This window comes from Gossypium hirsutum, chromosome A06 (genome assembly GCF_007990345.1).
Source record: "Gossypium hirsutum isolate 1008001.06 chromosome A06, Gossypium_hirsutum_v2.1, whole genome shotgun sequence".
In the NCBI taxonomy this organism is placed as follows: domain Eukaryota; kingdom Viridiplantae; phylum Streptophyta; class Magnoliopsida; order Malvales; family Malvaceae; genus Gossypium; species Gossypium hirsutum.
In genome coordinates this window covers 122,104,950-122,177,038 of record NC_053429.1, presented here as the reverse complement: position 1 = coordinate 122,177,038, position 72,089 = coordinate 122,104,950, and the positions used below count along the sequence as shown (strand labels likewise).

Genomic DNA, 72,089 nt, shown 5'->3' with positions numbered 1-72,089 from the left:
AATCCAATGACGAACTTGTACAATCACGCCTTTTGTGTGGTAGATCTAGAAACTCTAATGCATCATCTGTTGATAGATTGACATTATGCATGTGGGCTGGAGACGAGTACGCTCTGAATCACGGATCTTCTTCTTCTTCATCTGAACTCCCTTCAACATCTTCAAGTTCGATTAGAACAGACTCTGACTTAGAAAATAATGCAACTTCTACACCACCAGGGTCGGGTTCTCGAGTTCGATCCATATCGGACTCATCATCCAACCCACTATCATCTGCAACATACGAGGTCCCCTCACTGGTGGACATCGCAGGGAGTATACCATCCCTTTTTGTGGACGTTTCGTGACATCCCCAATCGAATGTGGATTGCAAACCACTAGAAGTTGATGTCATTCCCCAATACGTATTTTCAGCATCAAACATTGACCCACGGATATGCATATCCCATCCATTAACCGAGTGTCGTGTAGGAGTTATGTATTCCATACTTATACCAAACAAGAGTGTTTCCGTGTTCTGCCTCCCATTAACGGAGTGTCAGGTAGGGGTCATGTATTCCTCTCGAACAGCAGTAGATGTTGAAGTCGCAAATGCTTCATTTGGACATGAAAATTGTACATATAACTCGAGATAGGGTGATCCACTAGCAAGCTGAGTCTGCACCATCACCTCCGAGCTACGACCACATTTTATATCAAATGAGGCATATGTCACGAGATCAACCGAAGCACAAAATTGATATTTAAAAGACGAAACCCTTATTGGCATTGTTCTAAAGATTTTGTGCCTAATTCTTTTACGAAGTTCTATCAAATCTATGTTCTGGTTAAAAACCAGTGGCATTGTGTTCTCTGATAAAAAAATAACGCCGTTCTCAGTGTCACGGACCTCACCATTATAGTAAATAACAGCACTAATACATACACTCATCTTCAATTTCTATTTTGTTTAGCCTCTCTGATTTTTCTTGCTGTAACTTATGCAACCTGAGAATGAAATTTGACTCATTTATAGCCTAAGGCCAAACAGGAACTACTGTAGAAAAAGAGCATCCACGTGGGAGTTTTTTCATCAATTTTGCTGACAGTGCATCCTGCTTGTAGCGTTTTTGACACCATTTGTTCAGAACTGTCTTCTCAAAATTATTTTTCAGGAACAACTATAGAAAAAGAGCATCCACATGGAAGCTTTTTTCAGTATGTTTGCTGACAGTGCATCCTACTTGAAGCGTTTTTGACACTATTTGTTCAGAACCATCTTCTCAAAATTATTTTTTAGGAACTACTGTAGAAAAAGAGTGCCCACGTGAAAGCTTTTTTTTAGTATTTTTACTGACAGTGCATCCTGCTTGAAGCTTTTTTGATATTATCTTTTCAGAAACGTCTTCTCAAAATTAATTTTTCTGAAACTACAGTAGAAAAAAAACAAAGTCCTTATTGTCAATATAATTTTCCTTAAACCCTAAACCTAAACCTAAACACAAAATAATTTTTTTAAAAACTAAACCCTAATTTAATTAATTAATTTAAAACCCCTAAAACCTAATTTAATTAATTTTTTAAAAAAACTCTAAACCCTGATTTATTTTTTAAAATTCTTAAACCCTACACCTTACACCTAAATTATTTTAACAAAACCCTAACCTTAACTCAAGATTATTTTGACAAAACCATAACCCTAACCCTAAACCTAAAAAACCCTAAGGACTAAACATGCAAAAAGCCTTAACCCTAGAAAAATACGGAGCAAATCGCGTCCTTGAAGGAGCAATTTTGCCACGTCAGCAAAACGGTTCCACGTTAATGCGTTTTGTGCTAACATGGCAAAATTACTCCACTAGGGACGCTATTTATTGAAATTTCACCCAAAAACGCTCCTACGTGGACGCATTTTGTATATTTCGACCTTTTTCAATAAATAATAAAAAATTGGCCCATTTCCATAAATAAAGTTGGAAATAGGCCTTTATTGGTAAAATGGTCTGGAATAGGATTATACTCTTAATTTTATTTTTGTTTAGTCTTATTAAACTTGAATCATTTCAATTTGAGATTTACTTCCGTCTTCGGTTTACAAATTAAAAAAATCATAATTATCTTAAAATTTATATTTTATATTTTTAATTCTTTATAATGTAAAATTAATTTTTTATATTTAATTACTGAAAATAACTTTAAAATATTATGAAATTAAATACTACATTTTAATCAAATTTTATTTTATTTTTCTGAATTTTTTATTTTTTCAAAATCGACGAGCTTGAGTTAAAAATCAATTAGAAGAAATTTTATGAAATTAAATTCTTTAATGCATATAACTGGAATGAATAATTTACACACAAAATGACGAGAAAATAAGGGGATTCAAGATAGAAAATTTAACCCAACTACATCTTGTTCAAGATTTTAAAAATAGATTAAATGTTATAAAAATTATGCAATTAATGTAAGATGTAAATTTAATCTATATATATTAATTTGATAAATTTTTAATTTTTATTCTTTTCAAATTGGTACTATTTTAGTCTCTAAATGGTAACAGTTAAATCTAATTGGTAAAATTCTACCACTAATGTAACATCCCCAACTCGTACCCTTCGCCAGAACTGAGTTACGGAGCATTACCAGAGTTTACAGATCAAATTGACAAAAATTTCAAACATTTCATATCATCAAAACAAGTCATCAAAGCATCATTTTAAACCAAATTATAAACATACCAAATCCAAATCAATTTGCCTAGTCCATAAGCACTTAAACATAAAATTAAATCCACATGCACCTATTCTAGATTTAGTTCAATTTACCGTGCTATAATATGGCTTCAAAAACAAACACATATTTACATGTATAAAACCAGCCAAAATTAAACTTATAACCTCATTTACAATAAAACCACAAAATAGCTATTATTTAAACATCCTAGATATATGTCGACACAAGGGATAAACATCACCACTTTTAAGTTTGGGATCGTTGTTGGATGTTGGATAGATGATCAAAATTAAATATCTAACCTGTGCACAGAAAAAAAATCGTATGCTGAGTATAAACTCAGTAGTATTTCTATAATCTGAATAATTAAATATAAAACAATATAATATGCACAATTAAATATTAAGCACAGTTGAACATTTAAAACCATATTTATTTATATAATAACACAATCCATACAATACTCAAATCTTGAATACATTATTTTATACCATATTCAATTTCCATCACTTGCTATATAATAGCTTTTCTCACTTTGATCCACATCTCAATTAACAATAATATTATCCATTTCATGAACACATAATTCATGCATTTCATTTGTATATTTTAATTCACTATCCCGTTTCAATTCACATATAATACCATCCAATATCAATCATAGTGCCATTTCATTTAATTACCCCTATTAGCACGACTCGGACTCAGACGGATACACGAATCCAACCAAAACACACCAGTTTGGCATCCAATGCCTCATCAGATAATTCGAAATAGTAAATTGACACCCAGTGTCTCATCGGTTAAACTGAAGTAAGTTGGTATCCAGTACTTCATTGAATTAATACGAAGTAATTTAATGACACCTAGTGTCTCATCGACTCGAAGTCGAAGTAATCCCTGAACTCTTCCAATCCTATGGCATGCCATCTATATCCGACTCAACCCGATACAGTTAATAGGGTTTCAATTCACTTTTCAAATACAAGCAATATTCCATTATCATATTTGCACATATATATTCATTTCAATTCAAATAATCAATTCAATCCATTTAATCAAATTTTAATTCAATTTAATGTCAAAGTGCTAAATACTCGCCTTAATCACTTATCATAAACGTTAAATAAAAATTACAAATATTAATAACTAAATTCGGATTATAGAAATACAAACCAGGAATTCCGAACTATTCTACGTCGACTTTATCTTTCCCCTTTTTAGTCAAGGATTCCGGTACAACGTTTGTTACAGAATTAAAATAATTAAAAATTCATCAATACAATACAATTCAATTTCACATTGACTATTTGAGTTTTTATCCAACATTTGCCAAAATTCCAATTTAGTCCCTAAACCGAGACTAACTTTTATTCTTCACATTTAATTCTTTATTTTCATGGAAATTTCACTTTAAACTAAATTCAAATCCTTATTTTCACACAAATTCCTAAATTTCAAAATTTTCACAATTTAGACTCTATTACACAAAATTTACTATTTGTTCTACAATTTAATCCTTTTTCGTTTCTAGCTTAAAAATCTATCAATTTAGTCCCTAATACTAAAGTTATTCAACATTAACAACACCTAAAAACTCAATAATTTCTAAAATTTTCACACGGGTTGGGTAATATTTAATATCGAGATTCCAAAAACATAAAAATTAAACGAAAAATGGACTAAATTGACTAACCAATTAAATTTTGAACAATTGAAGCCCCTAAGACCATGGCTTTCCCTTTCCTTTCTTTCCTTTTTCTTTTCTTTCTTTCTTTCTCCCTGTTTCGTTTCGTTTCTATTCTATTTCTTTCTATTTCTTTTCGTTTCTTTGTTTTATTATAATATATATATTTACTTAAATATTAAGAACATATATAATAATATATATACATCTATAATAAACTTATAAATATCTATCTTATGTCGCCTCAATTTTAAGCAATGGCATAATTACTTTTCTGGTCCCTTTAATTTTTCTTTAATCTATAATTCAACTTTTACCCTATATACAATTTAGTCCTATACCTAATAACTCTTAATTCATGCAAAATCACTGAATCGAAACCTAATTAAAAATATTTACGAGTCCGGTTTACGATAACGAAGTCCCGAGAATGCATTTTTTTAATTTGATCATTTTTAATTAATTAACTATCGAAACGTTAAAATATCTTAACGAAACTTTAATACCACCTTAATGACACTCCGTAAATATTTATAAAAATATTTACGGCTCAATTTATAAAAATAAAGTCCTGATACCTTATATTCTAAAACTACTTGAACTTAATAAATAACATATAAAACATAAACTATCAAATCAAAATCTTTTTTTTTTTAAATCACTACCTCGTCGGATTTGGTGGCCCTGAAACCATTGTTTCCGACACCATTGAAAAACGAGCTATTACAACTCTTTCCCCTTACAAAAATTTCGTTCTCGAAATTTCTTACATGGTACAAGCTACTAAATCAAGTCTTTCTTCCACCTTTTCAATTGAAGTCCATAAAAATCAATCATAACTAATATCATTTCCAAACTCATATTAGAACTCATTTTAGAACTTGATGCTATGCCTGCATTTAACTCAGTGGCTCTGATGTTCTCTTGTCATCACTTTATAATTAGTAGGATAACTACCGAGAAATTCCCAGTAATAGTCTATCGAAACATAACCGAGAACCCAAATTATCAAACTTTGACTGATGTTTCTGACGTGGTTGCATCTGTAACTTTCAACTGATATTTGTTCCCCTTTTTCCAGAAAAGCGTCAAGCAATATCATTTTACACAAGTGCGATAACTTCAACAATCGGGATGACTTTAACCCATAATAACATTTCCCGATTAGAACTAACCTGATAGATATATTTCTATATCAAGCCTTCTAGAATCTGAATTTCTTATTCTGACTGTCCATCTATTTACCCATGAATGCACAAAATTTATTCTCGGACCTGAGGATAGACTCAAATGCATATAACTCAATTAACTTTTCAATGAACAACCAACTTTGTTTAAAAAAACCAAGTCAATTTTATCTATCAAATAATAACATTTCAGAATAATCCTTTCTTCTTGTTGTCAAGACAACCCAGACATACAATCTATCACGATTCCCTCAGAATACTAATCAATAATCCTTAAAAACTGCATTAACTTAGACGAAACATAACATCCCATTTTAACTTGTTGACATTAATCAAGATTACTTGAGCAATGAAAACCAATAGACAAGTTTGAGCTCAATCTTCCACTGTCTACCCTTTTGCTGATGTCAACCCATTCACGAAAGTTAGAAAAGGATTATATATAACAATGCTATTTCAATTATTAACATCGAAGCTTTGAACTATGCCGGAGCCACAACCATCAGATAGATTAAAAATCATAGTGCTATAATAGGACCGACGTTTCAACCATATAGATAGAAGAATACCTCAACATCAATAGTGCACTCCAAAATAGAAGAGGAAAACCGAAAGTAGTCCCAATAACAACTAGTGCAGTAATACAACTTCTAAAATCTAATGTTCAAGCCCAATGTTGCCCGGGCCCATAAACAAATAAAATATAACAGCCCAACAAATAATTTTACAAGCCCAAACCCAATAGGCCTAAAACTAAACCCTAACCCAGCTAATCTTAAAAATTTTCAGCAAGCCCCAAGCCTCCAGCCGCTCCCCCTTCTTCAGCCACCGCTTCCACCATTGGCCTTTTCGCGCATGCCGCCTCGACCAACACGCCCCTGACCGTCGCCTCTTCCACGCATCGCATGGCACCTGTAACAGAAACAAATACAAGGGCAAGAGAAAGCATGCGAATGATGGGAAAAAAATAAACAAAGGAACAAAAAACAAAAAAATATAGAATGAATGTTTGGTAGATCGGCTTTAAAAAGCCCGAATCTATCATTTGTGAGGGATTTTTTTTTCTTTTTCTTGAAAAAAAAGGAGATTGAAACGCATGTTAAGCAATCAAAAAAACAATATACAAGTAAAAAGGTTGAGATCGATTCCTTGTTTTCGTTTTCTACTGTTTCCTAGTCTTTTTGTTATTTTATTTTATATTTGATAATATTGTTTCTTATTTTCATTTTTTAAATCTGTTAAACAAAATAAATAAAAAAGGAAAAAAAGTACCTTTCCGTCGTCGGAACCCCCTCTCTCCGGCGTGCATATCGGGCCAAGAGACGCCTTTTCTTCTCATCATTCCCGAGCCATGAGCCACGATGCGTGGAGGCGCACGGGGCACCGATGAAGCCCTTGAGTTGGCCAAGCAAAGGAAATAGAAAGGGTAAGGGAGAGAGCAAAAAGCTCTCTGATTGTTTTTAAAAAAAAAGGGTGCAGAAATGAGTTTAAAAAAAAAAATCTGGTTTACATAAGCTTGTTTAAACGGCACCGTTTGGGTAAAAGGTGTAGGGTTTGTGCATTCCAGCCTAAAGTAGGTAATTTGCGTGACCAACCCTCCTCATTTGTGCTACTGTTTATTTAGACCCTGTTTATCCTTTTTTTTACTTTTTAAACATTTTGCCCAGGAATTTTGTACCAGTTGCATTTTAGTCCGTATTGAAGCACCGTGTTTTGGGGATTTGGGTTATTTATGGTTTTAATCCCTGTATGTTTGCGCACTTTTTATTGTGGTCCTTAATGATGTTTTGTAGTTTTATTTGCTTGTAAATTATCCTTTTCACTTTATTTTCATTTCAATCAGGTCCGTTTAAGTTTTTTTATTTATTTCACTTTAATTGATTCTTTTTAAACTTATTATTTGTTTTAATATATAATGTTAGAATCACTATTATGATTTATTCTTGAATATATATTTATATTTACTTTTAAATTTATTTATATATAATGAATTTTTTTTAAGATCCCATTTCACTGCACATTTTTTGTTTTTTTAAACATTCTCATTTCTTATTATTTTATATATGTGTTATTTATATTAAATGCTTCATTTTATTTTATATTGTTGTTAATAAACCTCTTTTCCAATTACTTTGTGTAACTATTGACTTCATATTATATAAATTGTTATTCATATATATCCTTTTTTAGATTTTTATGTGACCATATTCATAAATTTATGTTATAATTTTTTTTATATGTATTGAATTGTTTTGTCCATATTTATAGAGTTTTGTTTTGTCATCATTTTTTACTTCGTTTATTTTATACTTTTATTTCAAATATATATTATTCACTTACTTATATATTTTATAATTTTATAATTTTATTTTATTTATATTATTTATATACTTATTTATTTTATACTTTTATCACTTATTTACTTATTTATTTTATACATATATATACATGTTGTTCTTGTTATATTACTATGATTATTCATTTTTAATATTTTCATGATGTTTATTTATTTTATTATCATGCATTTTCCATTTTACTTTTATTATTATTATTAATATCACTATTATCATCATTATTATTATTATATTATAATACCTCTTTATTATTATTATATTTTCCTTTTTTTTATTTACTCTATGTTATTATTATTTTTACATTAACTAATTTAATATATATGTATTTTAGCACATTTATTTTATTTATATATCATTTACTCTTATTATTATTATTATTTCATCATCTATTTTATTTATAGTTTTTTTTTAAAATAATCTCTAACATTTAGCTTATTTATTATTTCCCTTTCTTATTATTCGTTTGACGCATTTATTTTATCTTCGTTTTTATTGTTATCATTCTCATTTGTGTTTATGTTTATCTTGTTATGGTTATCAATTTTTATTTGTTATGCATTCTTTATTATCTCGTTTCTTTACGAATTTAGGTTTTATCCAACCCAATAGTAATTCTTTCACAAAAATGAATATTCCGTATTTGGTAATTCGAGACAATCATGCCCTAACTTACTGGGTTTCGATTTTTTTCGCGTTTAACCTGAATAACGGCATATTCTCTTAAATCATGATACGAGTGTTAAATAAAATACTTACTCTCTGATGTTTGAGGTGTTGTGTCCTAACTCACTGGATATGACATCTTATTACCTCGAGATAAGATTTTTTTTTGCAAATAAGGCAATGCTTGGTGTTCGGAAATTTCGAGAAAGTAGTGCCCTAACTTATTGGGTTGCCACTTTTCTTGTTGAATTCGAATAATTAAGTATCCTTCTAAGTTTTTTTAAAAGGTTTTCTAAATGCAAGCCACTATCTTGGAATTTCAAAGCAATATGTCCCAACTTATTGGATATAGCGTTTTGCTGTTTCGAGATAGGAATTTCAAAAAAGGTTAACTTAATGTCAATACTTTGACGCGAGTGAATCCCAATTTTCAAAGTTAAAATATTTTAAAGAGGACTACATCTTAAATTTTTTAAATTTTCGACATTAAAGACATTTGATAATCAATTAGGTACCAATTTTTGGGCATTACAGGGGTGCTAATCCTTCCTCGTACGTAACCGACTCCTGAACCCGTTCTTTCATTTTGTGGACCAAAACTAATGATTTTAAAACAAATATTTTAAAGGTGATCCAATCACACCTAAAAAGATTGGTAGCAACTCCCGTTTTCGTTTTTTAAAGTCGATTCCTATTTTCCTAAAAATCGATTTAAAAATGGTTTCAACATCTAATATCCATATCACTGAGCTCCCATGATCGAACCAGGATTTATAATAGCAATAAATATAATTACCTCTAGCCAATGAATATCTTTTACAGATGAATCATGTTTGATAAATCAAACAATAAGAATGATAAGAAAACCAAGATAATGAAATCCAAGATGTGAAACTATACTGAATTTTCGAGAATAAAAACCACATAGAATAATAAAGACATCAATGATATCCTAGAGAAAAATCCAGAAGAAGAATATCGCTCATTCGCACTAGAAATAGTTGTGATAGAGACAATATAAATTGCATATATGTAATTCAGAGCTTCAATTAGTAGAAGTAGAAAATAGCATCATATGAGTCTTATCATCAAGTCTTCTATTGAACAGAATGGATTAGAAAACCAAAGAAAGATAGAGCAATACCGATCATGAATCAACCAGACTAATAATAATTTCGTCTAACATTATGATTAGCTAACGTTATCTTACGATAAGAATCACCTCTGAAAATGAACAGTTACATATATCTCTGAGAATAAAAGAACATATAGAATACCTAGAAGAGATCACTATAAAATACGCGACTATAATAGTTGCATTCAGATATCTTTGCAATTTCAACACTATCCTACTAACTATTACGGTCAGCAATGATCCCATATTATTCCAATCACTGAAGAAATCAATTCAGAAGAAATTCCAGTTAACCTTTTCTTTAAATACCATACTTGAATAAGTCGATTACTCGTAAATAACTTCTTCCTTAATAGCGACATTACGTATCCTGAATAATCTTCAGAAAAAAACTGATATCTCTTTTAGAATTGTTTTTACTTACTAACCCATTCTCAGTTCTTACCGCATTATTAATCATTCAGCCACTAAACTCTTTCATTTCACACTTGTGACTTATTCAATCTAAATTTTGTGAATTTTATTGTATAAAACTGTACTGATGAGGGGGTGAAGGTCGTAAAGCCTCAAAATTTGACTCTCATATACACACGTATAACATGAAATTTATCATCAACATAATCATTATAATAATTCGTCATTTTCAGCTATAAAACAAAAACAACTATATATCGGCATCCGAATCCCAGCTCAATTTGACTCAATTATGGCATGTACCTCTAGATTCCAAGCTCGATTTAGTTCGAGAATTAGCTAAACCTGCAAAACTCTGATACCACTAAATGTAACACCCCTAACCCTTATCCCTTGCACGAACCAGCTCACGGAGCACTACCAGAGTTTACAAATCAAACAGAAAGAAATTTCAAACGTTTCATATCATCAAAACAAGTCATCAAAGCATCATTTTAATCCAAATTATAAACATACCAAATCCAAATCAATTTGCCCAGTTCATAAGCACTTAAACATATAATTAAATTCACATGCACCTATCTAGATTTAGTTCAATTTACCATATTATAATATGGCTTCAAAAACAATAACATATTTATATGTATAAAACCAACCAAAGTTAAACTTATAACCTCATTTACAATCAAACTACAAAATAACTATTATTTAGACACCCTAGGTACATGCTGGCACAAGGGATAAACATCACCACTTTTAAGTTTGGGATCGTTGTTTGATGCTGGATCGATGATCAAAATTAAGTATCTAACCTGTGCACAGAAAACAAAACCGTACGCTGAATATAAACTCAGTAGTGTTTCTATAATCTAAATAATTAAATATAAAACAATATAATGTGCACAATTAAATATTAAGCACAGTTGAACATTTAAAACCATATTTGTTTATATAATAACACAATCATACAATACTCAAATCTTGAATACATTATTTTATACCATATTCAATTTCCATCACTTGCTATGTAATAGCTTTTCTCACTTTGATCCACATATCAATTAACAATAATATTATTCATTTCATATCCATTTCATGAACACATAATTCATGCATTTCATTTGTATATTTCAATTCACTATCCCATTTCAATTCAATATAATACCATCTAATATCAATCATAGTGCAATTTCATTTAATTACCCCTATTAACATGACTCGGGCACGAACAGATACATGGATCCAACCAAAACACACCAGTTTGGCACCCACTGCCTAATCGGATAATTCGAAGTAGTAAATTGACACCCAGTGTCTCATCGGTTAAACCGAGGTAAGTTGGTACCCAGTACTTCATCGAATTAATCCAAAGCAATTTAATGACACCTAGTGTCTCATTGACTCAAAGTCGAAGTAATCCCTGAACTCTTGCAATCCTATGGCATGTCATCTATATCCAACTCAGTCTGATACAGTTAATAGGTTTTCAATTCGCTTTTCAAATACAAGCAATATTCAATTATCATATTTGCACGTATATATTCCTTTCAATTCAAATAATCAATTCAATCCATTCAATCAACTTTTAATTCAATTCAATGTCAAAGTGCCAAATACTCACCTCAATCACTTACCATAAACATTAAATAAAAATTACAACAATTAATAACTAGATTCGAATTATAGAAATACAAACCAAGAATTTCGAGTTATTCTATGTCGACTTTATCTTTCCCCTTTTTAGTCGAGGATTTCGGTACGACGTTAGCTACGAAATTAAAACAATTAAAATTCATCAATACAACACAATTCTATTTCACATTGAATATTTCAATTTTTATCCAACATTTTCCAAAATTTCAATTTAGTCCCTAAACCGAGACTAACTTTTATTTTTCACATTTAATTCTTTATTTTCATGCAAATTTCACTTTAGACTAAATTCAACTCCCTATTTTCACTTAAATTCCTAATTTCAAAATTTTCACAATTTAGTCCTTATTACACAAATTTACTATTTTTCTACAATTTAATCCTTTTTCATTTCTAGCTTAAAAATCTATCAATTTAGTCCTTAATACTAAAATTATTCAACATTAACAACACCTAAAAACTCAATAATTTCTAAAATTTTGACATGGGTCGAGTAGTATTTAATACCGGGATTCCAAAAACATAAAAATTAAAAGAAAAAAGGACTAAATTCACTAATTAATTGAACTTTGAACAATTGCAGCCTCTAAGGCCGTGGCTTTCTCCTTCCTTTCTTTCTTTTTTCTTTTCTTTCTTTCTTTCTCCCTGTTTCGTTTCTATTGTGTTTCTTTCTATTTCTTTTTGTTTCTTTGTTTTATTATTATATAATATAATATATATAATATTTACTTAAAACATTAAGAATATATATAAGAATATATATATAATAAACTTATAAATATATATATTTTGCGGCCTCAATTTTAAGCAATGGTATAATTGCTTCTTGGTCCCTTTAATTTTTCTTTAATCAATAATTGAATTTTTACCTTATCTGCAATTTAGTCCTATACCTATTTACTCTTAATTCATTCAAATTCACTTAATCGAAACCTAATTAACTACACAAATAGCTCCGTAAAATTATTTATTAATACTTACCAATCCGATTTACAGTAACAGAGTCTCAAGAATGCATTTTTTTTAATTTGGTCTTTTTAATTAATTAAATATCGAAACGTTAAAATTTTTTAACGAAACTTTAATACCACCTTAATGACAATCTGTAAAAATTTATAAAAATATTTACAGATTAGTTTATAAAAATAAGGTCCCAATACCTTATTTTTATAATAAATCACTTATATAATAGAAATTATCAAATCAAAAACCTTTTTTTTAAAAAAAATCACATTTGACTCGTAAATATTAAATAATAATATTTATGAACTTACTCGTCAGATTTGGTGGCCTCGAAACCACTGTTTCCGACACCACTGCAAAACTGGTTGTTACAACTCTTTCCCCTTACAAAAATTTTGTCCTCGAAATTTCTTACCTGGTACAAGCTATTAAATCAAGTCTTTCTTCCAACTTTTCAATCGAAGTCCATAAAAAACAATCATAACTCATATCATTTCCAAACCCATATCAGAACTCATTTTAGAACTTGATACTATACCTAAATTTAACTCAGTAGCTCTGATGTTCTTCTGTCATCACTTTATCATTAGTATTATAACTATCGAGAAATTCTCAGTAATAGTCTATCGAAACTTAACTGAGAAACCCGGATTATCAAACTCTGACTGATGTTTCTGATGTGGTTGCATCTATAACTTTCAATTGATATTTGTTCCCCTTTTTCCAGAAAAGCGTCAAGCAATATCATTTTACACAAGTGCGATAACTTCAACAATCGAGACGACTTTAACCCATAATAACATTTCCTAATTAGAACTGACCTGATAGATATATTTCTATATCAAGTCTTCTAGAATCAGAATTTCTTATTCTGACTGTCCATCTATTTACCTATAAATGTACAAAATTTATTCTCAGACTTGAGGATAGACTCAAATGTATATAACTCAATTAAATTTTCAATGAACAACCCACTTTGATTGAAACAACTAAGTCGATTTTATCTATCAGATAATAACATTTCAGAATAATCCCTTCTTCTTGTTGTCAAGACAACCCAGACATACAATCTATCACGATTCCCTCAGAAGACTAATCAATGATCCTTAAAAACTGCATTAACTTAAACGAAACATAACATCCCATTTTAACTTGTTGACATTAATCAAGATTACTTGAGGAATGAAAACCAATATACAAGTTTGAGCTCAATCTTCCACCGTCTACCCTTTTGCTGATGTCAACCCATTCACGAAAGTTAGAAATGGATTATATATAACAATGCTATTTCAATTATTAACATCGAAGCTTTGAACTATGCCGAAGCCACAACCATCAGATAGATTAAAAATCATAGTGCTATAATAGGACTGACGTTTCAACCATATAGATAGAAGAATACCTCAACATCAATAGTGCACTCCAAAATAGAAGAGGAAAACTGAAAGTAGTCCCAATAACAACCAGTGCAGTAATACAACTTCTATAGTCTAATATCCATATCACCGAGCTCCCATGATCGAACCAGGATTTATAATAGCAATAAATATAATTACCTCCAGCCAATGAATATCTTTTACAGATGAATCATGTTTGATAAATCAAACAATAAGAATGATAAGAAAACCAAGATAATGAAATCCAAGATGTGAAACTATACTGAATTTCCGAGAATAAAAACCACATAGAATAATAAAGACATCAATGATATCCTAGAGAAAAATCCAGAAGAAGAATATCGCTCATACGCACTAGAAATAGTTGTGATAGAGACAATATAAATTGCATATATGTAATTTAGAGCTTCAACTAGTAGAAGTAGAAAATAGCATCATATGAGTCTTATCATCAAGTCTTCTATTGAACATAATGGATTAGAAAACCAAAGAAAGGTAGAGCAATGCCGATCATGAATCAACTAGACTAATAATAATTTCTTCTAACATTATGATTAGCTAACGTTATCTTACGATAAGAATCACCTCTGAAAATGAAAAATTACATATATCTCTGAGAATAAAAGAACATATAGAATACTTAGAAGAGATCACTATAAAATACGCGACTATAATAGTTGCATTCAGATATCTTTGCAATTTCAACACTATCCTACTAACTATTACAGTCAGCAATGATCCCATATTATTCCAATCACTGAAGAAATCAGTTCAGAAGAAATTCCAGTTAACCTTTTCTTTAAATACCATACTTGAATAAGTCGATTACTCATGAATAACTTCTTCCTTAATAGCGACATTGCGTATCCTAAATAATCTTCAGAAAAAACTGATATCTCTTTTAGAACTGTTTTTACTTGCTAACCCATTCTCAGTTCTTACCGCATTATTAATCATTCTGCCACTAAACTCTTCAGTCTCATACTTGTGAGCTTATTCAATCTAAATTTTGTGAATTTCATTCTATAAAACTGTACTGATGAGGGGGTGAAGGTCGTAAAGCCTCAAAATTTGACTCTCATATATACACACATATAAAATAAAATTTATCATCAACATAATCATTATAATCATTCGACATTTTCAACTATAAAACAAAAACAAATATATCAGCATCCAAATCCCGGCTTAATTAGACTCAATTATGGCATGTACCTCTAGACTCAATTCTAAGCTCGATTTAGTCCGAGAATCGGCTAAACCTGCAAAGCTCTGATACCACTAAATGTAACACCCCCAACCCTTATCCTTCACCGAAACCAGGTTACGGAGCATTACCGGAGTTTACAGAACAAACAAACAGAAATTTCAAACATTTCATATCATAAAAACAAGTTATCAAAGCATCATTTTATTCTAAATTATAAACATACCAAATCCAAATCAACTTGCCTAGTTCATAAGCACTTAAACATAAAATTAAATTCACATGCACCTATCTAGATTTAGTTCAATTTACCATGATATAATATGGCTTAAAAAACAAATACATATTTATATGTATAAAACCAACCAAAATTAAACTTATAACCTCATTTACAATCAAACTACAAAATAACTATTATTTAGACACCCCAGGTACATGCCAACACAAGGGATAAACATCACCACTTTTGAGTTCAAGATCGTTATTGGATGCTGGATCATTGATCAAAGTTAAGTATCCAACCTACGCACGAAAAACAAAAACCATACGCTGAGTATAAACTCAGTGGTATTTCTATAATCTGAATAATTAAATATAAAACAATATAATATGCACAATTAAATATTAAGCACATTTGAACATTTAAAACCATATTTATTTATATAATAACACAATCCATACAATACTCAAATCTTGAATACATTATTTTATACCATATTCAATTTCCATCACTTGCTATATAATAGCTTTTCTCACTTTGATCCACATATCAATTAACAGTAATATTATTCATTTCATATCCATTTCATGAACACATAATTCATGCATTTCATTTGTATATTTTAATTCACTATCCCATTTCAATTCAATATAATACCATCCAATATCAATTATAGTGTCATCTCATTTAATTACCCCTATTAACACTACTCAGACTCGGACAAATACACGAATCCAATCAAAACACACCAGTTTGGCATGCCATCGAATTAATCCGAAGTAATTTAATGACACCTAGTGTCTCATCGAGTCGAAGTCGAAGTAATCCCTGAACTCTTCCAATCCTATGGCATGCCATCTATATGCAACTCAGCCCGATACAGTTAATAGGGTTTCAATTCGCTTTTCAAATACAAGCAATATTCAATTATCATATTTGCACATATTTATTCATTTCAATTCAAATAATCAATTCAATCCCTTTAATCAACTTTTAATTCAATTCAGTTTCAAAGTGCCAAATACTCACCTCAATCACTTACTATAAACATTAAATAAAAATTACAACAATTTATAACTAGATTTGGATTATAGAAATACAAACTAGGTCCGAGCTATTCCACGTCGACTTTATCTTTCCCCTTTTTAGTCGAGGATTCCGGTACGACGTTAGCTATGAAATTAGAACAATTAAAAATTCATCAATACAATACAATTCAATTTCACATTGAATATTTGAATTTTTATCCAACATTTGCCTAAATTCCAATTTAGTCCCTAAATCGAGACTAACTTTTATTCTTCACATTTAATTCTTTATTTTCATGTAAATTCCACTTTAGGCTAAATTCAACTCCCTATTTTCACATAAATTCCTAATTTCAAAATTTTCACAGTTTAGTCCCTACTACACAAAATTTACTATTTTTTCTACAATTTAATCCTTTTTCATTTCTAGCTTAAAAATCTATCAATTTAGTCCCTAATACTAAAATTATTCAACATTAACAACACCTAAAAACTCAATAATTTCTAAAATTTTGACATGGGTCGGGTAGTATTTATAACACCGAGATTCCAAAAACATAAAAATTAAAAGAAAAAATGACTAAATTGACTAACCAATTGAACTTTGAACAATTGAAGCCCCTAAGGTCGTGGCTTTCTCCTTCCTTCCTTTCCTTTTTCTTTTCTTTCTTTCCTTCTCCCTGTTTCGTTTCTATTCTGTTTCTTTCTATTTCTTTTTGTTTCTTTGTTTTATTATTATATAATATAACATATATTTATAATAAACTTGTAAAAATCTATCTTATGCCACCTCAATTTTAAGTAATGGCATAATTGTTTTTTTGGTCCCTTTAATTTCTCTTTAATCTATAATTCAATTTTTACATTATATACAATTTAGTCCTATACCTAATTACTCTTAATTCATGCAAATTCAGTTAATCGAAACCTAATTAACTACACAACTAGCTTCGTAAATATTTTTAATAAATATTTACGAGTCCTGTTTACTGTAACAAAGTCCCAGGAATGCATATTTTTTAATTTGATCATTTTTAATTAATTAACTATTGAAATGTTAAAATTCATTAACGAAACTTTAATACCACCTTAATGACACTCCGTAAATATTTATGAAAAATATTTATGGCTCAGTTTATAAAAAGAAGGTCCTGATACCTTATTTTCTAAAACCACTTGCTTGAACTTACTAAATCACTTATATGACATATATTATCAAATCAAAAACCTTTTTTTAAAAAAAATCACATTTGACTCGTAAATTTGGTGGCCCCGAAACCATTGTTTCCGAGACCTTTGAAAATATGTTGTTACAATTAATATTATACTAAGCATAAAATTGTAAATTTAGTACAGGTTCTTTAATACTTTATAAATTATAAAATTTCAGTATTAATGCAAACGACGACAGTAAAATCCATTAATAGACTTTTTTGTGAATAAGAAATAGCAAGCTGTTACAATATCGCATATGTAATATGTTTGCCATGTCAAATTTTAAAAATAATAAAACTTAATGAATTTAACGATTATAATTTAGTAAAAACTACAATTTTAAAAATTAAAAAGTACAAACTAAAAAATAACCAAATTAAAGTATGAGTATTAAATGCATAACTTACGCGTAGTACACCAACTAATATCAGAATTTAACCTTAACAAAAGCAGAGGCCATTTGAAGATAATGGCTCATATTTTAGCTGATTTCTTTTTCGGAGACTTGATCCATAGAAATATCTTTGTTTCCGGATACTTGATCCGTTGCAATGTCTTTGTTTCCGTCCATAGCCTTCCTCAACAACTCGTAGCCGGCAAAGTTCATGGCGCCAAAGGGAGCAATCCAAAAAAACCTTGGTATGAGTCCTTTGAACAGGGCAAGGGGCCCTTCGTGACGGAGTATAGAAATGGCTACCGCTGACATCGATACGTTTTGGCCCCCAGATGCAGTCATCATTCTAGTTTTAATGACATCGAATGGTGTACTAATAACAGAAACTAACCCTCCGGAAATAGCTCCGACAACAACTGCTTCCCACGGTTCCAGTTCCCGTCTTATAAGTCGTTGGGTAAACTAAAACAAAAATGCAGAAGCAAAACGATAATTCGGATAAAAATAATGACAATTATGATTTAAGTCCCATAATTCAAAGGAATCCACATATGATTCAGCGGGAGATGAAATCAAGTATATGAGCGAGTATACTGGCATTCTATTAAGGTGTACATCGGTTCTTCCACGGAATCTTACAACTACAAGGAACTTGCATTATTAAGACAAGTGCACTGTTAGGGAGGACTGCCTATGTAAGTCCCTTCAGCATGCCACCATGGCAGCTTTGACTACACTGGCAAATAAATTGGTGGAAAGAAAAATCTCGATGCAAATACAAAAATACCTTTTTGGATTCAGTGTAAAGGCCCATCCCTGCAACATAGAAAGGCAACTCACGACAAAGTGTGGCCCCAGCACCACGGAAAAAGGCCTGCGGGCCATCCTGCTTCCAAGTACCGATAAGAGCTTCTCCGACATTGTCATAAAGATCAGCCTGCAAACGCTGCTTCAGTACCTCACTAGGTAAACGTGCCATTGTTCCTAGAACTGTACCGAGGAATGATGCCATGGATTTAACCTACAGAGCACAGAAATGAGATTTTAACTCGGTGTTGCAAATGAAAATTAAGTGTGCAAGACAACTTTCCACATGCACAGAAAGAGAAACAAACCCACAAAAGCCATGCTACTTGGACTCGAGTATGAGAATCGGACACAGGTATTTTTAATAATTTTCAAAATTGTAACGCGTTTGGTGAATCCTTGGAGGATCACACCCCAGTTCCCCATGTCCAGATATGCATCAAACATGAGTAATTCAAGAAAACGAAAAATAGTAGCAACATGGCAGAAAAGCACATTGGATTCACTCACATACAAAGAAAGAGTTGGTACGAGACTTCACGAGCACATAAAAACACTACTGACTAACAAGGGGATCCGGCACAAATCTAAGAATTACACAACCAATGACTTGATGTTTGGATCTTTGTTTTCGTAATTATATTGAGGAATCAAAATTTACTAGAACAATTTGTTCAATTTTTGTTGTTGTTTACATTCATGTATTGCTTTGAATGTGAACTACTATGATACTCCAACTCTTCATTTTTCTTTAAGTTCGTGTGTCTATCCAAATATCAATATGAGAACATGACCATCCAAGAACTCTCCAAATACCTAGAAAAAATTGAATATAACCATATCCAATACTCATACCCGAATCCCAGCAACAAAGGTGCCTTATAGATTGATGACTGATTGAAGAAAAATAGTAGCAGGTGAAACTGAAAATTTCCAGAATAAGAGAGATGAAGAATCTAAAAAAACTCTTAAAAAAGATGGTTAATATGGAGATCGATGATTTTCCATCAAAAATAATAGAAGAAATCAGAAATACGTGGGAGCTTTGCAACTCGCCAAAACTGTCACCAGATTCATTACACCTAGATGAAATAGAGTTAATAAATCTAGATAATATAAAGCTAAAACAGGCCAACCACGTGGTGAGATGATGTCCAAAAAACACTTATGGACAAAGAGAAGACAACTTGAAGAAAAAGGCATTAGAAAAGGTTGCAACGTGGAAGATAAATGATGTGACAAGACCAAGCAACGTGGAAACAACTATGTTGATGACAAGATAGGATCCTTATCAGTAACACTGTGTGGGATTGAAGGAAAATTAAATAGAGTTTAAAAATTTTGCTATAAATAGGGATGTATGTAGCCTAAACAAGGCATCGAGATTTAGATCGAAATCAATATCAAAATAGCTTTGTAAACTTTTTACTTTCTTTTCAAATATCCTCTCCTTGTAAACTTTCCTTTATAATAATATAATCTTTCTTCTTCCGCCAGTCATTTACACAAAAGAAGAATAAGAAACTTCCTTTAACATGTAAATTTTTGTTTTTCTTAGTTAAACGGGCCCAAACAAAAAGTAGCTTTGTGAATGGCCCTTGGAAGAAAACTTATAAGATATCGGACGTTCTTTCAAAATGGAAAATTAGGGAAGCCAATTACAAAGAAACAAGGGAGAAATTAAATAACAAATTCACAAAAAAAGTAATAGTGCAACAATAATTGCCTGGATGTCAGGGAGGTTCGGAGCCACATTGATCAATACAAGCTTGCTTACTTCAGATATTCCTGTCCGCAACCCATTGCTGCAATGTTGAAAGAAAACCGATCGCACAAATAAATGACAGAAAGCAAAACGAACTACAGACAACAACAAAAAAAATTATAAAACCTTGAAAACTGTCCAAGAATTGCAGGGATGGAACCCTTATAAAGCCCCCGTAATCCGACTTGTGGAATGTTTGACATAAGTTCCAGGAATGTCAGGGTGGTTGATGCTTGCAACTGAGTCTAATAAAGTACAAAAATGGAAAAGAAGAAACAAAAAAAAATAAATCATGAAAAGGCCTGATGACATAATAGCCAGAGATGAGCCGAAACATCAACGGTTTCAGCAATAAAGTCCACAAGTGTATCTTAACTTTACGAATAAACACTCACTTCTGAAATTTTACAGCTTGCAACCTTTAGTGCTGAAAGGATATAAAAAACGAAGCATTTCTTTATTTTTTTTAAATGTGACAAACAGTTGGTTTCCCTCAATTTACCAGATCACGGACCAGTCAAGCATGGAGCTTGTGTTGTGTATCAATTGCGGATATAGCTCGCACCAGTAAATTTACACCAGATGAGCTCTCCATACTCCAGATAATATCCTCAAGAAAGATATGATGACTATGGATTTTACTAGATGTTCACAAATGGATATTATTACATAAAAAATGGCACTAGGTTGAAGAATTTACCTTCACAGTATCGATTGGATACATTAGAGCTGAAGATAATCCACATGAAAGACCCCCAGCAATTGCGGATTTAAGAACACTTATAGCTGGCACTTCTGCAGGCGGTGCAACAGCAACAACAGACGCAGCCTTAAACCAGATATTCCTGTATTTAATGCAAAAAGAAGCTCAATTAGGCTTAGAATACTTGAATCCAGCTCGCTTGATAATTAAAACTGTTCAAGCTCGAGTCGGCATTGACCAAGCCATATTCAATTTTTTCCAAGTCAAACCTATATAGCTTATGAACACAGATGTCTTGTTTACACCCATAGTTCAACGAAGAAAAAAAGGAGGACCTAAACATTATACTAAATATATACAATGAGAAACCCAGATGTAAATCTAAAGTTTGAACTTCTAAAACTTCAGCCCAAACCAACGAAAATTGGACAGTAAATTAAATTCGACCTTGTGATTCCACTACAGTTTCAGAATAAGACCCTTCAAATGGAAAATTAACCTTACCGAGGATCATCTTGACGTAGTCGGTCAGGAGGCAAAAGAAGCATAAAATTGCGGAAGTATCCATATGAAACAGATTCTTCAGTGCCTGCATTCAAAAACCGCATCATGGCGACAGCATTGTCTTCGGTTGCTGGAAGCCCGACATTTTTAAGTGATGCCAATATTTCACTCTTTTGGAGAGTCCCAGACTCGCTTAAACAAAGAGAAGTATAAGCTTCAAGAATGGTTGGCTCCTTCCGTTCCATCAAGGATAAAAACTGCTTCCAGCCAAAGGATTTTGAAAATGGATTTCTTCTGGTCTGGCGCATGAATTCCTGAGAATATTTCACTGGCAATTTTCTTTTTTTCATTGCAACTTCAAGATCTTCTAAAGTTACTTGGCCATCGCCATCTCTATCCAGTTCTTCAAAGAACCTCCTCCCTGAAAGAATAAAAAAACTGAGTAAAAGTTGGTGCATAACTATGTAACTCGGACTTGGATGTAAGTTAGACTGTAGTATAGCTAAGCTGTCTGATAAACCATACCTTCAGACTTGGTATATCTGAAGAACTCCTGGACAGAGAATAACTTCTTCTTGTCTGGAAGGTCTAGCAAAGACTGGCCCAATAGTAGTGAAAGCTCAGTCAAATCCGTAGGCGAGATCATCGATAAGGTCAATCTCAAATGCTTCACATCTGATAGAGGAATGTTACGTATCAGACCGGCCAGTTTTTGTGATGAATTACCACCAGTTTCTTCCCTACCGCCCGTACCAACACCAACAAGACCGGACGGAACACCTCCCACTTTAGCAAACTTCAAATTTCCCAAAAATCCATTTACATCAACTTTTCGACCATCCCAAATACTTGCAACTGCTTTTAAATAATCAAGCTTTTGAAGATTTTGGGTCAACTGATCAAATGCAAATCCTATAAAGCATTCAAACAGTACATTCTCTCGATCATGATTATGTTCCAAACCCTCATTCCTCGTGATAACCCGGGCCCTCGACTCTCCAGGCTTAAACTCAAACAGTGCCTTTGATTCCACGTCACGAGTACACGAACTTAGACACTCTTTATTTTTGTCCATTTTCTGAATCCGTTTATTCCCAGACTTGAATGAGCTCGGTATAGCCTCAACAAATCTGTTAACCAGCACCGACCAATTCGCTGCAAACAGCAACCGATTCATACAAGTCCCTTCAACTGTATCAATATATTTTCCTTTCAATCCTTTCCTAACTGCCTCGACCTTTTTATCGTTCAGCTCATTTTCCGACGAAAACATGCCAATAAAAACATCCATCGGAACCTTTATAGACAATCCTTTCATTCTCACTTCACTACGAACATGATTCGACCGATTATTAACACCGATTCTGTTCTTCACACTGAAGATTTGAACCTTACTATTCCAATCACTATCACTACCACTCAATGGGGCAATCAATTCGAATTTTTTTCTTTTATCATTAGACACTCCCCAACAACTTTCAAGATCTTTTGCAGCTTTCTTATTGCCTAATTCAAGAGGTGAAAATACTTCTTTTATGAACCGAATCCGAATTGGATTTGATTCAAGCGGATCACTCTTCGACATCATTTTCTCTATAAACACACACACACACAAAAAAAAAAAACCATAAAAATCAAGAGCCAAATTGGCAAAAGTTATGTCAGCCAAATCTTCAGCCAAAAGATAGCTTCTTTTACCACTCGAATCAAATCGAAAATCTATCTCATGTCACACAAAAAAAGACAATTGACAAAAACCAAATCTTCAGCCACTTCAAAGGGTAAAGATAGCTTCTTTTACCACTCGAATCAAATCGAAAATCTATCTCATGTCACACAAACTCAAAAGTTGCACATTTCTTAAGATTCAACAAGTCAAGAAACGCCAAAAAAACATAAAAGATCATGAGCCAAATTGAAAAACCAAAATTTCAGCCAATTCAAAGGGTAAAGATAGATTCTTTTATTACTTGAATAGAATAAAAAATCAATCCCATTCCCCTAAAGAGCCTAAAAATTTGTAAATTTACTATTATACAAACTCAAAAATTTGCATTTTTCTTGAGATTCATCAACAACCATATTTGTACAACACAAAAACCGAAAAACTAGAAATAATAAACATGAGCCTGATTGAATTGGAAAAAGAAATCAGCCAATTCAAAGGGAAAAAAAAGCTTCGTTTCCTACTTCGATCGAATTGGAAATCGATTCCATTCCCCTAAATAGCCTAAAAATCGTCAATTTTCTGTTACGCAAACTCAAAATATACACTTAACTTGAGATTCAACAAGTTCTTTGCACCAAGTAAAAAAGAATCCACCGAGCTAGAGCCAAAATTTCAACACACACACACACACAAAAAAAAACAAATAATAATAAACGATTACAAAAGAAGACTAAGAATCCAGCAACTAGACCTTTTGAACGCTAGAAGTACAGGAAATGAACTAAAAGAAGAATTCACCTTGGGGAATGATTTGTTGAAGAAATTGATTTAAAGCATTATGCTGACGAAAATAAACAAATGGTATTAGTTTTCAGTCTACTTTAAGGTGAAGGATTCCAATTTTTATAGAGGATTCATCTGAGTTCTAATTGGATAGTCTCATTTAAAGTTTCAAATGTTGTTTTTTCGTAAACAATTATCACACATTTGGAAAGTATTTCCATAATGTTCTTATTCACAGTGTTATTGGAAATTTAATCAGATTATATATATGTATATATATAGACATGAAATTACACAAAGGAAGTAAAGCCTAAAATTTGTACCATTTTTTTTAATGATACCAAACCAAACAAATCAACAGAGAACAGCTAGGGCCAAGTATGACGTATACTATATGCCAAGCAGCTTCCATTGCCATGTGATAAATCTGTCATTGTCATGGGTCCATCAAAGCTTGGTGCTGTACATTCATTGGCACTTATTCCAAGAGGATGTTATTCCATTTCCTAAGAAGTAACATCGTGATCCCGTAGTCGCAGCAGCAGTTACCGTAGAAATAACAATCTACACTGGAGTTTTGAGTTACACTATTAAAGTGTGCCAGAGTATCAAGCCAATACTGCAATTGTTGACGTAGTGAAAAATGGCAACCAAACCAGATCGCCATGGCGTAATTACAGTCTGGAGATACACTAATTGAATGGGCTTTCATTGAAAAGGGTTTAAAATAGAAACCCTAATTGATTCCGGAATCGCAAAAACGGGGAAATCACTTCAATGTAGGGTTTTAAATTCTTATTAGGGTTCATAAACATTTAGGGCTTTTGATTGGATAATCTATAAAAATGGTCACTTTTATTTATCTCGGGCTACATTTTAGTTATTTATGTTTAAAATCTTATGTTTTAGTCACTTACTATTTTGTTACGAAGTGATCACTCTACCGTTAAGTTCCGTTATCTCTCTAACGGTAATCCTACGTGGCAGTGCAACTAAATTTAGTTAAATTTTTAAATGAGATGAAAATAAATTTTTAATTAAAAATTTTAATTAATTAAAATTTTTAAACCTAAACCTTAACTAAAAAAACTGTTTATCTCCTATTTTTAATTTTTCTCCAGTCTCTTCTTTTTTTTTCCAATGGTTTTTTTTATTTGAGTGAAAAACTATTATTAAGATCAAAATAGTTGACATCAAAATTGACTGCTTCATAAAGATGGATTCAATGGAGGGTTAAAGTAGGTCTTCTTTGCATTCCTCTATCTCTTTTATTCAATACTGAAAAATAAAATATTGGATTTTTTATTGTTTAATCCTAAATTAAAATTCTTAATATGAATATTAACAACTAAAAGAATTTCAGACCAGAAAAAAGAGATACCCACAAAGGGATTATGAACAAACAAGCCGATTTAGATAAAAAAAAATCGAATTGAGAAACCAAATATTCAAGAACGTGAAGAATTGGAAAATACAATGATTAGGAACAAAAACGATTACCATCTTCTTATTTGTCGACAACCACTTCATTTTAAGTCTTAGAATATAAATTTGCCGGTGAAGAAGACATACCTAGACCCTCCATTGAATCCTTTTTTTTTGTTTTTGTACCTGAATAAAAAAATTTGATCATAATAACTTTTTTAGTCAATTGAAAAAGAAAACTAAAACAAGGGGGAGATGAACGATTTTTTAACTAAGATTTAGGGTTTAAAATTTTTAATTAATTAAATTTATTTAATTAAAAATCTATTCTCATCCCATTAGGAAATCCAAGTTGGCACTTAAAATCTAGTTGGATTGCCATATAGGATTACCGTTAGGGAGATAATGGAACTTAACGGGAGAGTGATCACTTCGTAACAAAATAATAACATAAGTGACTAAAACGTAACATTTCAAACATAAGTGATTAAAATGTAACCTGAGACAAACAAAAGTAACTATTTTTGTAGTTTACCCCTTTGATTTTATGTAGAAGTTAAATTAAAAGTGTAATTTTTCTTTTCTTGTTTCTTGTTTTTCTCACACGTGTCAAATTTATGGGACAAAAAAATTGAATTATGTACTATATTAAATGGATAAAAAATAGATTAAATGATGCATAAAACTAAATTTAATATTAAATACGCTACAATCACGTATATATTATATTAATTATTCATATTTTATTATTAATTTTTGATTAAATCAGTTAATTATTAGTTCAATAATTACAAAATAAAAAAATTATAAAGAATTAAAATTTAAAAAATAATAGCAAAAAGTTAATAAGCACAAATAAATAATAATAGAAACATAAGCATTAATTTAATAAATTATAATAATAATATTAAATATTTAAACTAGCTTAAATCTGATTCAAATGTGTTTTTAACCAATGCAATTGGTTTTTACTGGTTTAATCGGTTTTTTTGGTTCAGGTTGTTGGAGAAATTATGGTTCTAGTTACATGTAGTTGCAACTTGTGGTGCAGTTAAACTAAAATCATAACTTGTGAAAAGGTAATCAATTTGCTTCTTGTTCAAAGTGATGTACGGACATGAGTTTAGACAAGACAATGAACAAAGGCAATAAGCAAAGAGAGTAAAGAGAGAGATAAATACATTCAAAAATAATCCTATTTTACGATGTCTTTTTCCTTAAATGATTTATTCAATAATTGATCCAATAATCTATTGACTAAATCTCGATCTATTCTCAAACAAGAAGTAATTGAAGCTTTAATAGATAATCCCTGTCCCAACAGATAACGCCAACTTGTTATAACCACTTACTCAAATATTTCACTTGCAACAAAGTCAAATCTCTCCAATAATACTTATGAAATGAGTGCTGAGTAAACCAGTATCAATGATACAAACAAAATTAACACAAACACTTTCCAAAAGATGCATACATCCACACGAATAAAATGCCTATTTATTGGCAAAATGAGGCATTTATCATAGTAGATTTTGTGAAGATAAATATATCAATTTAGTGCATAATAATCTTGGATTAAAACCTCCAATATTTACCCTACATTAAAGCCTTATAAGCCAAGTAAAATTAGTATATAAATCTTCAATATAAAGGCTTAAAGGGAAAAAAGATAAATCTTATAAGATAAAGCATATGATCTCCAAACCCTTTATTAATCAAATTCGATCACCATTATTTAGGACAAGATAAAACATGATATATGGATAATTTACTCATAGATAAAATAATTGTAGAGGCTAACGTATAACTTTACTTGAACTATCCTGAAGTCATGTCCTGTCATACAAAAATCTGTCAAAAGATTTGTTTAAACATAAAAATCCACAAACAGTTGAATTAGTTGGAACATTAGCAATAAAATCACTAAAGTCCTACCAACCTCTAAGATTTCACTGTAAAACAACCCAGCATGAGTAGCTCATAAGAGGACAAATTATAAGAAAAAATGGCCACATAGCAAGTTCATAAAAACCAAAAATGTCAACCAAAAACATTGGCAAAATTCAGTAGCATACTTATAAATTTTATTATATATACTGATATTTTTTTAATTAAATAAATAAAGCAATATTTGGTAATCTTTTTCGTAATTAAATAAATAAAGTAAGTTTTTGGGTACCTGCTCTCTCATGTTTTTTGATACATGCTCATAATTTTTATACTTTCTCATAATTTTTTGGTACTTCTTCGGAATATTTGATGCTATCATAATTTTGGTTATCACTGATATTTTTTTTTTACTAATAAAATTTGTTATGTATACTAATAAATTTAAGAATATTAAAAATTAAATAAAACATAACAAATTTATTATAAATCTATAAAAAAAATTAATGAGCTCTTGTTAAAGGGTAAAAGTTCATTATATATATACATATATATTGAGCTAACAGCACAATTATTTGGGACATGAATCAACTGAAACTTTCCAGATGCTTGTCCAGAATTGGGCAAATAAGCCAAAAAAATTGGCCTGAAATTCAGAAGGCCCATATTGATTCATTAGACTTTGGAACTTTAATAGGGTCAAGACAAGAGTTGGTATATGGGAACTTTAATAGGGTCAAGCCAAGAGTTGGTATATGGGTTTTCTTTTTTAATTTGTCTTTTTCCATTATTAAATCTTTACTAACTTGTCATAAATCATAAATTTTGCCAGCTAGCTAGGACTGTCTGGTTAATAATGGGAGTTTTATGGGCAAATAATGAAAGTGATTATGGCTACTAAGTACTAATTAAAATATTTTCAATGTAGCGGATTGAGTCTTAATTTGATTAATATTGGCATTGTTGTTAATGTAAGAGAACGTGGGTTTGAGTGCGCTGAAGTACACTATCCTCTTTGTTATGGGTTGGAAGGGGCTATGAGTAGTTTTATGCATTGTGTCAAAAAGAACAGATATGATCAAAATACATAATGAGATTATTAAAAATAAATAAATCATGGTAGCCAATACAATATTGGTATTGATCGTATCAGTAAGTATATATCGCTTTGATCTTGAATTGGTATCAAGTAGTCTATGTTTCATTTCAATTAAAATTTTGGTATGTTTTAGGTGTTTTGGTCCATATTAATCGATACCAACTTATATCAATGTGTTCCGACTCGTACAAGTTAATACAAAATTTTTATATTTTAAATTATTTTATCTTAACCATTTTAATTTTTTTATAATTACATTTAAAATTAATAATTATTAAGTTAAGTTATTGATTCTAATTAATATATTTAAACATATATTTACATGAATAAAATTGAGATATAATATATAACTTATTTACATATAAATATATATAATATATAACTTATTGAGAAACTAAAAAATTAGACTATAAATATATGTGTAAAAAAGAATTAAAAACATTGATAAACTTGAAATGGTACACCGAAACATGTTGGCATCGAAACAACCAGTAGTAAGACAAAAAAATGATACATCCACCGCTATAGTACTAGCTACCTTGATTTGGATTCCAATAATTTGAATCATATAAAAAAGTTATTAAATGATAAAATATTTTTATGTTTTTAATTATTTTTTATTTTATATAATTTTAATAATTTTTTATAATTAATAATATTTTTTATATATTTTAATTTTGATTTTTTATGATTTTTTTAAATACATCCTTATTATTATCTAGATTCATTTTGAATTTGAATTTTTTTCTTTGAATTTTTTTGTTTTTGTTGATGTGGAAGGTGTATCAATGTAACCATTAGTTATGAACCGTCAAAAGATCTATTTAGTCAATTTTGTTAGTTTAGGGGTTTAATTGGGTGCAAAAGGCAGGGGCGTAGCTAGGGGGGCTGGCATGGGCCCCGACCCCTCTAAAATGTAAAATTATATTTTTAGCCCTTTAAATTTTTTAAAAATTTTAAATTAGTAAAGGTAAAATTGCACTTTGGCCCCCCTAAAATTATAAAAATTTGATTTAGTCCTTTACAAATTATAAAGATATAAACTATAGAAAATTAAAATTTCATCCAACCCCCCTAAAAAAATTTTTTGACTTCGTCCCTGGCAAAAGGTTTAAATTGAATATGATACCATTAACTCTTTATTTTATAGTTATGAAATTATTAGAAGACCTTTTCATGTGCAAATTAACTTATATTTTTATGAAGGTGTTTCTGCTTTTTTATATAGTAAATTAATAAAAATTTAATCGTAATGTATTTTAAACCCAAAACATCATGCATGATAAATAATTAATATTATCATGAAATCAATTTTTAGAACAAGATTGCTCCATTTAGGTAGAAAGCCCATCCATGCATGTCGATGTTGTCAAGTGTCCATAAAGTATTTTTATGAGGGTGTTTTTGTCTTTTCATATTTTTAATAAAATAATATCATAATAGGATTTAGACTTTACACATGCATATCAAATATTTAACTTTACCATTTCAATAAAAAAATTATTTAATTTTTATATTAAATTTTTAATAAATATATTTGTTATATAAGTTTTTTTTCACCCAGATCATGATTTGTGAAGGTACTATAAATTTAATTATATTAAAATTTTTAAAAAAAATCAATGAATCCAAAATAATAAAAGTCGATTGAGTTACCTTAAGTTAATTCAATCAATTTCAGTTCAATTTTCTTGGAAAAATCCATAAAAAATCATTATTTATTGTCAAACACCTAAATTGATAATTGTTAATCAATATTTTTAAAATTGAATCAATGATCGAATCGATCAGATTATAAATTTTTTATTCGATCAAATGAATTATTAAAAATTCATAAAAATAAAAAATATATATTAAAAAATATTGGTTAAACTACTAGTTCATCATATGGTTCATATTTGTACTAAATTGTGTGTCAAGCAATTCAAACCCTCCAATCGAACCGATACTCCGACTAAGTCTCAATCCAATTGACCAAATTCTAAAATAATTGGTGTTAACAAATTTTCAAGTGCTTGATTTAAAAATCAATTAGTACCAAATTTTATAAAAGTAAATTCTTTAATCTATACAAGTATATATATACAATGGACACCTGATAATTTTTTTCTTCTTGGGTAAATTTCAATTTCAATCCCTTTGAGATTTAATTTATATACTTTAATATTAACATAATTTGATATCTTAACCTTTATAATATCATTAGTTAGTCTAAATACTTTATTCTAATTAAAATGATTATGCGAATTTTTAAGAATTATTAGCACTGTTAAAATTCTTTATTAAATTCAAGTTCGTTAAAATATTATTTTTTATATAAATATCAAGTTTATTTTTTATTTTAAATGTCATACCAACATACAAGAATTCTAACAGTATTAACAAATGAATTTAAATTTTTAAATTTAAAAAATAAAATGACTAAATTCCTAAAAATAAAAGTACGGTGATTAAATTCTAACTATACCAAAGTATAAAAATAAAGAACGGCAACTCATGACAAAGTGTGGCCCCGGTCCCACGGAAAAATCCCTTCAAACCATCCTGCTGCCAAGTACCAATAAGAGCTTCTCCGACATTGTCATAAAGGCCAGCCTGCAAACACTGCTTCAGTACCTCACAAGGTAAACGATCCACTGTTCCTAGAACCGTACTGAAGAACGGTGCCATGGATTCAACCTACAGACCACGTAAATGAGACCTTAACATAATGTTGCAAATCAGTATCGAAATAAGTTTAATACGATCTTATGATTCATTACTTTTCGGAATACAGAAATTAAGTGTGCAAGACTTCTTTCAGCAAGTGCGCAAAAAGAAATAAACCCTCAAAATTGATATTACTTAAACTCGAGTATGAGTATTAAACACGGGTATTTTTAATATATTTCAAGATCTTCATATATTTGGAAAATCCCTAGAGGATCACATGTTGAAAAATATAGACATCACATATATAACAAGAGTAATCACATGTTATTATTTACTATTGTGATAGGTTAGCCCAAATTAAAAGTAATCTAATTTGGTTAGAATTTTATTGGGCTTTAATTATTAAATAAAATATGGGTCAAATATGTGTAGATACTCTAGTAAGTGAGTTCTAATCAAATTCTAATTAATGATGGGCTAATAAGAATTTGTTTAAAACTAATATGCCAAGGTTATAAATATTAGGGTTATGGTCCCTAAGTTATACACAATATATCTTTTCTAATATCCCATCATTAGGAAAGAGAGAGAACAGATATTCTCTGAATTTATTGTGTGCTAATTTGAAAGATCGAATCCCCAAAATCCAGTAAAACTTCAAGGATTTCATGGATTCAGGTACGCTTCCGTATCTAATTTTATTCTTGATTATTTGACAGAATAGATCTAGTTTATTCAGTTTTATTTTAGATTTATTTTACAAATCTAACAACTGGTATTAGAGCCTCGTCATTTCGAATCATTGAGAATTGATTAAGGTTCCTCTTTTGAATAATTGATTCATGAAATTTCATGGGTTTATATATTGATATTTGAAGTTTTATATTAAAGTAATTTTTTTATTTATTTTTAAGATTTTGATTATCTTGAATTCATCTTAATAATTTAGGGTTTTGTTTTAATTTTTTAATTTGAGTGATTTTCGAATTGATGAATTCAATTACAAAAGTTTTTGCGTTTTAATTTTTTTCTTGCGATTCAATTGTTTTCTTTATTCATGATTTGTGCTACTGTATTTGCAAAATCATGTTTCTGTCACTTTGTGCCTTTTCTTTTTTATTTTTTAATGGTATAAGGAATTTATTTTAATGTTAAAAAAAGGGGTTAACATATACGCATGGCTTAATTATTTAATATATATTTTATTATGTATAAATATATAATATATACATGCTTTGATTGCTTTAATGCATGTTAGTTTTGGAAAATTATATAAATATTGTAACACCCCCTACCCGTATCCATTGTTGGAATAGGTACGAGGCATTATCGGAGTTTACTGAACATTTTCAGATAATTCTGAGTCATTTATTATTCATATTTTGAAAATAATCATAATGTCTCTCTATTGGACCCTTGAAGCCCCAAACATACATTAAAAACCAATTGGAATTAAATCGGGATCATAAAAAATTTCGCAAAATCTTAAATTTTATTTTCATCTAAGTACTTACCATTTCAATGCTTCTTATAATTAAACATGTTACCATTCAATCAATAGCTTGACACTTGTCTAAACGTCAAACGACATCATTGTTAGTATACTTGCACATATTTCATATAAATTCAATATTGATATACTTATTTTCTCGACATGTCACACTTGAGTTTAATAATTGTCTTTACTTACATAATTTCCTTGTATCAACATATCAAAAATAATCATATATGTACATGTCATGAAACATATCATTCTCTTACCGTTTTTTCATAAGCATACATCAATCATTTCATTATATCAATATTTCATGCTCCATCATTTCCATATATTTTATGTATATTTATTCCAGTAAAGTTTATATCAAACTTAATATAAATTATATTCCATGTACTTATTCTTATTTCGTTTATCTATTTTCATAATTATTTCATACAACTATTTTGTACATATATTTCCATATGACCAGTTCTTGTAAACATTTCACACAACCATTTCATATAACCATTCGTCATCTGATACATATTACCTGAATATCAATTGTTCAATAGATGTCATCGCGTCTCCCATCCACGGTCTTATTTTTCTTTGACATGATGCCATAGTGTCTTTTAACTATGGTCTTACTCATTTTCTGTCATGTTGCCATGGTATCTTTCAACCATGGTCTTATTCATTTCATGTCACGCTGCCATGGTATCTTTCAACCATGGTCTTATTCATTTCATATCACGTTGCCATGGTATCTTTCAACCATGGTCTTACACATTTCATATCAGGTTGCCATGGTATCTTTCAACCATGGTCTTACACATTTCATATCAGAGAGCACACTCCCGCGAACCTCATCCTTACAGTGGGATTACCAGTCTAGGATAAATCCCCTGCAATATAAACTCATAGAGTATTGTCGGGATTACCAGTCCAGGCTAAATCCCCTGCAACGACAATTACTCTAATGAGCTTGGATCTGAATTACTAGTCCAGGCTAAATTCAGACCCTAATTCAGATTACTCGTCCGGGCTAAATCCATTTACACGTATTCTTCAGGAGGCTATATCAGGATAGGATCACCTGTCTGGGCTAGATCCTTTTTACCGTCAATTCATTTTCAGAGATCCATCGAATTTTCCTTTCATTCAATTGGGATTTCTTCCCCTTTTTATCAAATATGTTACTGTTTCATCAATTTTCATACAATGAACATTCAAATCATATTCATATAAAAAACATACATTTCAAGTATTTAAGAATATAATTCAATTTATACGAACTTACCTAGCGAAATTGCGGAAATATCAAAATTCAGGGACATTTTGGTAATTTACCATTTTTCCAATTTTCACCCGATCTTAAATTGAAAATTTCATTCAATTTATTAATTTAGATAATAAAACAATTCATTCCCTTCAATTTGGTCATTTTTACATTTTTACAAAATTGCCCCCTGAAGTTTTCATTTTATTCAATTTAGTCCTTAAGCCTAAAACATGCAAATTAGCCATGCTAGCTGAATATTCATATATATTTTTCTGCTTCTCCTCTCCATTCCACATCCTTAATGTGTATAACACACTTGTAAGTAACATTATCTATAATCTTTATTATTTACTTTTATGAATATTCAAGTTATCCATCTATGTCATAGTCACTAAATTATTTATATATGAAGCTATAGAACTCCAAATTAAGATCAGATAATTTTACCTGAAACTAGACTCATATATATTCTTACCATAAAATTTTCAGAATTTTTGGTTTAGCCAATAAGTACAGTTTATTCTTTAAAGTTACCTCTGTTCTGCTGTCTGAAAGTTCTGACCCCTCTTCACTAAAAATTAATTATCTCCTTGTACATAATTCGAATGATATTCCTGTTTATTTCTCTTGAAACTATACTCATTAAGGATTCTAAAAATATAAATTTAAGCCCCTAATTATTTTTATCTAATTTTTTATGATTTTCCAAAGTCAGAACAGGGGAACCCGAAATCATTCTAACCTTGTCTCACAAAATTTATTATATCTCATGATTTACAGCTTCATTGCGGAAACTAGACTCAATAATATTTAATTTCATATTTTATTCATCCTATAATTTGATTTCTACAATTTTTAGTGATTTTTCAAAGTTAGACTACTACTGCTGTCCAGAACTGTTTTAGTGCAAGATATTAATTACCATGTTTATAACAGTCTTATTTTCTTTTTCTACACTATTTCTCATCACTTTCTCTTATTTTCTCTTCACTAACATGACAAGAACATAAAACCATATATAAGAAAACTCTAAATGAACATCAATTCCATGCTTTTTCAACAATATTAAACTTAAAAATATATTGAAATCTTGATGTTCTTACCTTTTCTTATTGACTTCAATCTTTAACTTGATTTTTCTCTCTCCTCGAGCTTCTATTTCTTGAATCCAACTTGATATTCTTGCTCCCCGTCATTTCCTTGCTATCTTTCTCTCTTGATGGCTATGGAAATTCTTTTAATTTTTAGGTGAAAATAATGAATTTTTGGTGGAAGGACTAAATTGTAAAGAAAGAAAACTTCTTTTCTTCTTCTTCTCTTACGCGGGTTTGCATGGGAAAGGAAAGGTGATGATAATTCTTCATCTTTCCTTCCTTTTATACTAAATAAATAATAATATAATAATAAATATCTCATAAAAATATTAATAAAATAATATTTATCTAATTAATTAATTTAGAATATCATCAACATAATTATTACATTCTAGAATTCTCTCTCTTACTAATTGACCATTTTGCCCTTCATGATCTTTTAAAATTCCATCCTTGAGTCATCACTTAATTTGGTAAAATTACGATTTAGTCCCTCATAATTTTTCACCTATTCAATTTGGTCCTAATTCATCAATTTTTCTTGGCTTCTAGATCATTCCACCCTTAAAATATTTGCACCATTAGTCCTTCAATTTTTTTATATTTACACTTCAACCCCTAAAATTTTGAGTATTTACTCTTGTGCAACAAGACTTTTCTCATCTTTGCAATTTAGTCCTTTCTTAAATTAATATATCATAATATACTTCCTAATATTGACATAACTCAAAATTTCCCTTTTTGTCACTTTATTTCCTTATTTTACTATATTACGGATAATATTCTACTGTAAAAATTTTTGGGGTATTACAAATATATATATGATTATCTTTTAATTTGATTGAAAGATGAAATTAAGGTAAATATTTTGAAACAAATAAATTCAGATTTTGGCTTTTAATTAAGGATGTCTAATATTTTAAATAAATTAGTTGAAACAAAATGCCGCAAAAGTGACATCTTTTTAGTTTATTTAAAATATCAAGATGATTATATGTTTTTGTGATTCATGTGTTTATTAATTGACCCAAAGGTAACTTAATATTTGGCAGAATTTTAACGGCATCTGTGGTGATAAATGTGTGACAATTATAAGGTATTTTATATGAGCAATAAGTTAGTCCAAAGATTAATTAATTGTTTGACATAATTTATTGTCAATGTTTGATTGCTACAACAAGAGTACTGTTTACTGTTAATATTATTGTCTAAAGACTTGATATTAATGTTGTGTTTGGTATCTTGAGATGAGATTAGCCATTATTTTGAATTTATTGTTTACTTATGAATATTGATTTAAGCTTATTTTTATTTGTTCTATATTCAGCTAATTCATCTTCTGCTGCGACAATATCTGCTAATATAAATTCTATACACATGCTTAATGGGACTAATTTTAAGGAATGGAAAAGACACTTACTTATAGAGTGTTTGGTTGTATGGACATAGACCTTGCACTGAGGGAAGAACAACTTGCACCTTTCACTACGGAAAGCACCCTTGATGTTAAAAGGGATTTTGAGAGGTGGGATCGTTCAAATCGCATGAGTCTAATGATAATGAAACATAGCATTCCAGAAGCCTTTAAGGGCACAGAATCTAAAGAGATTACTTAGGCCAAGGGTTTCCTTGATGAAATTGATAAATGTTTTGCTAAAAATAATAAGGTTGAGATGACATCACTTCTGACTTCTTTGATGTCTATGAAGTATAAGGGTCAAGAAAATATAAGAGTGTAACACCCTTTAACCCTAAACCATCTCCGAAACAGGGTTACAGAGCATTATCAGACCTATCAGACATTTACAATTAATATACACATAAATACCAACACAACCAGATACACTCATTATTTGCCAAATTTAAACATTTACATATTATCCAATATTTAATTCTATTCAAATATCAAATATCATCAAATAAATCAATTTCATACCAAATTAACCAAATTCTATTATATATCATAACTAAACCTAAATCTATTTATTTCATCCTTACCTTTACAATTTCAAAATGACACACACATAAGACACCCTAGGTACATGCCATTACCAATAATTAACACACATTACCTTATTGAATTCGGGATAGGCCTAGGATGCTAAATCAACATTCTATCTTTACTTAACCTGCGCATGGAAACAAACCGTACGCTGAGTATAGGTATACTCAGTGATATTTTTATAATCCGAACATTTAATAATATAACAAATACTTAAGATCATAATAACAATTATAATTATTCAATTATTTATTTCATAGATAAATTTCAACTACTTACCATATAAATTCTATACAAATCATATAATAAACACAATAACATAATTGTTCAATTCTTAAATAAATCCATTATTATTTATTCCATTCTTTCACTTACTAATCGGTATAGATTTCCTTAACTTATTCACAATTCACTATCAATAAACTATATTCAACTATGTACTTATCAATCATATTCCATTTTAATCCATTTCAATAATAGTCAATTTCATTTATATTACATCAACTTACTATCCCTGATAGCTTTCACTATATACATACGATTCATGTTTCTCAAATCACATTTCAATTCATCAAGTGGCATCATATATCATCAATTCGAACTCCAATCATTCCATGAACCTTTGGTTCATATTTTCAATTCATATCTAAATTTTCAATTCTCAATTCAATTTCTCGTTTCATTTCAATAGCTTGATCAATTAAATTTATTCGATTTATCTTTTTCACTTATTTACCCCTATTAACAAGACTCGGACTTTGATAGATATGCGGATTCCACCCAAACACACCAGAATATCCAACCCAAACACACCCAGAATAATATAAATCCTTCATAACACACCAATATAATATAGTCTCCCAAACACACCAATAAGGCATTAAATGCCTCTTCGGTTAAACCAAAGCATATAATAACAGAACCATCTTCTCAGCCGAGCTACAAATCTCCTCATCACATCACAATCTTATGGCATGCTATTTGTATCAAATCTAGTCCGATACTGTTAATAGGGTATTTAATTCACTTTCTTAATTTAATAATTCTTTCATCAATATAGCATTCTAATAATCACATATATTCACACATTTTCACAATTTCATACATTTTCATTCAATTCAACAAATATATTTCAATTATTCACATTAATTCATAATTCAATACAATTCAATTCACTTTTCAATATCAAATATTCAAATATCACAAATCTCATATATTCATATCAATTTCCTCATATTTCCAATCAATATATTTTTCAATATAACATTCATTCAATATTCAAATTTTTACATAAATCATATATATTATATAATTCAATCAATATAAATTCAATCAAAATAATTTCAATCAATATAATAAATTCATCGCATACCAAAATCAATCCATTCCAATTGTAAAACATCATAATTCTAACACTAACAATTGCCATATGTATATAAATATAACAAATAATGACTAAGTTTGGATTATAGAAATACAAACCGTATTTTCTCGAGCTAACTCCCGTTGTCTTTGCCATTTTTTTCTTGCTTAGCCGAGATTTCCCGAGACAACATTAGCTACGAGAATTAAAACAATTCATATTCGTTAATTCACTACTAATTTATATCTAATAATACAATTTCTATTCAATTTCTACTTTAATTTCAATCTAATCTTAACTAAATTCACTTACTTTTTCTATCTCAATTCATACTTCATTTCTATTCAATTTTTTTCCAAACTCATACTTAATTATTAAATTTCCAGCATATTTTCCTAATTTTGAAATTTCATCAATTTAGTCCCTATAACATAAAACTTATGAATTACTTTACAATTCAATCCTTATTTCATTTCTAACTTGAATTCCTATCAATCTAACCCCTAATTCATCTTTTTATTCAACATGAACAATATTTAGAAATCTATTAAATTTCAAAATATTAATTTAATTTCATGAAAACTTTGTTCTAAATCTTTTAAAACATCAAAATTAAGTGAAAATGGCTATATTAACTTACCAATTAAACTTTAAAGCTTCAATCCTTCAATTTTCCCTTTTCTTTCTTTCCTTTCTTTTTCTCCTTCTTTCTCCCCAGTTTCACGTTTGCCTATTCTGTTTCTTTCCTTTTTATTTCTTTCATTTACTTTGTTTTGTATATATATATATATATATATATATATATAATAAGTTAATAAATATCTATTTAATAATTAATATTTATTTTACATTTGTATACATTTGTATTATTACACATGTCACAAATTTTACTATACATTTGTCATAATTTAATATATTTATTACATAAAAATCTCATAATATAATTATTTAATTAATAAATATCTTATTTAATATCAAATATTAATATTACAATTGTACACACTTATATTTTCACATTTGTACCAATAAATTTATTGCAATTGTCATTATTTAATTTATTTATCAAACAAAAATCTCATTATTTAATTATTTAATTAATAAATATCTTTTGTTCTAAAATTAAGTAAATATACAATTATATTCCAAGTGCTCAAATACATATATTACACTTGTACAAGTTTATCATCATACATTTGTCTTTATTTCAATTTATTTAATAATAATAATTAATAACTAATATATAAACCGTAATAATAATTATAATATATTTATATATGACTTAAGAAAAATCTTATATTTTAATTACATGTATGCCGCCTCATCTATTGTCAATGGCTTAATTGCCATTTTAATCCCTTTTACTTTCTTTTGATTTACAATTCAACTTTCATCCTTTATTCAATTTAGCCATTTTTCCTAATTTCTCTTAATTAAGCTAAATTCACTTAATTAAAGCCTAGATAATTACTCAATTAACTTCGTAATTATTTTTAATAAATATTTTCTAATCCATTTTTTTTAGAAACAGAGACCCGAAAATACACGTTTCCTATAACCTTAAAGTTCGGGTCGTTACAAAGAGAGTACTTTATGGATATGTTCTATACTGCTTCAAGACTTAAGGCATTTAAGATCGAGCTTTTTGAGGAATTGCTTGTTCTTATGGTTTTGGTATTGCTTCCTACACAGTTTAATCAATTTAAAATTAATTATATTTGTCAAAAAGAGAAATGGACCCTAAATGAGCTCATTTCTCATTGTGTGCAAGAGGAAGAAAGGTTGAAGTGTGATAAGTTTGAAAGTGCTCATTTGGCTAATACCCCTAAAGACAAGGGCAAGAAAATAAAATATCAGAATGAAGCTGCTAAAGGTCCAGCTCAAAAGAAACAACAACAAGCTAGAGAGTTGTTTCTTTTGTAACAAGTCTGGACACGTAAAGAAAGATTGTACCAAATATCATGCTTGGCGTGCAAAGAAAGGTATAATTCTTAATTTGGTCTATTTTGAGATTAATTTAGCTTTAGTACCTAGAAACACTTGGTGGATAGATTCTAGTGCTACTACTCACATAAGTGTTTCTATGCAGGGTTGCCTGAGTTACCAAAAGCCAAGTGATGGTGAAAGACACATCTTTGTAGGCGATGGAAAATCGGTAGAAGTGGAAGCGATTGGGCATTTTAGGTTGTTATTAGGGACTGGTTTTTATTTGGATTTAAAAGACACTTTTATTGTACTGTCATTTAGATGGAATTTAGTTTTTATTTCTTCATTGGACAAATTTGGATATTATTGTTCTTTTGGAAACAATCAATTTAATTTGTCCTTAAATTCAAATGTTATTGGAACTGGTAATTTAAATACTTATGACAACCTTTATTTGCTAGAAATAGTTGCATCTTATAATGAAACCTTGCATGTGGAATTCACGTGGTATTAAACGCAAATTAAATAAGAAAAATTCAACATCATTATGGCATAGGTGCTTAGGTCATATCTCAAAAGTTAGAGTTGAACTTGTGTCTGATGGTATTTTAGAGTCCCTTGACTTCACAGACTTTGATGTCTGTGTCGATTGCATTAAGGGAAAACAGACCAAAACCAAGAGATTGGGTGCCAATAGATCTTCAGATGTCTTAGAATTAATTCATACAGATATTTGCGGGTCATTCCTTACGGCATCCTGGAATGGTCAACAATATTTTATAACATTCATAGAAGATTACTCACGTTGTGGGTACTTATATCTCATTCATGAGAAATCTCAGTCTTTGGACATGTTCAAAGCTTATAAAGCTGAAGTTGAAAATCAACTCAACAAAAGGATTAAAAATGTCAGATTTGATCGTAGTGGTGAGTACTATGGTAGATACGATGGCTCAGGTGAACAATGGCCAGGACCATTTGTGAAATTCCTAGAGGAATGCGGTATTATCCCACAGTAGACCATGCCAGGATCACCTAGTATGAATAGTGTAGCTGAAAGACGAAACAGAACTTTTAAGGATATGGTAAGGAGCATGATTGCTTATTGTACCTTACTTGAGTTCCTCTGAGGAGAAGCATTAAAGACAGCACTTACATTCTGAATAGAGTACCCAATAAAGCAGTTGCAAAAGCACCTTATGAGCTTTGGACAGGTTAAAAACCTAGTCTAAAACACTTTCACATATGGGTATGTCCAATTGAGGCAAGGCCTTATAGGCTACATGAAAAGAAATTAGACTCCAAAATAGTAAGTAGCTACTTTATTGGTTATTCTGAGCGATCTAGGAGCTATAAATTTTATGATCCCATAATAAGGAATATTTTTTAGACGAAAACTACAACATTTTTTGAGGATGTTAAGTTTGGGGGGAGAAATAAGGTTAGAGACATTGTTTTTGAGGAGGAATAAGGCTATAGAATATACATTTATGTATAGCGAATGCATTGAATGTATACTACTATATTACTCTGACTCTTCATTCTTCTTATAGTAGCTGTGTTTGACACAAATATCCTATGCATATCCAAATATTGGTACGAGGATATAACCATCTAAGAAATCTCCAAATACTTACACCCCAGTCTAAGTAACAAAGGTAGCTTGTTCAACATTATTTATACAAATAAGTAGAAATTTCCTTTAACACGACTTCTTGTTTTTCTTAGTTTCCATGACTAGTGGGTCAATGCCCAAAAAATCCAGGGAATTTATAAATTGGGCCCAAATAAAAAAGAGCTACATGAATGGCACTCGGAAGAAAACTTATATGACAACAGACATTCAATTGAAATAGTGCAACAAGTACCTGGATGTCGGGGAGGTTCGAAGTGACATTGATCAATATAATCTTGCTCACTTCACATATACCTGTCCGTAATCCATGGCTGCAACATTGAAAGAAAAACGATCAGACGAATAAATAAGAGAAATCAAAATGCGAACTAAAAACAAATGATAAAGAACAAGATTTTTGTTTATATATAACCTTGAAAACTGTCCAAGAATTGCAGGGATGGAACCTTTATATAACCTTCGTAATCCTATTTGTGGAATCTTTGGCATAATTTCTAGGAATGTCAGGGTGGTTGATGCTTGCACCTGAGTCTGATAAAGTACGAAAACAAATGAAAAGAAGGAAAAAAATCATAAAAAGTCCCTAATGACATAAACAAAATGTACCATTATAGTATCAACAGGATGCATTACGGCCAAGGAGAATGCACATGACAGACCCCCAGTAAAAGCAGATTTAAGAAAACTTTCATGCTGTATTTCTGTAGCTGGTGCAACAGTGTTAGAATCAATGATAAAGAAGCTAAGAAGAAAATGCCTTCATTCATTTCTTGAGAGTAATAGACTGAGTATTTAATACAAGTAAATAATAGCTAACAACTAACTAATTCTGTTTAACAACTAACTAAATCCTTTTAACTAACTTCAACAGTAATAGTCACTGATGAAATACTCATAACATGCCTCGTGCTTATTGACGTTCTCTCTCTCCCGTAACTTTATGATTGTTGGTAAGAACTCTAAGCTGACTCCTGAACTTATTGAACAATCCTACTGATAATGGTTTCGTCAAGATGTCTGTAATCTGATCTTGACTTGGCACATGACCCACTTGAAAGGATCCTCTCGCAACTTTCTCTCTCACACAAAATAAATCCAACTCGACATGTTTGAATTTAGAGTACATAACAAGATTCCCTGCTACTGCAACAGTAGCTGAACTATCACACCACACTAATGTCTTGCTCTTAACTGGAGCATATAGTTTGGATAACAAGGATTGAATCTAGACCATTTCTGTAGTAACATGAGAAAGACTTCTGTATTCTGTTTCAACTGTAGACCTGGAGACCACTTGCTGTTTTCTGGAACTCCAGGAGACTAGATTCCCTCTAATAAACATACAATAGCCTAACGTCGACCAGCGATCATCAATGTCTGATCCCCAATTGGCATCTGAATATCCTTCGAGCAAAAGCTTTGAAGTTTGAGTGAACCTTAATCCATGATCCAAAGTTCCCTGCAAATAACGCAAGATTCTTTTAACAGCTTTAAAGTAGAGATCCAATGGTTTATGCAAGAATTGATAGACTTTGTTCACAGAGAAGGCAATGTCTGGTCTGGTAATCACAATATATTGTAGAGCACTAACTATGCTTCTGTAAAGATGTTCATCTTCAACAGAACTGCCTACATGAGCTGATAAATGACAAGTGGTTACCATTGGTGCAGGAGAGCCATCGACATGTCCATAGAGGCTCTTTGAAATAAATCAAGTATGTATTTTTTTGGCTAAAAAAAATACCATCTTAAGTGTAGTTGACTTCAATGCCTAGGAAGTAACTCAACTTTCCTAAGTCTTTCAAAGAGAATTGAACATCGAGTTCCTTAACAAACTGATCCATGGCACGAGAGTCAGTCCCAGTGACAATAATCTCAACTACGTATACTAGAACATAGAGCAACTGAGACCCCAAATGATGAATAAAAAGAGAGTTATCAGCTTTTGATACTTCAAATTTGGCAGTCAAAAGAAATTCCTGCAGCTTGTGAAACCAAGCCCAATGTGCTTGTTTAAGGCCATACAAGGCCTTTCTCAACTTGCATACCAATTGTTAGCCATTGTTCCCTTATTGTTCAAAACCTGGTAGTTGCACCATGTAAATTTCCTCATGCAAATCACTGTTCAAGAAGACATTATTAATGTCCACTTGCCTGAGAGACCAACCCAAGAAAACAGCCAGTGCCAGAATCACTCTAATCGTCGTTGGTTTGACCATGGGACTAAATGTCTCCTGAAAATCAATTTGTGCCTCTTGGAGGTAACCCTTAACCACCAACCTACTTTTGTATCTGGCCACAGAGCCATCAATATTTCTTTTTACTTTAAAAATCCATTTGCAACCTACGGCCCTACAACCTATAGGTAAGGGCATAAGATCCCAAGTGTGATTGGAAAGTAAAGCATTATATTTTGTTCGTGCAGCTGCTTTCCAAGCAGAACTCTGAAATACTTCTGCAATGGATGTGGGCTCCTTGTCAATCAGGACAGATGAGAACACCTTAGGTTTGAAAATGCCACTCTTTGACCGAGTTTGCATGGAATGTGTATTCACAAAAGAAGTAGACCTTTCATGATGGTTAGACTGATCACAGAAGGTAGGCACACAAGTTACTGATGAGGATTTTGCATATTGACTTGTAGAAGAAGAGCGAGCAACAGCAGCTGAATTGGAGGAAGAACTTATGCTAGAAGGAACCTGAAGTGAACCTACCACAGGAAAAGTTCTGGTTGGCCCTGAAAAAGAAGTGGAGGTATCAACTGGAGAAGTAGTAACTATAACCATAGGAATATGTGACCATTGATGGAGAAACCTGATGGAGCCCAAGTTAGAACGTGAAGAGAAACCATTTTGAAAAGAAAACTGTGATTCGTCAAAAATAACATACCAAGAAACAAAAATTCGACCATCTTCATCAAGGCACTTATAGCCTTTTTAATTAGTACCAACCCTAATAAAAACACATCTTTTGGATTGAAACTGAAGTTTGTGCTTATGGAAATACCTTAAATAAGGGAAACAGGCACAACCAAACACCTTTAGTTGGGAAAAAATAGGTCTAGCTTTGTAAAGTTTCTCATAAGGACTACCTTTTTTTGTAGAACAGGAGTAGGTAATTTGTTGATCAAATGGACAGCATGAGCAAAGGCATATGACCAAAACTCCAAAGGTATAGATGCCTGAGCCAAGAGAGTCAATCCCATGTCAACTATCTGTCTATGCTTTTTTTCAGCAACACTATTTTGTTCTGATGTATGAGGGCACGTGACCCTATGTTGGATTCCAAGCTGAGAGAGCTCATTGGACAAAGATCGATACTCTTCCCCCAATCACTCTGAAGTATTTTTATGGAACAACTGAATTAAACTTGAATCATTTGCTAGAAATGAAGAAAACATCAAAAAACCTCAAACTCAGTCTTGAAAAAGTACAACTAGGTATACCTGCTATGCATATCAATGAAGGAAACATAGTAAGAGAAACAATTGGATTGTGTGTATGCTGGTCCCTAAACATCAGACATAACTAATTTAAAAGGTAAAGAGTACATTATTTGTGAATAACTAAAAGGCAACTTGTGAGTTTTGCCTAATTGACAAGCTGAACATATATGAGGTAAACTATTGTATTTGAAAGAAACATTACAGAGATGCAAAATATGAACAAAAGTGCTATTACAAAGATGGCCAAGTCCATTATGCCATAATGCAATAGAAGAGGAAAGTTGAGCATTGTAAATAAGTGCTGATCTTGACTTTTGAGCAGCAATAATTGTGTTTGAAGCAACACGAGAAACATCAAACCTGTAGAGTCCATCATGCATGTATCCCACTAGAAGAGTTTTCCCTGTTTGAATATCATTCACAAAACACAAAAAATGGGTGAAACTCAAAATAAACGCCATTATCCCTTGCAAATTGACCTATGGACAGCAAATTCTTACACACAGTAGGAACATGCAGAACATTCTTGAGGCGCAAAAGCCTAGAACCAACTAATAAAATAGAAGATCCTATGTTAGCTATAGAGACAGAGTCACCATTTCCCATAGACACCTGACTTGTACCTGTATAGGGAAATGCAGTTATAAGACTAGCCATCTCAAGAGTAATGTGGTTTGTAGCCCCGGAGTTAGGATACCAGGTCTAATCAGGTAGAGCAGAGGAAGAACCTCGAGGAGTTGTCTGATGGGATGAAGAATGAGTCTGTGAAGGTGAACCACAATAGTGGGACATAAGAGAGCAAGGAGGTGAAGGAAAAGAGAAACCTTGCTCATTGAGTTAATGATAATTGACTGTCATCGAATGGCTAGGAACAATGCTCATTGAGTTAATGATAACAGGTTTGAACCACATGACCAATTTTGCCACATAATTGACACTGCGGTTTAGAGCGTGACCAACTTCAACCATTACCACGAGCCCTTCCATGAGACCTACCTCGTCTTTGCCCTTTGTGTCCTTGCTTAAACTCCTGAGGATAGTTGTTGGAGTCTGCAGTATGTTTCGAGCTATCTACAGTATTGTGTTTTTGGTAAGATGCCAAATTACCTTACAAAAGAACTTCTATCAGCAAAGCCATCTGTCATGCTTCACAATCAAAAAGCATCTCAGTCAACAAGTCAAGAGACATAGGAGTTGCTTAGGCAATCACACGAATGGACTCATATTCTATTGAAAGACCAGCCAAGATGATGCTCACTTGTTCTTGTTCTTGTTCAATAACCAAACTACCAGTTGCAATTAGATTATCACTCAGACTCTTTACTTTGGACAAATATTCTTTGATGGTAAGATTTGCTTTCTTGAGCAAGTATAAAGCATAGCACATACTCGAGATTTTGATGTTAGACTTGGCACCAAACCTTCTTTCAATGGTTGTCCAGATTTCAAAACTAGTCTTCGCCGTTGTGAGAAGTACCAAGACATCATTTGTGACCGTAGACAATAGCCAAGAGGCGAGAAACTTGTTCTGCTTCTTATGAACAAGAAAGGTAGGGTTATCAATTAACTGACCTTCGTTTCCAGTTATAAGTGGAGAAGGAACAGGAACCGTGCCTAACACAAACCCCTCAAGATCGTATCATTCAAGAATCAATAAGAGTTGATGTTTCTATAAGAGAAAATTGTGCTCACCGAGTTTGATTGTGTCATTTTTGGAAAAATAATGAACTGTCACTAATGAAATACTCATAACAAACAGCAACAACAGTTGCAGCTTTGAACCAGATATTCCTATATTTAACATAAAAAGAAGCTCGATTAATTGTGCTAGAGCTAAGGTCTGAGTAAAAGAGTTTGGTTATGCTTAGAAAATTCAGATTACTTGATAACTTAAACTGTTCAAGCTCAAGTTCAACTTGACACTGACCAAGCCAATTTCAATTTAATTTTAGTTAGCTTACGAGCACATATGCCTTGTTTACACTAGTAGTTCAACGAAGGTAAAAGGAGGACTGGAACTTTATGCTAAATATATACATTAAGTAACCAAGATGTAATCTTACGTTGAACTTCGAAAAGTGTAGCCCAAACCAAAGACAATCGAATAGTAAATTAAATTTGACCTTGTACTTCCACTATAGTTTCGGAACAAAACCCTTGAAATGGAAAATTGTGAAAAATAAAATAAAAAATAAAGAACACACAAATTTTACGTGGAAACCCTTTCGGGAAAAAACCACGAGCAGAGGAGAAGAAAATTCACTATGTCGAAAAATTTTAATTCAATACAAGAGGAATAGACTATGTCTATTTATAGGCTTGTAAAGCCATATTCTAGTAGGATTGAAACACCTTATCCTAATCAATATAAAATAGATGAAGTTTAATAAGGTTTAAAAACCTTCTTCTAAAATAAAATAAAAGAAGTCTAGTTCTATATGGATTTTACTTTTATTTTATTTTCCATCGTATTTTTTTAAAATAAGAATTTGGGTCACTTAATTCTAACAATCTCCACCTTGACACAAATTCTCAATGAACAAGTTATTCATCGCGGACTTTCAATAAACAGGTTCTCCACCTCTTCCATAAAACCCCTTAAGGGTTTAACTTCAACAATGAACACCAACCAAGTCTAAGCAATGCTCAAACTTGGTTATAGGAAGTGACTTAATCATCATATCTGCAGGATTTTCATGAGTACTAATTTTGCTCACAACAATATCATCACGAGCAATAATATCACGAACAAAATGATACCGAACATTAATGTGTTTTGTTCTCTCATGAAACATTTGATCTTTTGTAAGAAAGATGGCACTCTGACTGTCACAAAATACTGTACTGATTTGAAGGTCTTCATTGAGTTCACTAAAGAGTCCCTTCAACCAAATAGCTTCTTTACAAGCCTCAGTAATTTCCATATACTCAACTTCAATGGTAAACAAAGCGACTGTAGACTGCAAAGTGGCTTTCCAACTAATTGCACAACCTCCGATTGTAAAGACATAACCTGTGAGAGATCTTCTTTTATCAAGGTCTCCAGCAAAATCAGCATCAACATACCCTATGACTCCATCTCTAGTTCTTCCAAACTGTAAGCAAACATCAGTAGTACCTCGTAAGTATCTTAGAATCCACTGAACTACTTTCCAGTGTTCTTTACCGAGATTTGCCATGTATCTGCTAATTGCACTGACTGCATATGATAAATCTGGATATGAACAAACCATAACATACATGAGAGATCCCACTACACTAGAGTATGAAACATGTGACATGTACTCAATCTCATCATCTGATTGTGGAGACAAAACTGATGAAAGTCTGAAATGGGCTGCTAAAGGAGTACTAACAGGCTTAGCACTCTGCATATTGAACCTCCAAAGAACTTTCTCAATGTACCCCTCCTGACTTAGGTACAATTTACTTGTTTTTCTATCTCTGAGAATCTCCATTCCAAGCATCTTCTTTGCTGGTCCTAAATCTTTCATTTCAAATTCTTTACTTAGTTGGGTTTTGACATTTCTTATCTCTAATTTATCTTTTGCTGCTATCAACATGTCATTAACATAAAGAAGTAGATACACAAAAGAATCATCATTGTTTTTCTTAAAGTAAACACAACTGTCAAAACTACTTCTTTTGAAATCATGAGAAGTCATAAAGGAATTAAACCTCTTGTACCACTGTCTTGGTGACTGTTTCAAACCGTAAAGGGTGTTTTTCAGCAAGAAAACATAGTCCTCTTTTTCTGAGACTATAAAACCCTCTGGTTGTTGCATGTAAATATCCTCCTCAAGTTCTCCATGCAGAAATGCAGTTTTTACATCTAACTGCTCAAGCTCCAAATCATGCATGGCCACAATACCAAGCAAAGCTCGAATCGAACTGTGCTTAACAACTGGAGAGAACACATCTGTGAAGTCCACTCTTGGAATTTGACTGTAACTCTTTGCAACAAGCCTTGCTTTATATCTGGGTTCTTCAACTCCTGGAGTCCCTTCTTTATTTTTAAACACCCATTTACAACGAACAGCCTTTTTACCTTTAGGAAGTTTCACAAGGTCCCATGTTCTATTTTTGTAGAGTGATTCTATCTCTTCTTGCATAGCAAACATCCACTTTTCTGAGTCTTCATAGCTAACCGCCTCAGATAATTAGATGGCTCTTGATTCGCATCTATATCTTCAGCCACATTTAAAGCATAAGCAACTAAATCAGCCTCGGCATACTTCTTTGGAGGTTTAATTTCTCTTCTAGTTCTATTTTTAGCGATAGAGTACTGTGGTGAAGAAGCAACTCTATTCTCAATTTTTGTTCTGGCTTGAGGAGTTGACTCTGTATTAATCTGATGCTCCACCTGCTTTTGATTTTCTTTATTGGAAGAGTCTTTAAGAGATAAGTTAGGTAGCATAGCAGTTTCATCAAAAACAACATCTCTGCTAATCACAACTTTTCTATTTTCAGGACACCATAACTTATACCCTTTTACACCAGCTTTATAACCAAGAAAAACACATTTAATGGATCTCGGTTCCAATTTTCCATTATCAACATGAGCATACGCAGGACACCCAAAAATCTTTAAATCAGAATAATTAGTAGGATTACCAGACTATACCTCTTGTGGAGTCTTTTTCTCAATGGCAACGGATGGAGATCGGTTGATTAAAAAACATGCAATAGAGGCTGCTTCTGCCCAAAATGACTTCGATGAGTTGGAATTTGACAATATACATTGAACCTTCTCTAAGATCGTTCTGTTCATTCGTTCTGCAACATCATTTTGCTGTGGAGTATGACGAACTGTCAAGTGTCTCATGATCTCTTCTGACTTGCACAATCTATTAAACTCATCAGAACAGAACTCTAAGCCATTGTCTGTACGGAGGTATTTTATCTATTTTCCCATCTGTTTTTCAATCATAATTTTCCAAGACTTAAATGCGGAAAACACATCGTTTTTTTGCTTCAGGAAGAATGCCCAAACTTTCCTGGAAAAATCATCAATAAAGGTTAGCATATAATTAGCTCCACCTCTCGAAGGCACTCTAGATGGCCCCCACAGATCAGAATGAATATACTCCAACATTCCCTTCGTGTTATGGATTCCTCTAGTGAATCGAACTTTCTTTTGCTTCCCAAAAACACAGTGCTCACGGAAATTTAGTTTGCAAATTCCTTGCCTATCAAGAAGTCCTCTTTTATTCAATTCTACCATGCCATTCTCACTCATATGCCCTAGGCGCATATGCCAAAGTTTGGTAATATCATCATCTGACAAGGAAAAGGAAGCGGCAGCTGCATCACCAGTAATAGTAGAACCCTGCAAAACATATAACTTGGAAGTTTTTCTTTGCCCTTTCATCACAACAAGGGAACCTTTGGAAATCTTTAAAATCCCACTTTCAGCTGTATATCTGTACCCTTTTGAATCAAGAGTACTTAACGAAATTAAATTTCTATTCGATTCTGGAATATGTCGTACCTCACTAAGTGTTCTGACAACTCCATCAAACATCTTAACTTTAACTGTTCCAACACCTGCGATTTTACACGAAGCATTATTTCCCATCAAAACAACACCTTCAGACACTGTTTCGTAAGTTGTAAACCAATCCCGATTGGGACTCATATGGAAGGTGCAGCCTGAATCAAGTATCCATTTCTCGCTTACTTTAGAATCATTGACAGAAGCAACTAGAAGTTCACTATCGCTGTAATCTTCTACAACATCAGCTTCATCAGAATTTTCTGGTTGTTTTCCCTTTTGATTCGCAGCCTCCCTTTTAATCTTATTTTGTAGCTTATAGCACTCAGATTTAATATGCCCTTTCTTCTTGCAGAAGTAACAAGTTTTACCTCTGTTTGAAGACTTCGATCTATCTTTAGATTTACCACGAGAATTTCGTTCCTGTGTCCTACCACGATCATCATCAGCATTCCGATCTTGTCTCCCACAAACAATGAGACCCTCTCCCTGAGAGTCAGGTTTAACCACAAGATGCTTTATCTTATCATACGAGGTTAAAGAATCATAAACCTCATCAACTGTGAGAGACTTGCGGCTATATAAAATCGTGTCTCTAAAGGTTGAATAAGCCGGGGGCAACGAACAAAGTAGAATCAACCCTAGATCTTCCTTATCATACTGAACCTCCATGGCCTCCAAGTTTGAGAGAATTTTTTTAAATACTGTTAAGTGTTCGTGTACAGACGCACCTTCCTCTAAACGATGAGCATAAAGACGCTGCTTCATATGCAACTTGCTTGTTAGAGTTTTCGACATACATATTTGTTCTAGCCTCTTCCATAATGCAGCGGCAGTCTTCTCTTTCATCACATCCTGCAAAATTTCGTTGGAAAAATGCAGATGTAATTGTGTTAACGCCTTTCGATCCTTACGCTTCTTAATCTGTTAATGTCGAAGACATCTTATCTATCCCTAGCAGGGCATCCTCCAGATCCATCTGTGCAAGAACTACTTGTATTTTAATTTTCCACAACACAAATCTGGTGTTGCGATCCAACAGCGGAATTTCATACTTCAAAGACGCCATTACCGTGATCGAGATGAATAACCCAGAAACTCTGATACCAATTTGTGAAAAATAAAATAAAATAAAAAATAAAGAACACACAAATTTTACGTGGAAACCCTTTCGGGAAAAAACCACAAGCAGAGGAAAAGAAAATTCACTATGTTGAAAAATTTTAATTCAATACAAGAGGAATAGACTATGTCTATTTATAGGCTTGTAAAGCCATATTCTAGTAGGATTGAAACACCTTATCTTAATCAATATAAAATAGATGAAGTTTAATAAGGTTTAAAAATCTTATTCTAAAATAAAATAAAAGAAGCCTAGTTCTATATGGATTTTACTTTTATTTTATTTTCCATCGTATTTTATTTAAATAAGAATTTGGGTCACTTAATTCTAACAAAAATTAGCCTTACCGAGGATCATCTTGAAGTACTCGGTCAGAAGGCAACAGAAGCATAAAATTGCGGAAGTGTCCATACAAAACAGATTCTTCAGTGTCCACATTCAAACATTGCATCATAGCAACAGCATTGTGTTCGTTTGCTGGAAGTCTGGCTTTTTTAAGTGATACCAATATTTGACTCTTGTGGAGAGTCCCGGACTCACTTAAACAAAGAGAAGTATAAGCTCGAAGAATGGTTGGCTCTTTCCGTTCCATCAAGGACAAAAACTGCTTCCAGCCAAAGGATTTCGAAAATGGATTTCTTCTAGCCCGGCGCATGAATTACCGAGAATACGTCTGTGGTAATTTACTTTTTCTCATAGCAACTTCGAGATCTTCTAATGTTACTTGGCCATTACCATGTCATACCAACAGAATAGTTTTTTAAATATTTTTTCTCTTAAAAATTATATATATTTGAACTAATCTTTTGATTTCTTGCCTGAATTATTTTTTTCTATATTTATATCCCATATATTTTTAAATATATAATAAATTAGAAAACCAAATACACCTCTTAATATATTTATATTTAAACTTGTATCAGCTACATATTTAAATATGTTTATATAAAAATATTTTTTTCATTTAAAAAAATATATGCATGAAAGATACCTTTTACCACTTTAATATAAATATAAAAATATGATTATTTAAATATAAAAAAACTAAAAAGTAATTATATTTACTTAACTTGTACATACACGTTTTACATTGAACTTAACGTATCTATTGAGTGTTACACTACTTTTTTTATATTTAAAGATTAAAAAAATATATTAGAGATAACCATAGGATAATAAAATAAGATATAAATTACTTGAATAATTCAATGCTGAAACAAATTAGTTTATTTTGCCCTTTTAGGAATGGGTCTGTTGAGTTCATCTATAAAAATCAATAGCAAAAGTTTTACATCACCTTTCGTTTGGCATGAATAACCAAACTATTTCTGGCTGATTTGCACCAGTTATTCATTAATTTAGTTCATCGTTTATCATCGAATCAGTCAGGAATCGTTTAATTATTCTCATCCCAAACAGTTATTTGGATTCTTTTCTTGATTTTTTATTTTAGATTTTTTATTTATTTTGGGTTTGAAGTTAAATTTTAATAGAGTAGTGAAGTTGATTACTCTACTGCTTGAATTTGCTTGTTTGCATATTTGTTAGAACGTAAATGTTTGATCATTTGCCTCAATGAAAATTGAACCTTGTTTAACTAGGTAATTTTTATATTCATGTTAAACACAAGTTCTTTGTTTTAATTAATCTCAATTTTCTAAATTTTGAATCTTTGGTCATTAGTTTCTAGTTAAGTAAAGCCTTCTCTTTTGAATGAAATATTTAAGATGTGTTTTAATTTCATGTTTGTGTTGTTTATGTTGCTTTGCTTTATGTTATAAATTTTTGTAGTAGTTCTAAGTTAGAACATTTAAAACCATAGTGGCGTTGCTTGAAAGGGTTCAACAGTTAAGGCTCTATAAGATGCTTAATTCACATTTCATGCAAGTATTTTCTTTTTTTTCTTGTTATGTTGCTGATAATGGAATGGATAGGAAATGTGTCATTGGAATAAAATAATTTTATATACAATTATAGATATTGGGATTCAAATTCGAGATCTGTTGCCCTATGCATGGTATGAGATTGTCCTATTCTAAAATAGGAGAATAGGTGGAAATCTTGGGAGATCTAATTGCAGTCGATCACACATCTTTCAACTATATTATTTGCATAATATGAGTTATATACATACACACACTCACATAAAAGATCATAGTCTAAGATAAGAGATTACAGGTACAGGGATTCAAACTTGAGATCTGTTGAATGTCATCATATAAAACATGAATCAACTGAGTTAGAACACCAGATTTCACGATAAGATATTTAACTGCAGTTCTTAATTATGAATCTCTCAACTCTTTGCTCTACATATTATTACTCCAAAGAAACATTTGCTTGACCTTGTTCCAAAGTTTGGCAACAAATCCTTTGGTAACTTCCTTTGTTCTCTTGTTTTTCTACATAAAATTGAACCTTGTTTGCATATTTGGGTTTTCATCTTCGATATCACTGTTTCTTCCTTAGATGTTGTTGGTCTAGTAAAACCTTCCATGATATGGCATAATGTTATTGAATAAGTGTTTACTCTGCTTACAGAGCTTATTGAGATGCCTACATATAATTCTTGCTTTCTCTTTACTTTGTCATCCGAACTGCATGGTTTATTTAGGAATGAATGTTGTTCTTCACTTCTTTCATTTTCATGTAATTTCAGGCTTTGCTGCCTTTTGCATGCTTATTTTGAGGATGATGTAGGTGATTGTTGTTGTTTTTGTCTTCTTTTTTTCCCCTTACAGTTACTGTTTTAGCTATTTGGGTTGGTGTATGGTAATGAAGTCATCAATTTGCCTTTTTTTCTAAATATTGAAAATGTTTATGGGTTTTAGTTTATCTTTCTTGTTAGAGTTGTGTGACCCAAATTTTAAGAGATTGCTTGCAAGTCAAGTTAAACAAAAATATATTTTCTTTCTAGAAGATTTAGTATTTATTAGTATAATACATTTAGCATTTATTAGCATAATTTATTTGACTTGCTAATTTAGCCTATAAATAGGCTCTTTTACAACCTTAGAAAACACACTCATTAAAGATTAGAACTCATAACACATTTAGAGAATTTTGTGTTTATGTTTTGAGGGTTCTTTGTTTTCGGGTTTTCGAGGTTTAGTTTTTATCTCCATCTTTTGTACTCTTCATTCTTTTGCCATTATAGTAAAATTATCTTTGCCCGTGGTTTTTTTTATCCTCTTCAGAGGAGTTTTTCCACGTTAAATTTGTGTGTTCAATTTCTCAATTTCTTCTGCTATTTTTTCTTGTTCGTTGTTTAATCGGGTCGATTCCGAACAAGTGGTATCAGAGCTAGTTCAACTTTCATAGATCAGTCCGTTCAGAGATGGCAGCAACAAGGTTTGAAATTGAAAAGTTCGATGGTGAGACAAATTTAAATCTGTGGCAAGTTCGGATGATGGCAATTCTAGTTCAAACTAGTTTAAAAAATGTTATTACCGAGAAAAAGCCTGAGAATCTAAATCAAATAGAATGGGAAGAGCTTGATGAAAAGGCTTTCTCTGCAATCCAATTGTGCCTCGCGAATACGGTATTGCAGGAGGTATTGATGGAACCTCATCCGCCTTATGGAAAAGGTTAGAAACTCTTTATGCGACTAAGTCTTTAGCTAATCGTTTAGTGTTGAAACAATGTCTATTTACGTTTCGTATAAACAAAAGTGAGCTTCTTAGAGATCACATCAGTCAATTCATTACTCTTTTAAATAATTTAAAGAATGTTGAGGTTCATATTGACGATGAAGATCAGGTTATGCTATTGTTGTGTTCTTTACCCCCTTCATACAAGTCTTTCAGGGAGACCCTGATTTATGGCAGAGACAAACTCTCGTTTGAAGATGTGAAGGGTCATTTGTTGAGTAGAGACAAACTCAACAATGAGTTTCATTTGGATAGCAAGACAGATAGGCAAGCTTCCGTTTTGGTAGCATCAAAGAAACGAGACAAAAGGTGTCGCTATTGTAAAAAGTTAGGTCACGTCAAAGCAGATTGTTATAAACTGCGAAATAAAAGAGCTGCTGAGAGTAACGAGGAAGATGTAGCTAGTGCTAATTTGGCCGATGAAAACGGTGATGATTTCTTGTTAGTGTCAACAAGCAAAAACTCCAAGCTCACATCCGAGTAGATCCTAGATTTGAGATATTCTTTCCACATGTGTCCCAATAGAGAATGGTTCTCCACATACAGTTTGGTTGAAGGTGGAGTTGTGCGCATAGGAAACGATTCATCTAGTAAGGTAATTGGTATTGGTAGTGTTAAAATTAGGATACACGATGGGACGGTTATGACACTTTCAGATGTCAGGTATGTACTTGATTTACGAAAGAATCTCATCTCATTGAGTATTTTAGACTTGAAAAGATGCAGAATCAACATCAAGTCGAGCGATATTAAAGTATCTCGTGGAGCTCTCGTTTTGTTAAAAGGTAAAAGAATAAGCAGTCTTTATATTCTGGAAGGTTCTACAGTGACCGGTGAAATCGAACGTCCCTCGTCCGTTATGGAGTCGAAGTCAACTAGTGCAGAGCAGAGGCAACTTGGTAGGATGGAAAAAGGTATAACTATTTCGTTGAAGAGAAGTTCTCTTTTGGATGTAGGTTTTGCAAAGTTAGGGCACTGTGTTCGTGAAAATCAGACCCAAGTTAGTTTTGATTTGGTAGTGCACAAGTCGAAGGCTAGAAGTCTTCCAGCTTCTAATCATAGATTCGACTGAGTTAATTCCCGGCATAGTTCAAGATAGGCCCGTGGCGGGCTTTGGCAAAGATGGGTTGAAAGAATTCGTGTCAAAGTGGAGATTGTTAGAGTTGTGTGACCCAATTTCTAAGAAATTGCTTGCAAGTCAAGTAAAACAAAAATATATTTTCTTTCTAGAAGATTTAGTATTTATTAGTATAATATTTTAGCATTTATTAGCATAGTTTATTTGACTTGCTAATTTAGCCTATAAATAGGCTCTTTTACAACCTTAGAAAACACATCCATTAGAGATTAGAACTCATAATACATTTAGAGAATTTTATGTTTACATTTTGAGGGTTCTTTGTTTTTAGGTTTTCGGGGTTTAGTTTTTATCTCCATCTTTTGTATTCTTCATTCTTTTGCCATTATAGTAAAATTATCTTTGCCCGTGGTTTTTTTTATCCTCTTCAAAGGAGTTTTTCACGTTAAATTTGTGTGTTCAATTTCTCAATTTCTTCTGCTATTTTTTCTTGTTCGTTGCTTAATTGGGTCGATTCCTAACATGGCTTTTGCTTCCAAAAAATATTCCCTGTATGTTTTGTTTAGCCTCAAGTTTGCTTCTATTTGTGTTTAGGCTCTGCAATTTTGATCTTTTTTATATCTTAGGAAAGGTTGTTGAACTATGGAATATAAATCATTGCTATCGACTGATCAAGAAAAACCATTCATCAGCGACAATGATATTTTAGAAAAATTTCATGCAAAATTGCAGTCTAGTTGCTTAAAAGGAAGATAAAGGACACAAGTTATTGTAGTCCAAACCTTTCACCTTTGAAATTGAATAGGACAAGTTACTGAACAAATATATTAATAACGTTGTTGATGGGACACCAACTTAAAATTGTATCATGATTAATAATTGTATTTATTTAATATTCTTAATATGATGTATTTATGCATATAAATTTTGTTTTTTTTTCATTTTTTTAATATCATACTATATTTCATGTGCTATTATTATTAATTAGTTTCAAATCATACGTTTTATTATTTATGGTATGTTACTCTTAAATACATCTCTATGTTCTAAATACGTGATTTTTGCACATATACGCATGCCATAGAATTTATTTTATATTAAGTCTCTACTGGGTTGGAGTCATGAGTCAATTAGACACTAGCTCAGTTGAGATATTTCTAAAATAACTATTTATATACAAAATAACAAATATTAATATGAGAAAGTTTTTTGTCTTATCATGTTTTTAATAAAATAATATCATGATAGGATCTGAACTTGAGACATACATATCAAACATTTAACTTTACCATTTCAATAAAAAAATCATTTAGTTTTTATATGAATTTTTAATAAATATATTGTTATATAATTTTTTTCACCCACATCATGATCCGTGAATGTACTATAAATTTAATTATATAAAAAAATCAATGAATCTAAAACAATAAAAGTCCATTAGGTTACATTAGGTAACTCAATCAATTTCAGTTCAATTTTTTTTTTGTAAAAATCCATATAAAATCATTATATGTTGTCAAACACCTAAATTGATAATTGTTAATCAATGTTTTTAAAATTAGATCGGTGATCGAATCGATTAGATTATAAATTTCTTATTCGATCAAATAAATTATTAAAAATTCATAAAATATATATATTAAAAAATATTGGTTAGGCTGTTAGTTCATCATATTTATACCAAATTGTGAGTCAAGCAATTCAAATTCTCCAACTGGACTAATACCCCAATTAGTTCCGAATCTAATTGGTCAATCTAATTCTAAAATAATTGGTGCTAACACATTTTCAACTACTTGATTTAAAAATCAATTATTAGAAAGTTTTATAAAATTAAATTCGTTAATCTATACAAGTATATATAAAAGTGACTTCCACAATGGATACCTGTTCTTTCTTTTCTTTTTTTTATGTGAGAATTTTATGGGTAAATTTTTTTAATTTCAATTCTTTGGGATTTAATTTATATATTTTAATTTTAACATAATTTGATCCTTAATTTTTATAATGTCATTAGTTAGTCTAAATATTTTATTATAATTAAAATGATTATACGAATTTTTAAGAATTATTAGCATTGTTAAAATTCCTTATTAAATTCAAGTTCGTTAGAAAGTTATTTTTAGTTACATGAATATTAAGTTTATTTTCTTTTTCAAAATATCACACCAACATACAAAAATTTTAACAGTGTTAATAAATGAACTTAAATTTTTAAATTTAAAAAGTAGAGTGACTAAATTCCTAAAAATAAAATTATAATGATTAAATTCTAACTATAAAAGAGTAAAACTTTGAGTAAATTGTAACATTTAAACTTTTACATTATAATTTAGTCAAAAAAATAAATAATTAACTATAAATGAACAAGAATTTACAAAAAAAAAGGAAAAATTGGACTCAAGATAGAAAGTTTAACCCAAGAACAATTGATCAACATCTAATTCAAGATTAAAAGAACGGATTAAATGTTACAAAAATGTTTTGAAACTTAAAGAGAAATTACAATTTTTAGCAAAAAAAATATGTCGACAAATTAAAATTGAACTTGCTGTAATTTTGGTGGTGAAAAGCTCAAAATTTCAAGCAGCATTCAATTGTTTTTGACCACTAACAAAATTCAGAGGCCATTTGGAGGTTATGGTTCTTATTTCAGAGTCCATTCGAATAGATGATTACAAATTTCTTATTCGATTAAATAAATTATTAAAAATTTATAAAAATGAAAAAAATATTGGTTAAACTGCCTAGTTAATAATATAATTTTTATTCATACTAAATCGTGAGTTAACTAATTTAAATCTTCCAACCCAATCGATATTTCAACTAATTTTCAATCCAGATCAAATTCTAAAATTATTGGTGTTAACAAATTTTCAAGGGCTTGATATAAAAATCAATTAGTGCTAAATTTTATTAAAATAAACTCTTTAATCTATACAAGTATATATAAAAGGGCCTTCCACAATGAACACCTGATCAATTTTTTTCTTCTTGATTTTTACGTGAGAACTTTATGGGTAAATTTCAATTCTAATCCCTTTGAAATTTAATTTATATTCTTTAATTTTGACATAATTTGATACCTATTTTATTGTAATTAAAATGATTATTTAAATTTTTAAAAATTATTAGCACTGTTAAAATTTTTTACTAATTTCAAATTCGTTCAAATATTATTTTTTTGTTATATAAATATCAAGTTTATTTTTATTTTTAAATGTCACACCACCACACAATGATGCCATGGTGTATAGGCCCATCCCTGCGACATAGAACGGCAACTCACAACAAAGTGTGGCCCCAAACCCACGGAAAAAGCCCTTTAGACCATCCTGCTGCCAAGTACCGATAAGAGCTTTTCCGACATTGTCACAAAGGCGCTTGCAAACACTGCTTCAATACCTCACAAGGTAAACGAGCCACTGTTCCTACAACCGTACTGAAGAACAATGCCATGGATTCAACTTATAGAGCACGTAAATGAGACCTTAACACAATGTTGCAAATCAGTATCGAAATAAGTTTAATACGATCTTATGATTCATTACTTTCTGGAATACAGAAATTAAGTGAAGAAGACTTCTTTCAGCAAGTGCGCAAAGAGAAGTAAACCCTAAAAATCGATATTACTTGGACTCGAGTATGAGTATTAAACACGGGTATTTTCAATATATTTCAAGATCTTCATATATTTGAAAAATCCCTAGAGGATCACACTCTTATTCCGAAGTTTGGATATGCATAAATTAGGGGTGCTTCAAGGAAAATGTGGATGTACTCACATAGAACAACAGAGTTAGTATGAGACTTCACGAGCACGTAAAACCATTACTGACAAATAAGGGAATCTGGTACAATCCAAGAAATAGACAACCAATGACTTGGAAGTTCAAATTTTTGTTTTCATAATCATATCAAAGAAATAAAATTTCCTAGAACAATTAGTTCAATTTTGGTAACTCTTTACCTTCGTGTATAGCGAATGCTTTGAATGTGCACTACTATGTTACACATCAATATCCAATGCATATCCAAGTATTGGTACGAGGATATGACCATCCAAGAACCCACCAAATACTTGCACCCTAGTCTAAGTAACAAAGGTAGCTTGTTTATCATCATTTATACAGATAAGTAGAAATTTCCTTTAAACATGTAACTTCTTGTTTTTCTTAGTTTCCATGACTAGTGGGCAATTCCCATGAAATCAAGGGAACTTATAAACTGGGCCCAAATGAAAAAGAGCTACATGAATGGCACTCGGAAGAAAACTTATATGACAACAGACATTCAATTGTAATAGTGCAACAAGTACCTGGATGTCGGGGAGGTTCGGAGCGACATTGATCAATACAAGCTTGCTTACGTCACATATACCTGTCCGCAATCCATGGCTGCAACATTGAAAGAAAAGCGATTACACGAATAAATAAGAGAAAGCAAAATCAAACTCCAAACTAAAAACAATTGATATATAACCTTGAAAACTGTCCAAGAGTTGCAGGGATGGAACCCTTATATAACCCTCGTAATCCGATTTGCGGAATCTTTGACATAATATCTGGGAATGTCAGGGTGGTTGATGCTTGCACCTGAGTCTGATAAAGTACGAAAACAGAAATGAAAAGAAGGAAAAAAAAATCGTAAAAAATCCCTAATGAAATAAACAGAATGCACCTTTACAGTATCAACAGGATGCATTACGGCCCAGGAGAATGCGCGTGACAGACCCCCAGCAAAAGCAGATTTAAGAACACTTTCACGCTGTATTTCTGCAGATGGTGCAACAGCAACGGCGGTTGTTGCTTCGAACCAGATATTCCTGTATTTGACATAAAAAAGAAGCTCGATTAATTGTGCTAGAGCTCAAGTTCGAGTAAAAGAGCTTGGTTATGCTTAGAAAATTCAGCTTACTTGATAACTTAAACTGTTCAAGCTCAAGTTCGACTTGACACTGACCAAGCCAATTTCAATTTAATTTTATTTAGCTTACGAGCACATATGCTTTGTTTACACCCGTAAATGCGTGGCCTTCCTCAACAACTTGTAGCCGGCAAAGTTCATGGCACCTAAGGGAACAATCCAGAAAAACCTTGGTACGGCTCCTTTGAACAGGGCGAGGGGTCCCTCGTCACGGAGTATAGAAAAGGCTACTGCTGGCATCGATACGTTTCGGGCTACGGGTGTAGTCATTATTCTAGTTTCAGTGACATCGAATGGTGTAGTAGTAACAGAAGTTAACCCTCCGGATATAGCTCCGACAACAACTGTTTCCCACGTACGGTTCCAGTTCCCGTCTTATAAGTCGTTGGGCAAACTAAAACAACATGCAGAAAGCAAAATGTTAATTTGTATAAAAAATAATGATGATTATAATTAAAGTCCGATAATTCAAAGGAATCCACAGCTGGAGGCGAGATAAAGTACTTCAGTGAGTATTTTTGTTACCGGTTTGTCCGATGAACCGGTATTCTATTAGGCATATATTGGTTCTTATACAAAACCTTACATTTACAAGGAACTTGCATTACTAAGGCAAGTGCACCATAGTGGCTTTGACTACTCCGGAAAATAAATTGTTCAAATGAAAATCTTCTAATCTAGTTGTGAAGTTTAAGAATCAAAATAAAGCTAGTTATCAAGTTCAAGTGCTAAACTGAACAAAAGAAAAGTACAAATACCATAATGAACTTAAATGTGAAGTTCAGAAGCTAATGTGGACTTTCTTGCCAAGTTTAACGGCCAAAAATTACATTATCTCTTTTCTTATTATATTAATGGTCATTAACAAAATTAACTTAAATGAATAATGATTTTCAAGTTTAGTCTCACACCTCAAAATTTTAGAAGGTTAATTGTATTAACTAAAAAAGTAATTGAATAAGCTTGATGGTTAGATACTTGCTACCTTGGAGGTTTTAGGTTTAAGTTACTTTGCTCTTATTTCTTTTTATTTTTATTTTCAGCAAATAAGAATAAATATCACACTAAAATAGATATTAAATAGAGTAAAAATTGACTATGAATGAGTAGTAGCCTAAATGATTAAACATGCTTGTTTCTTCCTCCTTTGCTTAAGTTCAAACCACTTTTTACCTATTTTCATTTTTTTTTCGGCTGAAATTTTGGATAATTACCCTACAGCCCTTAAAGTTTGAAAATCTAGATATTTAATCACTTTTCCTAATTACCCTAAAATTTTGATTTCTTTTCTACTTCAACTTGAATTCTCCCTCTTTTCCCTTTAAATTCTTCTTTTCTTTTCTCCCCCTTTTTTTTCATCAAATTGGTCATTTAATTGATAAAATTATTTATGCTATTGATATCAAATCAATCCCCGATAAATTGATTCTCTACCGATTGTTGAATTCATCGTTGATAGCCTCTGTAATTCCATCAAGTTCGGTAAGTGCATCTCAATCTAAAGTTTAAGGCCCCAAAATTTCGTAAAATTTATATTTGATATTGATCTTTCAAATCAATTAGCTGATCTTTCACGGTTCTTGACGAATCTTTTGTTAATATCGTTGAATCTTGATAAATCTTAGAAAACAAACCCTAACTCGTGTACAAATATCGTATGAAGGACCTGTTAGACAAGATTTGAATATGAGGGACGTCGCTCAGAATCTCGGTGAAAGGTATGTGTTCTTTTACCAGCGAATCAAGGCAAACCATGCTCGGAATAGAGCCACATAGCCAACGACATGGGCGTGTAGGCCACACGTGTGGACCACATGACTCCTCACACGACCATGTTCCTCTGAAACCCTAGGTTTTTCGATTCTCACAAGGCCTAGGACCTTCCACACGGCCTGCCACACAGCCATGTCTCCACTATAGGTTGATTTTGCAACTTTCACACTACCTCAGACTATTACACAATCCAACTACATGGCCATGTACCCCTTACCACACGGTCCATGGCTTCCCACATGGTCTGGTCACACGGCCGTGTGTGTCCCCTATTTTTAAATTTTTATTATTTTTTCCCAATTTTTTTATATTTTACAGTTTTGCCCCTATTTTTTTATTTTACAATTTTGTCCCCTACTTTACAAATTTTATAATTTTGCCAAGAATTTTTATGATTTATTCAGTTTAATCCCTGATTGATTCTCGAACTGTTTTAGTATATTATTTTATCCAATTAAGTCCCTGATATTATGAATTATGTTAGACTCCATGAAATGACTGGCCGTATTAGCATGATGTGTAATTTGGTCTTTTTTCATAACTTTGCTTTTCATTGTGACTCTTCACCTAAAAAGATAAAAAAAAGAATTATTAGCTAAATTTAATTGAAAATATACAAAAACTAGAAACACCAAAAAATCCAATATAATAATTTTCATCTTTTCTCATTCTTTTAAAATTAACCCTCTATGTCACAAAGAAAAGCAAAACTGAAAAAAAAAACTAAATTGCACAATGTGTAAATGTTGAGGGTTAATTATTTAAAAAAATCAAGACTAAATTGACATAATTTATAAATGTTGAGGGTTAAAATTACTATTATGCGAATTTTAAAAGCTACTACCATCAGCCAGCTAATGATAAAAAAATCGAATAGTTGTGTGACCATCTTTATAACTTTTTGTAGTTAGGTGATAAAAAAATGTACTAATAGTCGAGTAACCATTTTGTAGGTCTGTCCAAGGGTTGGGTAGCCCGTTTGGCCTAATAGGCCCGACTTGACTAGGGTTGGGCTTGGACTGTTGAGTATGCCTCATATTTCAATCAAATTTGAGATACAATCTTCTAGTTAAACTTTGTTCGAACTATGATTAGTATAGATTATTTTATTATTATTTGACCTATGAATTTAGCCTATAAGTAGGCTTTTTTACAACCTTAGAAAACACCAATTAAAATATTTGAACTCATAACACTTTTGTAGAATTTTGTGTTTACGTTTTTAGAGTTCTTTGTTTTAGGGGTTTAGTTTTTTATCTCCATCTTTTGTACTCTTTGTTCTTTTCTCAATTTCTTTCATTATTTTTTACTTGTCCGTTGCTTAATCGGGTCGATCCTCAACAAGTGGTATCAGAGCTAATTTAATTTTCGTAGATCACCCTATTCAGAAATGGCAGCAACAATGTTTGACATTGAGAAGTTCGATGGTGTCACAAATTTTAATCTGTGGCAAGTTCGAATGATGGCAATTCTAGTTCAGAACAGCCTAAAATAGGGCGTTACTGGGAAAAAGCCTAAGAATCTAGATCAAATAGAATGGGAAGAGCTTGATGAAAAGGCCCTGTCTGCAATCCAGTTGTGCCTCGCGAATAAGGTATTGCAGGAGGTATTGATGGAGAAAACCTCATCCGCCTTGTGGAAAAGGTTAGAAACTCTTTATGCGACTAAGTCTCTAGCTAATCGTTTAATGTTGAAACAACGTCTATTTACGTTTTGCATGAACGAAGGTGAGCTTCTTAGAGATCACATTAGTCAATTTATTACTCTTTTGAGTTATTTAAAGAATGTTAAGGTTAAGATTGGCGATAAAGATCAGACTATGTTATTATTGTGCTCTTTACCCTTTTTATACAAGTCTCTCAAGGAGACCTTGATTTATGACAGAGGCAAACTCTCGTTCGAGGATGTGAAGGGTCATTTGTTGAGTAAAGACAAACTTGACAATAAGTTTGGTTCAGATAGAAAGGTAGATAGGTAAGCTTCCATTTAGGTAGCATTAAAGAAGCGAGACAAAAGGTGTCGCTATTGTAAGAAGTTAGGTCACGTCAAAGCAAATTGTTATAAACTGAGTAACGAGGTCAAAGTTAGGTCACGACAAAAGGGCTGCTAAGAGTAACAAGGAAGATGTAGCTGATGCTAATTTGGCCGACAAAAGTGGTGATGATTTCTTGTTAGTTTCAATGAGTGATAACTCCAAACTTACGTCCAAGTGGATCCTAGACTTAGGATGTTCTTTCCACATGTGTCCCAACAGAGAATGGTTCTCCACATACAGTTCGGTTGAAGGTGGAGTTGTGCGGATGGTAAACGATTCATTCAGTAAGGTAATCTATATTGATATTGTTAAAATTAGAATACACATTGGGACGATTAGGACACTCTCAGATGTCAGGTGTGTACATGATTTGCAAAAGAATCTAATCTCTTTAAGTATTTTAGACTCGAAAGGTTGTAGAATCAACATCGAGTTGAGCGGTATTAAGGTGTCTCGTGGGGCTCTCATTTTGTTAAAAGGTAAAAAGACTGTCAATTTTTATATTCTGGAAGGTTCTAAAGTGACCGATAAAACCGGGCATCCCTCGTTCGTTATAGAGTTGAAGTCAACTCGTTTGGAGTGGAGGCAACTTGGTCATAGGAAGTAAAAAGGTATGACCGTTTCGTTGAAGAAAGGTTTTCTTTTGGATGTCGGTTTTGAAAAGTTAGGGCACTGTTTTCATGAAAATTAGATCTGGGTTAGTTTTGGTTTGGCAGTGGACAAGTCAAAGGCTAGTAGAAGTCCTCCAACTTCTAAGCACATACTCAACTGAGTTAACTCCCTGCATAGTTCAAGATAAGCCTATGGCAGGCTTTGGCGAAGATGGCGTTATGGAAATACAAGTCAATGTGGAGATTTGTTGAATATTCCTCATATTTCAGTCAAATTTTAGAAATAATCTTCTAGTTAAACTCTGTTTATTTGTTTCAGTTGAATTCTAATTAGTCTAGATTATATTATTATTATTTGACCTACGAATTTAGCTTATAAATAGGGTCTTTTGCAACCTTAGAAAAACGCAACCATTAACAGATTAAAACTCATAAAACTTTTAGAGAATTTTGTATTTACGTTTTGAGGGTTCTTTATTTTAGGGTTTTGGGGTTTAGTTTTTTATCTCTATATTTTGTATTCTTCATTCTTTTGTCATTATGGTAAAATTATCTTTACCAGTGATTTTTTATCCTCTTTGGAGGAATTTTTTCATGTTAAATTTGTGTGTTTAATTTCTAAATTTCTTCCGCTATTTTTTACTTGTTTGTTGTTTAACCGGGTCGATCTCTAACACGGACAAAGATTTTTGCACTTTGAGTCAACCTAACCCGAATTCAATTTAAGTAACAAAAAGTGCCTTTAAATTAAAATTTAATTATAAAATAGCAACTAAAAATATATTTTTAATATATTATTATGTTTAATAGTAAAATGAAATTTTTAGACCGGTGGGGTCGACTCATGGACACCTTTACGATTTTGTAACTTTTTATAGTTTAATAACCAAAAAAGAAATTCACTAATAGTTGAATGACTACTAGCGTAAGTTATCAAGAAAATATTTATAACCAACTATGTTAAAACACATAAAAATATAACCTTAAAATTATACTGTAAATAAATTTTTTAAAAAATTCAAAATCATATAAATTTTCATATCTAATTCAAAATATTAGAATATAAATAAGCTATTTGACTATAATTTTTGACTGCCACCACTAGTTGACTATTATTTTTGCCTGTTAAGATGCCATTCTTATTCTTAATTATTTCAATTGAATTGACTTGTTAATTATTCTAAATAATTTTTTATTTCCAAACTAAGAAAAACATCACTTTTCCATCTTTATATATATCAACTAAGAACATGACCAACCATGGATAATTTTTTATTAGCTTTTTTAATATCTTTTTCTCTTAAAAATTATATATATTTGACTTAATCTTTTGATCTCTTGCCTGAATTATTTTTTTCTATATTTATATCCCATATATTTTTAAATATATAATAAATTAGAAAATCAAATACACCTCCACCTCTTAATATATCTATATACAAATATACTTTTTTTCATTTAAAAAAAATGCCTGAAAGATACCTTTTAACACTTTAATATAAATATAAAAATATGATTATTTAAATATAAAAAAATAAAAAGTAATTATATTTACTTGACTTGTACATACACGTTATACGTTGAACTTAACGTATCTATCGAGTGTTACACTAATTTTTTTATATTTAAAGATTAAAAAAATATATTAGAAATAACCATAGAATAATAAAATAAGATATAAATTTCTTGAATAATTCAATGCTAAACAAATTAGTTTATTTTGCCCTTTTAGGACTGAGTCTGTTGAGTTCATCTATAAAAATCAATAGCTAATACATTTGTTAATATACCTAGCAAAAGTTTTACACCGATTTGGTATGAATAACAAAACTATTCCGGGCTGATTCGCAGCAGTTATTCATTAACTTAGTTCATTGTTTATCACCGAATCAGCCAGAAATCGTTTGGTTGTTCTCATCCCAAACAGTTATTTGGATTCTTCTCTTGATTTTTTTATTTTAGATTTTTTATTTGTTTTGGGTTTGAAGTTAAATTTTAATAGAGTAGTGAAATTGATTACTCTACTACTTGAATTTGCTTGTTTGCATATTTGTTAGAATGTAAATGTTTGATCATTTACCTCAATGAAAATTGAACCTTGTTTAACTAGGTAATTTTTATATTCCTGTTAAACTCAAGTTCTTTGTTTTAATTAGTCTCAATTTTCTAAATTTTGAATCTTTGGTCATTAGTTTCTAGTTAAGTAAAGCCTTCTCTTTTGAATGAAATATTTAAGATATGTTTTAGTTTCCTGTTTGTGTTGTTCATGTTGCTTTGCCTTTGTTATAAATTTTTGTAGTAGTTCTAAGTTAGAAGATTTAAAACCATAGTGGCATTGCTTAAAAGGGTTCAGCAGTTGAGGCTCTATAAGATGCTTAATTCACATTTCATGCAAGCATTTGCTTTTTTTTCTTGTTATGTTGCTGATAATGGAATGGATAGGAAATGTGGTCATTGGAATACAATAATTTTATATGCAATTATAGATATTGGGGTTCAAATCCGAGATCTGCTGCCCTACGCATGATATGAGATTGTCCTATTCTAAGATAGGAGAATAGGTGGAAATCTTGGGTTTTACAGTGTGAAATTCAACTGTAGTCGATCACACATCTTCAATTATATTGTTTGCATAATATGAGTTATATACATACACACACTCACAAAAGAGATTACAAGTTCAAGGATTCGAACTTGAGATCTGTTGAATGTCATCGTATAAAACATGAATCAACTGAGTTAGAACACCAGATTTCACGATAAGATATTTAACTGCAGTTCTTGATTATGCATCTCTGAACTCCTAAAAGCCTTTGCTTGACCTTGTTCCAAAGTTTGGAAGCAAATCATCTGCTAACTTCCTTTGTTCTCCTGTTTCTCTGCATATTTGGGTTTTCATCTCCGATGTCGCTGTTTCTTCCTTGGATGTTGTTGGTCTAGTAAAACCTTCCATGATATGGCATAATGTTATTGAATACGTGTTTACTCTGCTTACAGAGCTTATTGAGATGCCTAAATATAATTCTTGCTTTCTCTTTACTTTGTCATTCGAACTGCATGGTTTATTTATGAATGAATGTTGTTCTTCACTTCTTTCGTCTTCATGTAATTTCAGGCTTTGCTGCTTTTTGCATGCTTATTTTGAGGATGATGTAGGTGATTGTGGTTGTTTTTGTCTTCTTTTTTTCCCCTAACAGTTACTGTTTGAGCTATTTTGGGTGGTGCATAGTAATGAAGTCATCAATTTGCCTTTTTTTCTAAATATTGAAAATGTTTAAGGGTTTTAGTTTATCTTTCTTTTGCTTCCAAAAAAATATTCCCTGTATGCTTTGTTTAGCCTCAAGTTTGCTTCGATTTGTGTTTAGGCTTATATCTTAGGAAAGGTTGTTGAACTATGGAATATAAATCATTACCATCGACTGAACAAGAAAAACCATTCATCAGCAACAATGACATTTTAGAAGAATTTCATGCAAAATTGCAGTCTAGTTGCTTAAAAGCAAGATAAGGACACAAGTTATTGTAGTCCAAACGTTTAGCCCTTGCAAATTAATTTTTTTCTAAATTAAATAGGACAAATTAGTTAAATATATTAATAATATTGTTGATTAAGTTGATATCGTAATTTAACTTGGGCCACCAACTTAAAATTAATGACATCACCATAATTAATAATTATAATAATTTAATATTCTTAATCTGATATGTTTAAATTTCGTTTTACTCACAATTTAATCTATTCTTTTATTATTTTAATATCATACTATATTTCATGTGCTATTATTTCTAATTAGTTTCAAACCATACATTTTATTATTTATGGTATGGTACTTTTAAATACACATCTATATTCTAAATATGTGGTTTCTGTACATATACGTATGCGATAGAATTTATTATATATTAAATTCCTTACTGAGTTGGAGTCATGAATCAACTAAATACCAACTTAGTTGAGATATTTCTAAAATAACCATTTATATACAAAGTAACAAATATTAATATGAGAATGTTTTTTTGTCTTATCATGTTTTTAATAAAATAATATCATGATAAGATTTGAACCCGAGACATACATATAAAATACTAAACTTTACCATTTCAATAAAAAAATCATTTAGTTTTTATATGAATTTTTAATAAATATATAGTTATATAAAAAAATTTTGCCCACATCATGATTTGTGAATGTACTATAAATTTAATTATATAAAAAAAAAATCAATGAATCCAAAACAATAAAAGTCCATTAGGTTACCTTAAGTAATTCAATCGATTTCAATTCAAATTTTTTGAAAAAAATCTATATAAAATCATTATATATTGTCGAACACCTAAATTGATAATTGTTAATCTATATTTTTAAATTTGAATTGGTGATTGAATCGATCATATTACAAATTTCTGATTCGATCAAATGAATTATTAAAAATTCATAAAAAATAAAAATATATATATTAAAAAAATATTAGTTAAACTGTTAATTCATTATATTTGTACCAAATCGTGAGTTAAGCGATTCAAATTCTCCAACCGGACTGATACATCAAATTAATTCCCAATCCAATTGGTCAATCTTATTTTAAAACAATTGGTGTTAACACATTTTCAAGCACTTGATTTAAAAATCAATTATTAGAAAGTTTTATAAAATTAAATTATTTAATCTATACAAATATATATAAAAGGGCCTTCCACAATGAACACCTGTTCATTTTTTTTATGTGAGAATTTTACGGGTAAATTTTAATTTTAGTCTCTTTGAGATTTGACCTATGACATAATTTGATACTTCAATTTTTATAATGTTATTAATTAGACTAAATGCTTTATTATAAATAAATTATTATATGAATTTTTAAGAATTTTTAGTATTGTTAAAATTTCTTATTAAATTCAAGTTCCTTAGATGCTTATTTTTGGTTACATAAATACCAAGTTTTTTTTTTCCCCTGAATGTCACACCAACATGCAAAAATTCTAATAGTATTAACAAATAAATCTGAATTTTTAAATTGAAAAAGTAGATTGAAACAAAGAAAAAGGAAAAGGAAAAAAATAGAATCAAGATAGAAAGTTTAACCCAAGAACAACTGATCAACATCTAATTCAAGATTAAAAGAACGGATTAAATGTTACAAAAATGTGTTGAAACTTCAAGAGAAATTACAATTTTTAGCAAAAAAAGATGTCGACAAATTAAAATTGAAGAACTTGCTGTAATTTTGGTGGTGAAAAGCTCAAAATTTCCAGCAGCATTCAATTGTTTTTGACCACTAACAAAATTCAGAGGCCATTTGAAGGTTATGGTTCATATTTTAGAGCTTGTATTTACCCGGAACTAACCGATTTCTCTTCGGAGACTTGATCCCTAGCAACATCTTTGTTTCCGTCCATGGCCTTCCTCAACAACTCGTAGCCGGCAAAGTTCATGGCACCTAAGGGAGCAATCCAGAAAAACCTCGGTACGGCTCCTTTGAACAGCGCAAGGGGTCCCTCATGACGGAGTATAGAAAAGGCTACTGCTGACATCGATACATTTCGGGCCCCGGATGTAGTCATCATTCTAGTTTTAATGACATCAAATGGTGTAGTAGTAACAGAAGCTAACCCTCCGGATATAGCTCCGACAACAACTGTTTCCCACGGTT

General features: G+C 31.2%; 2 protein-coding genes and 1 long non-coding RNA gene across 5 annotated transcripts in view; all 3 read right to left on the bottom strand.

Moving 5' to 3' along the window:
• Nucleotides 1-6,186: 6,186 nt before the first annotated feature.
• On the bottom strand, nucleotides 6,187-7,274 carry LOC121230755 (uncharacterized). Its single transcript, XR_005928880.1, has 2 exons — nucleotides 6,862-7,274; nucleotides 6,187-6,501 (listed from the first exon to the last, which is right to left on the bottom strand). It is a non-coding gene; the product is annotated as an uncharacterized lncRNA (long non-coding RNA).
• A 10,799-nt stretch (nucleotides 7,275-18,073) lies between these two features.
• Nucleotides 18,074-24,689, bottom strand: LOC121203430 (calcium-dependent mitochondrial ATP-magnesium/phosphate carrier protein 2). Of its 2 annotated transcripts, XM_041116087.1 has the most exons (8): nucleotides 24,479-24,689; nucleotides 22,537-23,604; nucleotides 22,012-22,432; nucleotides 21,505-21,649; nucleotides 20,931-21,049; nucleotides 20,766-20,844; nucleotides 19,020-19,253; nucleotides 18,074-18,694 (listed from the first exon to the last, which is right to left on the bottom strand). In XM_041116087.1, exons 2-8 carry the CDS (start codon nucleotides 23,597-23,599, stop codon nucleotides 18,320-18,322), a joined length of 2,436 nt encoding a protein of 811 aa, XP_040972021.1. In that variant the 5' UTR covers nucleotides 23,600-23,604; nucleotides 24,479-24,689; the 3' UTR covers nucleotides 18,074-18,319. The 2 variants fall into 2 exon arrangements, with proteins under 2 accessions (XP_040972021.1, XP_040972020.1); XM_041116086.1 differs by having other exon boundaries at nucleotides 22,537-24,689.
• Nucleotides 24,690-71,515: 46,826 nt separating this feature from the next.
• Nucleotides 71,516-72,089, bottom strand: part of LOC121230754 (mitochondrial substrate carrier family protein C) — a 5,684-nt gene continuing 5,110 nt past the window's right edge. For both annotated transcript variants that reach the window (XM_041116084.1, XM_041116085.1), the window contains one exon: nucleotides 71,516-72,089. This exon is cut by the window's right edge and continues 31 nt beyond it. In XM_041116084.1, coding sequence (XP_040972018.1) covers nucleotides 71,770-72,089 — 320 coding nt within the window. In that variant the 3' untranslated portion in view covers nucleotides 71,516-71,769.

Bases quoted from the DNA above. Each gene is read 5' to 3' on its own strand.
- LOC121203430 (XM_041116086.1), bottom strand. From the start codon at position 23,599: ATGATGTCGAAGAGTGATCCGCTTGAATCAAATCCAATTCGGATTCGG. The intron at 22,433-22,536 runs GTATGGTTTATC...TTATTCTTTCAG, and splicing joins CAGATATACCAAGTCTGAAG to GGAGGAGGTTCTTTGAAGAA. The intron at 21,050-21,504 runs GTAAATTCTTCA...GTACTTTATTAG, and splicing joins ATCCAATCGATACTGTGAAG to ACTCAGTTGCAAGCATCAAC.